At 35.0% G+C, this 72089-nt stretch overlaps 1 long non-coding RNA gene across 2 annotated transcripts; it reads left to right on the top strand.

Annotated features, from left to right (window-relative positions):
* Window positions 1-7114: 7114 nt before the first annotated feature.
* LOC145670565 (uncharacterized) lies at window positions 7115-53039 on the top strand. 2 transcript variants are annotated; one of them, XR_014128336.1, is made up of 3 exons: window positions 7115-7169; window positions 12340-12657; window positions 52952-53039. It is a non-coding gene; the product is annotated as an uncharacterized LOC145670565 (long non-coding RNA). The 2 variants fall into 2 exon arrangements; XR_014128337.1 differs by having other exon boundaries at window positions 12340-12479.
* The last annotated feature ends 19050 nt before the right edge of the window (window positions 53040-72089 follow it).

Here is a 72089-nt window from a genome sequence, read left to right on the forward strand (position 1 = left end):
TACAAGAACATACACTAAATGACGTCAATGATGATGATATTTTTATCGGTATTACTATTGAAAGTTCGCATCAAAATTAAACAAACGATGTACATAACATGACAGCCTAAAAAGGAATTGAAACCCGATATATCGTTTCATACAGTTGAAAATGTTTTAAATACTAATGAACATTTTGGAAAGAAGGGAGATCCACGCAAGGGAAAGGGTCGAACCCGTGGATCGGCCAAATATGAGGATTATGCAACTCTTTTGGAAAAGTGTACCATCCCAATGGAGAAAAATGTCTATTGTCATCCTCGGAATGGGTAAGACTGATCAACGTCGTAACTGCATGTACAAACTAAAGAATTATCCTGAGCTAGTATTAAAACAGACTAAGGATTTGTGCGATGATGCTGATGTTACCATTGAGCATCAAAATGGGTGCACTATTACTGATGCGAAGAAGTTCCAAAACAAACTAACCCCCGAATATCAAATTGTCATTTATGAGAAGAACAAATGAGTTAAGAGTATAATATATCCGTGAATTAAAGATGGCAAACAAAATTTACACCTTGTATGAGAACCAATTGATAACTAACATACATAAACGTTTGGAACCCAATGTTTTTTGTGGTGATTGTTTGTAGGATCTTACATGTATTATAGTGAATATCTTACTATCACTTATTTAGTAAAAATTATCTATTCATTCTTACATTATGAAACTTTTAACACATGCTAACAACTCATCAAGACTTATAAACACTTATTTCCCAAATAATTCTAGCAGAAGCATATCTTTCAATATTTTAAATTGGGTTGTACATAGTTTTCATTTTGTATTGGTGTTAATCAGTTCTTTGCAGCATTTACCACATTCTTTTCATCATTATCAAAACATATCTTTAAAATTATCGCACTATACCGAACTATGCAGTAACTATTGTCAAGTTTCTTAGAGAATTACAGCAGTTAGATTTATTTGTTATCAGTTTTACGCTCACAGAAGAAATCAAGTCATACCAAATCCTTTTTACACTTTGTATGTGTAATATGCCTACAGAGGAGTAACATTTTATCCATACGTCTATTATTTCTTCATATTTTTCAATCACAAACACTATCACTATCACTATGGTTTTTATTCCAAATTAAGAATTTCTTAAAATCTTTCTGCAAGAATATTTCTATCAGTTGATTAAGAAATGTATCATTATGAATGGCATCATCATATATATGAAAAAACTGTTCTAATTTATTAAAAGTATTGCCGTGCATCTTTTGAAACTCATGCCAAATTTCATCCTGTGTATCAATATCCATAACAATACTTAGTACTTTTGTTTTCAATATATTTTTATCTAACAGAATACAGTCATGGTTTATTGCGTCTTTTAATCCGCGTGCACATCCATTGCAAAGAAGCATACCTCTTCTTTTAGATTCCCACACTTGAAACGCATTTATTAAGCACTGCGTGGTTATGCGAATGTTATCGCAGAAACAAAACCATACGTTTTCAGCATTAGACATTTTCAGTTTAAATTTTCAACAGTTTGAAAATATTGTTTTTATGTATTTTTCTAAAACACTAGGCACAAATATTTTCACTGCCCACCATACGGAGAAGAAATCTTTTTCGACTACAACGGCACAAGATTATTATATGTACCTTTGTTAACCCTGGTATTTATACGTTTCGCAGTAGGATGTATTGTATTATCTGGATTAACCAATGAAAACAGGTTTGAACAAGTTTAAAGTAGACCTGAAACTCATAGTTTCCATCCCCATTAGTTTTAGTTGCTATTCTTTTATGATTATGAAGTGATTCTTATATTCAAATTAACTTGAATATTTCATCTTTGCAACAGTTTTTAAAACAGATAAAGTCACCCATGCCATTTACCCGCGCTTGCTTGAATATCACATCTTTGCAACAGTTTTTTTATAACTGACAAAGTCACCCATCCCGTTTACCCGCGCTTGCTTGAATTTCTATATACTGACATTTAGATTAATAACTAGAAATCACGATACCTGGACACCAATAGATCCTTTGCCTGTGTTTGTTTTAATTAGACTATTGGATTCCAACGCAATGTGACAGTTTGATTTGATCCATAAATAATCCCTTTAAAAGTTAAAGGGAAGATTTTAACAATGTCTACTAGATTTTCCGATTCTTAAGTAGTCCTTTGCTCTTGTTATTTCCCAATAATGATTATCTTAAGCTGATCCTAATTATCATTTTCTTACTTTTGACCAGTCTCTCTTATGTTGAGTTTCCTACTTTGTCCACAGTCGTCCTATCCTATTACCCATTGAAGCCTTAGCGGTTTACTCCCCATTTCTATTTGCTTTTGGTATTGCTTTTGACTTGGTTCCCGCGTAAAATTCATCAGAGTTGTCAACCGGATGGGGCTACAACAAAACATTACCTAAAATAATACTGGTCATAGGCAAAATCAAATGGGAGTAATAAATTGTTTAAGGATCTGAGAAGTAAACTTTGTGCCGGACAATATTGTGTTCGTATCTTTTCTTGGGAATTTTCCCCGTTTTCCCTCATAGTTTTATTCATTTCCTTTAGCCTAACCGACATAAATGTGGTACGTAATACTCAAAGATTTCATTTATTTCAATGTTTAAGGAGAACGAGAATGTTTGTCAGCATTGTTTAGTGTAGGTTGCGAATATATGTTGCAGATGTACTCGCTGTCCAAATCAGCTATTTTGCTACAAACTTATACAAATTCTCATATTCAGTTGATAAATCTCCGAGTGACGATATTGATCACAGTGCAGTACACTTTTTATAGATAAATAGATACTGAGACCTTCATAGCTAACATGTCCTTAAATACTGATAAGCTCAAACAAAGAAAGAAAAAAATCTAATTCCTAATAATATTTAAAGTAAACTGAGCAAATTATAAAAGTTTCCAACATCGGCCTCTGCCACCTTTCCTTCTTACGTTTTCATGAAATTGGAATTTATTTTTTTTTTTACGGATAAAGTGTAGTATATCGCCTATTTATCTGTTGTACAATCAAATAGCTTTATATGTAATAGGGTACACATCTCTGATGTGGTAGTTTGTGATTCGATTCCCATCACCCATGTTTTCCTTCATTTATTCACACACATGTCTTAAGAGGTGTTCTTCATACCCACTAGAAATAAAGATTTCAGTTCAAGTATACTTTTTGACTTGAGCCCATTCAACTTGTTGGTATTTAATAGCTTCAGCTATATATCAGGTCTAATTTTGAAGTGCTTACTTATCATTATTTAATGTTCAAACAATTTTAACAAGGAGTCTGCTACGCATATGCACTCTAAAATAATACGAAAAATTACAGTGAGAACTATGAAATTGTTGACAAATCCATCATTAGGTTAGTTCTAGCTTCGTATTGCTTATGAGAAATTCAGTTCACTCTGAAGATCGTAATGTTGGGAAGAAAGATAGGAACATATTTCGCAAAACCATGAAGATTATTGAATACAAACTTCTTGTAGTGTTCATCCTCTTTCTCTTCCTCTCTCTCTCCTTATCTCCCTATCTGCACCTTTCTCTCCATCTCTGGACCTCTCTCTCCCCCTTCCTCTCTGGACCTCCCTCTGTACTTCTCTCTCTGAACTTCTCTCCCTCCATCTCTATACCTTTCTCTATTCATCTCTCTCTTCCTCTAAATGTACATTTTGTTTTGTTTTGATTGTCAGCATTATTCATTTCTCTTAGCTTACAGAGCATAAGGAAAGGAGATTACACTAAATGATCAATGTATCGATTTCACACTAAAAGTAATAAGAATAGTTTTTCTCTTTGTTCTAGCTTGCCTATGATATGAGACGAGATGAAACAAAAGTTTGTATGGTTAAGCGGATAGCGTACATGTCTTTGACATCTAAATTTTATTCGTACTTATAGTTTTCTAATATCATTTTCCATTTATTTCACAAGTAGCTCTTAATATAGTCATAGACTTTAGTGTTATTATAAATAACACGAAAGAATTCAAAAGCTGAGTTTTAATAAAATCGAAATAACACAAAAGCAGAGCTTGAACAAGCGATTCGTTAAAAATGTAATTGGTAAGTCAAAATACATACCGCAAAGCCGATAATCCAATACAAGAAATACTCAAAAGAATAAGTAATAAGAGGATTCGATTCCCAAGTAGAATGTTTAAAAGAACTTCAAAGTCTATCAGTTTACTGTCTAAGGACTACAAAGAAAATAGCTTTGATGATGGCAAACTCCAAACAAATTCATACGTATCATGACTATCTTACGTAAAGTTTTCCTTAATCGTGCCACGCAAATGTGATGTCAAATAAAATAAGATTGTTTTCACATTACGCTCACAAATTCAAAACCAAGGGAGGTTTACACCAATTAAATGTTAAAATGAGACTTGACATACACTTGCTTACTGTTCTATCCTCACGAATACATATTTTCAAACTAATTGTGGAACCAAACTTCACCTTAGATGGTTGAGATTCCGGGTTGACCAACTAAAATTATGACTGAACATATTGTGTCTGTAACTTTTCCAAGCGTTCCCCTCAGAGTTTCTTCATTTTACCAATTGCTTTATCCTAAACAAAATAATTGTGAGGTATCACATTTCATTTTAATACACAGTCAAGGGGAAATCATTTCAATACATAGCGAAGAGAGACCACTAATTATTTATTTAATTAGTAAAGAATATGATTTCAAATTTCAATATAAGACATCAGTGGGTCAGTGGTAGTACCACCAGTTAGACTTGTAGTGAACTCTCTTGGAGTTTTTCAAGACGAAACAACATTAAATCATTCATTCATTTCTCATAATTACTGTCTCCTTTAGCCTATCCAAGTTTAAACTTTGATTAGTTTACCACAAGACAAAGAGAAATATTACTGGTGAAAAATCAAATAAGCAATTTTCTTTCTCTCTTTTCAATTGTTTTGAAATCTTCAAGGTTTGTACAGTATAGTTCCCTGAACAGTTTGTTTTCTACTGTACCAACTAAAATTGTTTCATGGCCAAGTGGTTAGTATGATCGTCTTGGCTAACTGAATAGTACATCAGCGTTGGACATTTCATATTTTTATTTGTACGAAAACATTTTCTAATATCACGCATCGAGGGTTCGATTCCCGAAGACAGGTCATGTGACAACAGATTAATTCTTACAAGGAATGTTCTAAGAATTTAGAAAAAAAAATAGAGACTTCTTGCTGAAAAATAAACTCAAAATTCAACCATTCATCAAAATAGAACCTGTATTAATTTCAAGTATATATATATAACAGAAGAAACCTTATATGTTTGCACATTAGTTATTGAGACTATTATCAAAATACCTCAGCACTGTTAAAAAGTTAGAAAGGTTTTAAAAATTCAGAGGAAAGAAAACACAAATTTCCCAGCACCCATCCAGCAAGAACACAGGATTTATTTACAAATATATATACACATATATACAAATATTTACATGCCAACAATTACTTCACCCCCTTCTTCCTCCACTTCCTTCACTTCCTCTTCCATCAGTTCTTCTTCTAGTTTTTGCCCCCACACTTTACACACCCTCCCCTCCAAATCCCACTTAATCCCCAAAATCTCCTTTACACTTGACTCTTTTTGTTTTTCTGATTCATAATGTTCTAATATTACATTATTTACGCAGTTCGAGCATGTGTGCCATCTTTGTTTTTCAATATTTAGAGGGCATGCTGATGATAAATAATATGATTTTCTCTCCCCTCTCTCACGTATTTTTTGTGTACAATATTCAATGCACGTCATGGGTGCGCTGCATGGGGCTGGTTTAATTCTTTTTAGAAGAAATGTTCTTAATTTTCTTCGGCATTCCCACAAATTCAGTGATGATGTTGTTGGTTGGTGTTGGGACTCCATTTCTTCTGCAAAATAATAAAAAATAAAAATTATTAGTACAACATAATTTCACCGAAATAGTGCAAATTATACTTAATAGAAATAAAAATTCTGTTATTCTATCCACGTACGAAAATCAGTTTCTTTTAGCCTATAAAAACTATCTTTAGTTTGCAAGAGCTATGTAGGATTCTGGCAAAGTACTTTATACATTTTCGAATTCTCAATAAATCTGTACAAGCAAACTATCTGTGTTGTGTAAGACCCAAAGCTAAACGTACCGATAACTTAAGATCAAATTTGGTGTTCCCTCACAATATAATCGTTAACGCTCTTGCATTCGGTGCAAGCACCCTCGGGTTCAATTCCCGGTAGGGGAACTAGTGTTCCCCTCACAGCGTACTCGCTAACACTCTTGCATTCAGTGCGAGCACCACCGGGTTCAATTCCCGGTAGGGGAAGTAGTGTTCCCTCACAGCGTAGTCGCTAACGCGTTTTGGCTTTAATGCGGGTGGTTCCGCGTAGCGTACTTGCTTTCGCTTTTGCGTTCAGTGTGAGCGGGCCCCGGGCCCGATTCCCGGTATAAAGGTGTCGCGACGCGGACGTACCCGAAAACGCATTCAAAGCAAACGGTTCTGGTCCAATTACCGGCGGGGCATTCAGTCAAAAATAATAATAATGATTTTCTCATTTACACCAAACAAATGTCTTGCGTGATACCTAATTTCCCTCTTTTCACGAATAGTATGCTTGCTGAAAATTGTCTGATCTCACAGGATAAAATGTTTAAAGATCGGAAATATAAAATCAAATCAATCTTTCATCATCGTATAAAAGATAAATCTAATTCATCCGCAAAAACTCTTGCACTTGTAAAATCGTATATCTCAATCCCGATAAAAAAAAAAAAAAAAAAAACTTATATGACTCCACTCCAACAACATGTTATAAAACGGAATTCATACAAAATTATTTATTTATTTAAAAAGTGGTAAGGTGTTCACTTTATATGTTTAGGGGGTCTGTAGTTCAATTCTAGGTCATGCCAACTGAACAAACACTATGTCTGCGGATTCCTTATACTTTTTATACTAATACTACCAATATGTTTTCCAAGAAAAAAAAATCAGAACCAGTACATTAGCAATAGTGATTTAATACTATTTTAATAGAACTAGTAGTGACACCTATCGGTAAAAGTCATAATTAAAGATTAGTTGTGCGTTGAAAGTTCAGCAGCGCTGACGCGTGTGTGACAGAGTTCCGTATATTTCTCAGGTGAGTATAGTATATATGTTTTCAATGTGTAATAAACCATAGCATATGCTTGTATATTCTGTTGGTCTTAATATTCTATCAAAGTATTGAAAATCAAACGCGTATAAGTAAAACTATTGGATTAAATAAGGAATATAAACCCAAGTCTTTCAGTGACAGAGCAAATATTTACTTAAGTGGTGCGGTACCACATCATTTCTGGGGTATGAAGTCCCAGTCTTTCAGTGAGGGATCACTACCTCATCATTTCAGGGGGATAACCGAAATCTCTCACTGCAAAAGACGGCATTCAGTAATTGAAAAGTTGTGAGGGGGAATTCACTCCGGGTATAGTCCCTCTTCCTCCACGCAAAAAGAGCGCGTTCACACTGCATTGGATTCTCTTTCTGCAACCCCTAACAAGATATTTCGTATTTCATTTCATTTTACAAAACCAATATTCATTTTTCTCACTCATTACCTTGCTTAATATAGAGTTAGTATGTACAAAAACCATGTGACTACCATATGATTAAGATTCTGAATATTGCAACACATGTTTAAAATACGCAAGTTCATATTCCCATCACTTATTCAGAAATAAAGAACCTTAAATTTCTCTCACTTAATTACATTCTTTCATTTGTCATGTCTTGGAAAAAAAAAACCGTTTCAGTATTCACTACGTTTCGTGATAAACAACCCATTCTAATACGAAATCAAAGGGAGAAGTCCACTGTTATGATCCAAAATGAATCAATGAACGTACTTCTTTTCTTTCGAGTCTAACTGTGGGAAAGAAAAGTCTACACATTTACGTAAAATTGCAATATTCACATGTATCTTGGAAAATTGCATCCACTACATCTAAGAACTCTTTATATAAAACACTTAATACTGACTGATTTTCTAAATAATAGGGATACAAGCAAACAAATGTCTATCTTTTCTGTTGAACTTAATTATTTTACACTAAACAATATATTTTGAACATTATCTGTAGTAAATATTGAATATGTATCTGTTCTAAAGTGTTCTTTATGTGTAAATTGCTTATTTTCCGAATAGACATCCCAATATGAATACAGATTCATGACAAATCATTCAGACACAATGTATTTATATAAAATCTACCATCAAAAATATTGGACAGTACGCAATTCTGTTTAATCACAATTTCAGTTATAAAGATTCAAAGAAATTGCACACTTGATTTTTGCCGTAAAGTCCGTCAGTGGCGGGTCTTAAGGGACATCACCACGCATTTCTAAAACTATAAGTCCAACCGTCATTGGCAATTCTTAAGGGACGTCACCACGCATTTCTAAAACTATAAAGTATCTCATTGACGGGTCTTAAGGGACATCACCATACATTTCTAAAACTATAAGTCCATCCATCCGTCATTGGCGGTTCTTAAGGGACGTCACCACGCATTTCTAAAACTATAAAGTCCGTCAGTGGCGGGTCTTAAGGGATGTCACCACGCATTTTCTAAAACTATAAGTCCATCTGTCATTGGCGATTCTTAAGGGATGTCACCAGGCATTTTTCTCTAAAAAGATTAACACTGCCAAGATATTTTTCGTGTCCCCACATATTCTTAACTATGATAATAATGCTAGTTCCATTCTTCACTCTTTCCTGTGGTTAACTTGTCCAAAAACACAACCGAAACGGAATCAAAACTCAAACATAGTCTTCAAACATTTAAAAAAAAAAAAAAAAAAATATATATATATATATATATATATATATATATATATATATATATATATATATATATATATATATATTTCGTTCCTTCGTGCTGACCGTTCAGGAAGCTAGCTTTTCCGGTGTTGGTAAACCCACTGTTTGGCAACACAAAAGGCGATATAAGTCGGACGCGATTCCCTCAGGTTTGGGGGGCTATGCCCCCATGTATGGTTTCCCCTGTTTGGCAAACACATAAGGCGTTATAAGTCAAACGCGGTTCCCTCAGGTTTGGGGGACTATGCCCCCATGTATGCTTCCCCACCGGTTTTCGGTAAACACATAAGGCGTTATAAGTCACACACGGTTCCCTCAGGATTGGGGGGCTATGCCCCCATGTATGGTTTCCCCTGTTTGGCAAACACAGAAGCTGTTATAAGTCAAACGCAGTTTTCCTGTTTGGGGGACTATCCCTCATGCACAGTTCCCCGATTTTCGGTAAACACGTAAGGGAATATAAGTCAGACGTGAATCCCTAAGGTTCGGGGCGTTATGCTCCCCACAAATTGAAACATATTGGCAAACTCATAGCTCGTTTCTACACCGTGTTAATTATTTTCATAAGAAAAACAATATGTGTTAATTTTCTAGGAGGAGTCCCACCATTCGATACTTATGCAAATATATCTAATCAATTATAATGATATAAAACTTACTTGAATATATTATCTTCTTCTTTGAACAAACACAGAAAAATCCAGAAAATCACTTTAAAGAAACAATGCAGAAGCAAGGCAGAAGCCTTCACGAGCAAAATTGTTAATACAGGAAATGTGTACTCCATTTATATAATATATTTTTTATTTATTCATTAACATAAGGGGAATGGAATAGGGGGAGAAAAAAATAAAGTAAATGAATTTGCCTTGTAATACATAATTGCCTCGCTCTGCAAAGAATCAGAAAAGAATTCCTTTGTCGGTCTCTTGCCGAATCGAAGGAAATATTTCTTTTCTATAGAGGTAATACCAAGGAATTTTCACACAATGCCTAAAGTTTGAAAAACATCGCCAGCATGTCTCAATTCATACCTTAAAGACGCCAAATTGTCGTATTTTTCACAGCAAATAGTTGTTTACCAAGCAATAAAATTCGTTAGTTGGGTTCAGGCAACAATGTTCCTAAATTTTAAAATTCCGGCTTTATTCAGTAAGCTATATAGCTATCATTTCAACATCTGTTTCAATAACTTGTATCTTGCCGAAAAGAACAGCATAATTATTGTATGTGGGATTACACAAAACCATTCTACAGGTTCTTTTTTGTGTGTGTGTGTTGTTTTGCAGTAGTCAAAATGAAGGACAACCATTTATTCATCAGGTTATTGGCAATGAGTACAAGGACATCCTACTTGTTTGTCCAGTGGGCGGGGAAGAGGTTGTTGTCCGCAAACCATCCACCAGAACTGGTTTGAAAAACACCCTTTGTGAGGAAAAATGTGTCAGTTATCGCCGTTGGGGGGAGAGAAGGTATAAGCATGTTCACACAGGATGCAGCCAAAGAGTGGCAGTGAGGGGTGGGGAAAAAATGTGTGTCACTTGTCGCAGGGTAGAAACCTGATCACACAGAATGCGGTCAAGAGATGCGGGGAAGGGTGGGGAGCGGGTAGAAACTTGTTCACACAAGACATTGATGATGGAAAGAGAAGCGGGGGAAGGGTTGGTTCTCCCGTTCACTCAAAGTAGAGGGAGTGATTGGCCCCCATGGTTAAACATTGCAGGCGGAGCAAACTGGTTTTTTCCTGGCCAATCATATCGCAAGGTTGTTTGCATAGGGTGTGAGAAACTGAACTTCAATCTTCACCCTCAGTATTACAATGACGCTTGGAGAGAACACAGAACCTTGCGTATCTGCGAATTTCGTACTGAGCAACGCTGAAAAATAGCAGAGTTAAGTCTGTCATTTAAGAGCCAAGCAAGCTAAACGAAAGAAGTGCAGTTCGCAACAAGAAAAATAAATGAAAATAAATAAATATTTCTTCCTTTCCTTCCTTTTTCCTATCTTAATACTTTACTCCGTAAAACAAAGCACCATTAAAAATCGTTGCTAAACATTGGAGCTTAAAGGGTGTAATCATATTCATTATTCATAATTTTCTAGTTCAAATAAGACTGTTCAATTAGTTACGAGCTTTACAAGTCAGATCATAATTAAATTAATGGGAAAAAACCTTGTGGAAACTATGGACCGCGTTTTAAGCCATATACTGAAGTTCTAATTATCTAAATCATAGTTTTAATTCTAATTTAATTATAATTTCAATTCAAGAAACGTATTAAATCATGTTTAAAGCTAGGAACACCGTTCAAACTCGTATCCTCAATCAAAAACCGTGTTGTTTCATGTTTGAAGCTATGGATCGCGTTCAATGACGTATACCATTGCTCTAATTATCTAAATCGTAGTTTTAATTCTAATTTGATTATAATTTCGATTCAAGAAACGTATTAAATCATATTTAAAGCTAAGAACAGCATTCAAAGCCGTATCCTTAATCAAAAATCGTGTTGGATCGCATTCAAAGCCGTATCCTTAATCAAAAATCGTGTTGGATCGCATTCAAAGCCGTATACCAATGCTCTAATTATCTAAATCATGGTTTTAATTCTAATTTGATTAAAATTTCGATTCAAGAATCGTATAGGAGCATGTTTCAACAAGAAAGAAGGTCATTCCACTTTTCCAAACAACCTCTATTGCACAAGTAATAAAACCACTTCCCCCAGAAACCTCCCCCAAGGACGGGGCCGGTCTCTCCAAGGCCGACACGGCCATATTGACATCGAAAGTCGTTAGGTAATAAAGCAATTAAGGGGGCAATAAAATCTATTGTCTGCGACTTATAGCTTCATTTCTACTGGGCTATAGTCCCTATAGTTCCCCTTGGATCCGCCACTGTATATATCTATCTATATATATATATAGAATGTTACAAAATTAAAACGTAACTTTGACGTCATAGCAATCAGTCAGTATACAACAAACTGTAGGAATCACGGATGTACCCTTTCATTTGTTTTCAGTGTTGCCAGACAACTTAGAAACCATACTTCTAGATTTTACGACTCCTCTACTGACAAATACGTTACAGTATCTCGAGCAACTACTTGTTAAATTATATCAAAACATAATTATTTCTACTTTGAAACCAGACTCTACATGTCTACATGTCAGGTTTTAATTGCAACAAGACTGGATTTTGTTGAATAAAAATCAAACAGTAAAATACTTATATCAATATACCCAAGGGTGTGTAAATATATACAAGTGTACAGCGTAGTCCGCAAGTGGGCGTACCCCCAATTTGTGTTTTCTGACGGTTTTAGGTTTTACCTAGATTTGTTTGGTAACATTGCTTGGCATTGTCTGGTAATATTGTTTGGCATTATCTGACAACATTGCTATCCATGTTCATTTGTTTTCTGCTTGGTTACAGTTATTTGCCTGCACCAGACGTTTCCTGGCCGTTGGATTGGAAGAGGTTGTGCATCTTCACCAGCTCCCTTTGCCTGGCCTCCGAGAAATCCTGATCTGACGACACCAGACAATGCTCTCTGAGGTTTCATAAAGCAACAAGTAAGAAACACTCTATATCACATTATGTAGAGATTACGAACAGCTGTGGATCATACCTTCATTCTCGTGACTCCGGGGTATCTCCACAGAACATTTGCGAGAACTTGGTGCAGAATTCTGCTGTGTTACGACATGGATGGTGATCTTACCGACGTTTATGACTCTTAAGACTTCCAAGGTAATTGTGTACAGACATTCTACCATAACTAACAATATACTGTTGAAACTAAAGGGGGGAGGATACGCCCGCTTCCGAACCACCCTGTAGTATTAGCCTCCTCTGTTCTACATCAAATAAATACTCATCTACGGGGATGTTTTGACTTCTTAGATTTTCTCTCTACAATTTCAGGTCCAAGAATTTAAATAAGGTTTAACGCGTAAGTAGTAACCGTTGAATAAGAACATTGCACTTTTTTTTTCTAAGAATCCACGCACCTTAATTAGTTGTCGTTAATTTAAGTGTTTCCAGATAAAAACTATTTCACAGCTTTCTCTTTGCTTAAAAGTAGAAAGTGGGGAGAAGGTGGGTGGGTGGGTCTCTGTTTTTAGAAAGAAACATAACGTTTTCTTGTGATTGTTGGTGACAAAAAGAGATTGACACCGTCAGTCATTGCTCCCCGTGGTTTGTGGCAGCGGAAGGACATTTCCTGTAACGTGACTAAACACTATACGTTTTGCTTTGGTTATAATACTATAAGTATGAACAGCCATTAGGTGTATGAATACTCATATATAATTACAGTTCAAGGAAAAGGGACTATTTTGAACAGTTGAAAAAGGAAAACAAAAGCGGAAAAACTGCATCAGTTTACGTATTTGCTTAACCATTTAGGTCAGGATTGCCAACCATACAATACTTTATAGTGATAGACGATAATTTAAAATTAAATGAAATTTTTGAGTTTTACGTCCCACGCTTATGCCGGTTAGGCTAAAGGAGACGGTGATGATGAGAGATGAATGAAATGGTGGAATGAAGAAAGTGGGAGGAAACGGGACAACCCTGAGAAAACCCACGCACACGGTGTTTGTCCACCACAAAGTTCACTTGGCGGGAACAGGGTTTGAACCCGAGACCCCAAGCACCAGAGGTGAACGCTCTACCACTGAGCCACCGCGGCCCCGACGATAACTTAAGATTTAATGCTTTATACGATAATGCCTTTGTGATAATAGGTGGATATAGGATAAATTTAGAACTTTTTTTTTTGTTTTTGAACGTGCAAATAAATTATAGATGTGCATTAAATAATTATAAAACGTACACAATGAGGTTTTTAAGAGTTATTCCCGCTAAAAATAAACCAATAACGATTTGAGAATTGGCAAATGGCAATTCTGCATCCATTCATTAAATTCAATTATGTTTACGAAGGGTGGAAATTTTATTGTTGTTCAGAGCAGTATTAATAAGAAATAAAGAAATGGTGAAAACAATGACAAAGATTTCGAGTTCGAAACTGAAAATTACTTGATAAGTTTATTATATATTATTGCTATTATTAGTAGTATTATGCTTGCTTCTAGAATTATCATATGCATAACGAATATACAATAATTTGTTTGTAGTATCGAAAATTTTGTTCTCTGAGGTTAGCAACTCTGATTTGGGGGAAAAAATCACTACGACTGGTTATTACTTGAAGCTGATTCAACTTGTCGGCTATCGTAATCGAGTGATGACAGCGTTTATCAAAATTATATCGTTTCAATGAGGCTCTGAGGTTTACCTAGCCTTGGTGTTTGTAGGTTTCTTTAAGAAAATTTTCTCTCGACTAACACAAAATTTTCCCTTTTCTTATAAAATTTTCACTAGTTTGTTGAGTGTCCAATTCCAATGACAGAAATTATGTGATAAGTAGAGACCGGATGTTAGGCAAAATGCCTATTCTTTAATATTACAGATATGATCAAAAGTAACGTTTTAAAGTCCATATGGGGGTTATAGTTTCGATTTAAGCCAATTTTATTTTCCCTATTTCGCCTCTTACTGCCTAAATAATTGCTTTAATGCCTAATGTTCCTATTCCACGCATTTTCTTCAAAATAAGCCTTCATTGGGAAAATATATAATATAAATAACACACACTGTTCATATATAAACGAAGCTTGATATGCATTCTATATGTATACTCATGTCCAAAATTATTGTCGCATGTCTATAAATATGTTGTTGTAGGAATATAATTTGATAACGAATTCGTCCCGTATTTTTTATAATGTTAGTGTGTGTATAATCGGCCAAGACATGTATGTGGCAAATTTCATGTCAAAAGAGCACCAAATAAGAACAGTAAAACGAAAAGAAAACTTTCTTGTCCATTTAGTAACATTTTGTTTTACTCTTTCTAATTTTCATATTTATAATTCCTTTCCTATGAATTTTACCACAAATATACATTTCCCGATTATACACATAGTATCAGTATTAAAAGTGCCCTGCAACAAGAAGACAGTTATAGATATGGGACAATCATTTTGGACATGAGTGTACATATGTAAAAGAAGATATTAACAAACAAGTATGTTTCTATATTCTTTGAACATTATCTATGACTTTAATCTATTTTTAATTGTATTGAATTTTTATCTTTATTATTTTGAGTTGAATTTTAGTGCCTACGTATTTTACTGCCTATTTTTTAAATTTTAAGTGCCTATTTGTCTGCCTATTTTCCAGGTTTTTAATGCCTAAACATCCTGTCTCTACTGATAAGATTAATTTAGCTATTTTAAAGGAAGTGACAAAAAAAAACATTTGTTTTGTTCATTCGTATTAAGTTTTGTAGCAGGCTTTTCTGCTTCTGTTTTCTTTCTTTTTTTAATAAAAAAGCAAATACATCCAATCAACAATGAATGCAAATTATGTTACTTTGAATGCCACATATGTGGTACACAATCTTATAGTTAAACCAATAAATGAATAAGTAAATAAATAAATAAATAAATAAGCTTAGGAGATCTAATCACTGCGAAATTAAAATACCGCTAATTTTACAGTACTTTTGTAATATCTTCAAATAGATAATATATATATATATATATATATATATATATATATATATATATATATATATATATATATATATATATATATAATCGAAATGTGGAACAAGAGCACGCTAGACAATATTATTTTACATTAGATGCCGTTATCATGAGTCACCTAGTAGCTTTCCGTTTGCAGCCATTTAGAAACGCGAAAATGAATGCCGATTTTCTAAATGGCTGGAAATCGAAAGGAGATAAGTGAGTCGTGATAACGGTATCTCAGGTAAAATAATATTATCTGGTGAGCTCTTGTTCTACATTTCGATTATCTTTTATCTATTTGAAGATATCACATAATTACTGTAAAATTAGCGGTATTTTAATTACGCCATGAGTTAATCATAAATTATCTATATCTCATACATCATACTGTTTTCTGACGTCTTCTTGGTGTCATAATGAAAGACATACTTCAAGATCGGTTACATCTTAATATAGGTGGCGTGCTTGTCACACAGCGTTACATTTCTAATTTTACAAAAACAAAACGGTTTTCTCGAAAACTACGCATCAGGTTTATACTTATCCATATCAATTCGTTCCGATTAATGAGATTTATCGTATCATCTTTAGACATAGTTTTTCCTTAAACTCTAATTATGTGCCCTTTCTGTCGCCAGCAAACTTGGGGAAAATAGATTGGTAGTTCCCCGTTGGTTTCCAGCCCGCAGTATCCCAGCCGTTAAAGTCACTCTGACCACACCTGGGACTAATGTCCAAGTTGCCGTACCAATCACTATGATTTCCGCCAACTTGGCTACTGAAGAACTGCTGTCTTCTTCCAGAACATTCTCTGTCTGGCTACCCCTTTGAGATCAATTCGATAGAGGCAGAGGCCACACACATCCATGTGAGGGGTTCACCGGGCTCAGAACTTGACATACATTTGTAGACTTTCTTAGTAAAAAGATTTGACCTGACTCATCATCTGTACTATTTCTTTACTGATAAAAACAAGTTAATTTTGTCATTTCTCGTGAAAATATATGTGGCAGTACTTAAAAATTATCTATCGTTCTTTTCGACTGTAGAGTAACACTCGTACGATACTACACAAACATAGTGTATTGTACTATTGGACCTTTCCCCAAACCTGAAACCCTCACAACAGAAATGTCTAGTGCACTAAAACTTAGATAGGGACACCCTTCTGGTAGTGAACTACCGATGACATTAACTGTAAATTTCACTGTAGCACTCAACCCTCCCCAATCGATACTTAAGTGTCTTCGTAAAGCTGGTGTTTATCAGGGAGAGAAATTTTACAGGGGGATTTTAAAATAAACATTGTTATTTTCATGCTATTTGTGCGTTGTTTCGTGTGAGTGTTTCTTCGGGGCATTCTAACTATCGAGGTATTTGACTGATGGGCAGATAGGTTCTTCTCTCAGAGCACCCTTGGAATTTTCGAAATGTGAGTATGGAAAATAATGAAGAGAATTAGCTCAGCCGAGCAAAAGACCAATGAGAGAGTGCTAAAAATGGTGAGGTAGAAAAGGCCGATTTTAGATAGTGTATCATTGAAAAGAGGAAGATAAATTGGTTGGGACAATGGCTAAGAAGAAACCGTATCATCAGGGTCGTGCTACTAGAGGAGGAGGCTACAATTAGTGGACGATATCAAAACATGAAAATCATATATGTAGACGAATAGGTTAGCAGAAGACCGTGGAACACGGAAGCCTCTCAGCTGCGGCAAATGATCTGCCAATAATGGCAGAATACCTTTGATGATGATGATGATGATGACTCTAATACTGTAGAACAGTGGCGGATCTAGCATGGGGCCGGGGATCTAGCCCCCCAGTTTTTTTAGTGACAAAATTAATTTAAGCTATTATTTATTTATTTTTGAAAATTGATAGTAAACTCATGATATACCAATCATCCGTGTAACGTGGGTTCCTGTCACCACGGCATGGCGCGTCCTCAGGTTGCGGATCGAGGAGAAGGCCTCTAGATATAGAGGTTAGCTGCGAATATACTGAATAAGCAGTCGCGGACAGACGACTAGGAGTGGTCCTCCAGCTTGGGGGTTTGGGTAAGGCTAACACCCTCATCCTGTAAAAAAAGGTACTTGTTCAGAAACATTCACAAAAGCCTCGGACAAGGACTGATAACTTGGCACGACATCAGCAAAAGAAAATGGACATGAGATTTGGAACATGGAATATTAGAAGTCTTTATAGGGCAGGCGCGTTAAAATCTGTAACGAGTGAGTTAGAGAAATACAGGATGGACTTAGTAGGAGTTCAGGAAGTTAGGTGGGAAGGAAATGGATCTCAGAATTCCGGAAATTTTACGTTCTTTTACGGGGAAGGAAATAAAAATCACCAGTTAGGAACAGGGTTTTTCGTTCACAAACGAATATTACCAGCAATTAAACGGGTTGAATTTGTTACTGACAGACTTTCTTTTATTACTCTTAAGGGACGGTGGTGTGATATTATTGTTTTAAATGTACATGCTCCAACTGAAGATAAGGGTGACGATATAAAAGATAGTTTTTACGAAGAAGTGGAACGAATATTTGACCAACTCCCGCGATACCATATGAAGATTCTATTAGGGGATTTCAATGCGAAGGTAGGACGGGAGGATATTTTCAAACCGATTATAGGGAACGAAAGTTTGCATAAGGAAAGTAATGACAACGGTGTTAGACTCGTGAACTTTGCAACATCCAAAAACCTAATCGTGAAGAGTACAAAATTCCCACATCGCGACGTTCATAAATACACTTGGACATCACCAGACGGAAAAACACATAATCAAATTGATCACGTTTTAGTAGATAGAAGAAGACAATCTAGCATAATTGACGTCCGGTCGTTTAGAGGGGCTGATTGTGACACTGATCACTATCTGGTAGCAGCGATAATACGGGAGAGATTATCGTTGAATAAAGGTAATATTCAATGTTTGAAAACGGAGAGATTTAATTTAAAGAAATTAGAAGAGAGCCAGGTAAGAGAGGAATACCAGATTGAAGTTTCGAATAGATTCTCGGTTTTAGAAGACTCGGAGTGCACTAGTGTTGAGGATACTTGGATTGAAATTAGAGATAGCATTAAAAGTTCAGCAATAGAAAAACTGGGACACGCGGAAATACGTAGGAACAAACCATGGTTCGACCAAGAATGCATTAAACTAGTAGAGAAGAGAAAACAGGCAAAATTACGGTGGCTTCAAAATCCGAATGAAATAACTACACAAAATTTCGCAGATATCAGGCGGGAAACTTCCAAAACTTTTAGAACAAAGAAACGGGATTTTTTGAAAGCTAAAATTAAGGAACTTGAAGATAATAGTAAAAATAAAAATATTCGGGACATGTATAAAGGGATCAGCGAATTTAAGAAAGGCTATCAACCTCGTGCTTATATATTAAAGAAATCTGACGGAACAGTTCTCACTGATACGGATAGCCTCTTAAATAGATGGAAAGATTTCTTTGACGATTTGCTGAACACGCAGCCAAAAACTAATGTGCGTGGAGAAAAGGAGATACACACCGCAGAACCGTATATTCCAGAACCCAATCGAATAGAAGTGGAAGCCGCTATAAAGAAATTAAAGAAACACAAATCTCCGGGTGTAGATGAAATTCCGGCTGAGTTAATTTTAGCTGGAGGCGAAAAATTGTGGAACAAGATACACAAACTCATTCTCCTTATCTGGAACAAGGAAGAATTGCCACAAGAGTGGAAAGAGTCAATCATTGTTCCAATTCACAAGAAAGGCGACAAAACTGACTGTAATAATTATCGAGGCATTTCTCTTCTGTCAACATCCTATAAAATCCTTTCAAATATTCTATTAGGAAGATTGACCCCATACGCAGATGAAATTATTGGAGATTATCAGTGCGGATTTAGACGAAATCGATCGACTATCGACCAAATATTTACCATTCGCCAAATACTCGAAAAGAAGTGGGAATACAATACCCCGGTACATCAACTATTTATTGATTTTAGAAAGGCGTACGACTCGGTTAGGAGAGAAACATTATACAACGTTCTTACAGAGCTTGGAATACCGAGAAAGCTAATTAGATTAATTAAGATATGTTTAAGTGAATCCCAAAGTAAAGTCCGGGTAGGAAAATTTTTGTCCACGAGCTTTCACGTTGAAAATGGCCTGAAACAAGGAGATGCGTTGTCGCCATTATTATTTAACTTTGTGCTGGAATACGCCATAAGGAAAATCAAAGATAGCAACCAGGGCCTAGAGTTGAACGGCATTCACCAGGTTATGGCATATGCTGATGATGTAAATTTGATAGGGGATGATAGGAGAACAGTAGAAATAAATGCAGAGATATTATTAAACGTTTGCAGGGACATGGGTTTAGAAGTAAATGCAGAGAAAACTAAATACATGGAAGTGCGTCGGGACCGTAATACGGCAAATTGTGGAGGCGTTAAAATATTAAATAATACTTTTGATAAAGTGGATACTTTCAAATATTTAGGATCAATATTAACAGACGAAAATCATATTCACGAAGAAATTAAATGTCGACTAAAAGCAGGGAATTCGTGTTACTATTCGGTTCAAAATCTCTTGTTGTCGCGAATTCTGTCGAGGAATTTGAAGCTTAAAATATATAAAACGATAATCATGCCTGTTGTTCTGTATGGTTGCGAAACATGGTCGCTTACTCTGAGGGAAGAACATAGACTGAAAGTATTTGAGAACAGGATCCTGAGAAGAATATTCGGACCCAAGAGGAACGAGAATGGGGAATGGCGGAAGCTTCATAACGAGGAACTACATAGTTTATACGGTTTACCCAACATTGTTAGGGTCATGAAGTCTAGGAGGCTTAGGTGGGCAGGTCATGTAGCTAGAATGGAAGAAAGTAGAAACGCTTTCAAAGTCTTGACTGGTAGACCCATAGGAAAACGACCATTAGGAAGACCTAGGCGCAGATGGGAGGATAATATTAAGATGGATCTCGCAGAGATAGGAATACAAAGTAGAAACTGGATCCAATTAGCTAAGGATAGAAGTCAGTGGAGAGCTTTTGTGAACGCGGCACTGAACCTCCGGGTTCCATAGGCCATAGAGTTAGTTTAGTTAGTTAGTTAGTTATACCAATCATAGTCTGGGTTCTGGCTGCTCCCTCCAGTATTACCTTCTAGCAGTGGTGGATCTAGCTCTGCGTCTTAGAGACCTATGCCTCCCAGTTTTTTGAGTGACAAAAATAATTGAAGCTATTATTTATTTATTTTTGAAAGTTGATAGTAAACTCATAATACACCTAACATAGTCTGGGTTCTGGCTGCCCCCCTTAGATTTACCTTGTAGATCCGCCGGCTTGTAGTCCGCTCCCTCCAGTTCTTTGTCACCGGAACTGGAAGAGTCACTACTGCTACTGCTGCTGCTGCTGCTGCTACTTCTACTACTACAGGTACTACTACTACTTCTCCTACTACTGCTACTACTACTACTACTTATATCGAGAACAGAACCTAACCAACCCCTGCGGGACTTCTAACCCGTTCCTACTACTACTAGTACTACTGCTACTATCATTACTACTACTACTACTACTACTACTACTACTACTACTACTACTACTACTACTACTACCGCTGCTACTACTACTTATACTAAAGCTTTCTTACCACAAGATTTACATCTTAAATCTTTATAACATGCGATTCCGATTCATTATGAACTAATATGAATCGTTAGAATCACTATGATTCGTTAAAAATCACTGGGGGGAGCGGGCTATATTCAATCCGATCCGCCACTGCTGAAGAATTTATTTTATCTTTGGGCAACTAAACTTTTCTTCGATTTTTACCATTTATTCTAACTTCAGCTATTTGTAGCCAGTGTGGGTAAATTGCTAAAACACTCAATAGTAATACCCCTTTTCTTTCTATAGTAACAGTAATTCGTTGCTCTAATAAAAATCTTAACTTGTTTTATACAATTTGTATTTCGGACTTGCATTCCATTTATCACCAGTCGAGCAGGTCCGGATATCATGCGGGGAAGCAGATTCACAACATTTAACAAACATTACAATAGTCATACAGATTCCAAATCTCAGTTCCAAAAATTAATGTTTATTTCGAATACCAGGATACAAGAGCTATACTACTGCTGTCTGCTTCCAAACGATCCAGATTATAGGATACTTCAGTTATCTTAGCACCATTTTACTTCCTACAGTAAGTACCTTGATTATTTCATTTAATATCAAGAATTCGACGTATATACTTCATTCGTTTCTAATATTTTAATCCACTCATTACTTTAAGACAGCGACGTATTGGTACATGACTGCGGAGTTTTATATAACGTTGGCTAAGAGTACATATCAGAAAACATCCATCTCGTAGGTTGAACATAAGTTGTAATATTAGCTTTGCTAGATTCAGAAAAAGCAATATTTTTTTGTTAATTAATTATTTCATACAAAATTCTAACTTAGTAAATTTAGTTGACATTGAGAATCATCTAGGATACGAAAGTAGGCGAGGCTAGACTCTTAGCAATTCATATTAATGTATATCTCAACGATATTACACAAGTACATCTTACCGTTCATATTTATTTACTGCACAAAAAGAATATGATTTTCAATATTTTATGGCAGTTCGATTAAATAACACTTAAAATTGCTTTAAACGTTAAATTAATTCGTTTTTACATTTATCAGCTATCGCTGTTTTTTTACGTAGACAGTTTGTAGTCTTGTCTTGTCTTCTTCAGCGTTATCGGTGTTACTTACAAAAAGCATCAGCTATTATAAGCCAGTATGCTACTAATGTTTATTATGAAATTGTCTGTCAAATCCATGTCTTCTTTGGCATATTTGAATAGTTATAATTTGAAGCTATATTGTTTATATTGATAGTAGAAGCTTTTATTTTATTTATTTATTTATTTTTTTTTCAAATTGCCTTGTCCAACTTTAACTTGGTTTCTTATTCCAGATATACTGATTACATTTTTCTTAATCATAATATAGCTTCATAGAAGTTAATATTTTATTTTATATAATTATTTATTGTCTTTTTCTTTTTCTTTTCTTTTTTTTTTTTTTTTTTTTTTTTTGAAATCTTGTGAATATTGAGATAAATAACTGAACCTTTTTCGTAATTTTTCTTCTTGAATTTTGATGTTAGTTTTAATAAATTATTATTGATCCATGAATTCTTATGATTGTAAAATTGATAATATAAGAATTTTTTTTGTTCCTTTTATTTTGGTTTGATTTAATTATTTTTTTTATAAGTTGATACCAGTTTCTATCAAGAATTGTATAATCAGTTTTATTGAATTCCAATTGTGGGATGCCAATATAAATTTATATGAAATAGGAGTATTTTCATGAGTTTTGACCAGTAATTCATATAAGTTTTTCCTTAAATTTTGATACAATTCACATTCAAATAGTAGATGATTAACGGTTCCAATGCCTTTGTCCAGTGGTAGGTTTCCTTTTTAAAAAATTTGGAATAATTTGTATGGAGTTAAAGCAGTACCAAATAATAATCTATAGTATATGATAACTTTTCTTCTAGTCCATGATTGTAGAATTTGATAGAAATTTTTGTTTCTGTTATAATATATACTCTAATAAAATTTTCCTGGAATATTTGTATGTTGATTTTTATAAATTTGAAGTTCGTTTTCTATAATGTTTTTTAATTCTGTATTCAGATTTTTTGGACTGATTTTTAGTGATATTCTAGTTCCTTCTGTACATGATTTCTTTGCAGCTTGGTCTATTATGTCACTGTTATTTATATTTACATGTGATCTCATGAATAAAAAACGTATTGAATAATTCTCTTTAGTCATTGAAAAATAAAGAAATTTGATATTGAGGAATCCATGAAACTTAATAATTCCAGTGAGTATTACCTAGAGCATTGAGTACACTTAAAGAATCTGTGCATATGATTGCTTTGTATATTTGATTTTTTAAATGTATAATAGTGCTTATCTTATGGCGAATGTCAGGTATTTTGGAAGTTGAAATTTTTGAATAATTTCTCTTTCTTCTACGTAAATAGCTGCTCCTACATTAGTATTGTCAAATTTTGAAACATCTGTATATATTAGAGTCTGTTCGTGACTATATTTATCTATATAGCATTGCCAAATATTTTGATAAATATTATTTTGTATGCCCACATTTTTAAAATTAATGTGTGGCGGAATTATTGATTTGTACCAAATCAATTATGTTTGATTTGTACCAAATTTATTGAGTATCTCCATGCATAACATAGGATTGATGGTATTTTATGAATTATTTGATCATATTTTTGTAATTTAATATATGAAATTAAAATCCAAGGTTTATTATTCTTGTAAGGCGTGTTAGTTTTTCTTAGTATCATATTTATTTTTTGTAAGTTTGCGATGAGAGGTGATCTTGGTTTGCTAAAGCTTTTTATAATAAATTTATCCGATGTCTTGGAAGTTTCTATTGGAAAGGCAGTGCATTTGGATTCATTTAATATCGCTAATTTCGGGCAATATGAGAGTTGAGAAAATATGATTTTTGCTATATTATATAAAATTTGGTCCATTTTGTTATTTATTTTATTGTTGTTGTGGAGAAAAATACTCCCATATAAAAGTTTTGCTTGGCTAGTTTGTTTCAGTATTGTAATTAATGTTATTGGATTAATCCCCCATTTTTTCGCTGAAAGGCATCTAAATAATTGAGATTGTTTTTTATGTTTCTTGTTAAATGTTAAATATGTTGATTCCAATTTAGTTTTCTGTCTAAATAAATATATGCCTAAATATTTGATATAGGATTCTGACTTTAATTTTACATTATTATATGATAATTCCTTTTGTAAATTATGTCTTCTAGTAAAATGATAAATTTGGTTTTACTCCAGTTGAGATCAAAACCATTGTTTTCCATCCATGAGACCAAATATTTGATGTTGAATTCTAATATATTTATTCCATTATCTATTGAAGAATTAGGAGTATACAAAATTACATCATCAGCAAATGATAGTATTTTTCTATTCTTCCAATCATGTTTTATTAAAGCAAATACATATATGTTGAATAAAACTGGACTTAGTTTACTGCCTTGTAATAAACCTAGGGAGGTTTCTCTCGGTTCCGAGTATGTATTATTAACTTTGATGAAGACTTTTCTATTAATGAGAGAATTATGAATTATACGAATTATTTTTCCTGGAATTTTCAGTTTTGCCATTTTTTGTATAGGTATGTCCAAAATGACATTGTCATGCGCTCCTTTTATATCAAATGATATTGTTAACAGTGACTTCCTGGTAATGAAAGCTTTATAAATGTCTGATGTAATTAAGGCTAATGCACCATATGTTGAATGATTCTAAAACCAGCTATATTACACGGAAAAATTTGATAATATTCCAGAAACCAATTCAATCTATTTAAAATTAAATTTTCAAAGATTTTATAAGCACATGGAAGTAGCGATATTGGTCGAAAATTATCTGAAGTATGTGTGGAAGCTAGTGATTTAGGAATAGGTATAATTAATACCTTTTTCCACTCAGGTGGTATGTTATCTGTATTCCATATTTCGTTATAGAATTTTAGTAGTAATTGCTGCCCTTCTAATGGCAAAGTTTTGTAGTGTTTATACCCAGTTCCATCAATACCAGGTGTAGTATTCCGATGGATGTTATTAAGCACTAGTCGTAATTCTTGTCTTGTCTTGTCTTCTTCACTCTTAAAAGTGTTGGAAAAAGAAGGGCACCAGGAAATAACCAGTTTGTGCCATAAATGCTACAAAGAATATTGTAGTGAGTTAGATAATTTCTTCAGCAAAAATTGCAGTAATCATTATTCTTGAATATATCTACACTTTTTTTAAAATTGAAATTCCGTTTTTTTTTTTTAAGAAATTGTATTAAAGCCTTGATTGGTATTCGTTGATTTGTTGCTAAGATATATTTATATGAAAAAGGAGCACATTCTAGATGATTATAAAGTTGATTTAAAAATTGAGTTCTAAACGATTCAAAAAGTTCACATTCGAAGAGAATATGATTCATAGTTCCAATGCCTCTGTCACACCAGCAATGATAGGTTGGTTTTTTCTTAATTTGGAATAATTTTAAGGGAGTTAAAGCAGTTCCTAAAAGAAGTCGATAATAAAAGATGATATCTTGACGAGTCCAAGATTTTATGTGCTTCTTGAGTTGTTCTTGTGATGATGAAGATATGGACCAATAAAATTTTCCTGGTAGGGTTTTTTCAGCATCATACAATTTACTTAATTCTTTATCATGAAATTCTTTCACTTTGAGAAAAAGGTTACATGGTGAAATTTTGATATTTGTTGGAGTTCCTGTTACACATGATTGTTTAGCCAAATTATCAATCATATTACTGTTTTCTTCTATATTTACATGTGCCTTTATAAAAGAGAAATGAATCCGATAATTATTTTCAGTCATATTTAGATATAGATGTTTAATATTTAAAAGTATCCATGTAATTGTTTTATCCCAATTGATATGTTGTAACTTCATAAGCACACTCAAGGAATAAGAACATACCACAGATTTTTTGATTTCATGTTTTTTAATATATAGTAAATCCTGTCTAATAGCGAATGCTTCTCCTTCAAAAATAGAGACTTCTTTAGGTAGTTTATATTGAAGGGAGACTTTTTTTTTAGGGATGTAAACTGCAGCTCCAACATTAATATCTTTATACTTCGAAGCGTCTGTATAGATGAAAACCTTCATCAAAACGTTGTTTGAAATCTTTCCAAATATTTTGGTATATTTTTTCCTTTAAATCCTCGTTAGAAATAGGCATGTAAGGAGGATTTAAAACTGTTATTTGTGTCGTATTTGTATTAAAACTCCAAACAAAGCAGGGTAATGAAGGTACTTTATATATCATTGAGAATTTTTTTTTAAATTGAGATAAGCTTGTACGATCCAAGGGAAATTCTTGATATATGGTGTATTCCTTTTTTGTAATAGTAATTCAATCTGTTGTAGCTCTTTTGGAATAGGAGAATTAGACTTACCAAAGATTTTTATTAAAAACATTGAAGCTGATTTGGAGAATAGTATTGGTAAAGGAATACATTCTGCTTCCTTTAAAATAGCTTGTTTAGGGCAGAATGATGGCTGAGAAAAAATAATTTTAATGGTATTATATATAGCTTGATCTAATTCCTGATAATATGTACCAGATCTATTATACAATAAGCTACCGTAAGAGATTTTAGATCTATAACCATGTTGTAGAATTTTCAATAAGGTAAAAGGATTAATTCCCCACTTTTTCGGTGAAAGACACTTAAGTAAATTTTGATATTTGAATTGCTCTTGTACTAAATATTGAAATTGAATTTTCTAATTTAATTTCTGATCCATTCTAACTCCTAAATAAGGAATAAATTGTTCACAATATAGTTTATTATGTTGAAATGATAATTGATAATTCTTAATGTTTTTTTTTCTAGAAAATATGATAAACTTAGTTTATTTCCAATTTAATTCCAGTCCATTATAGATCATCCAGTTATTGATTTCTTGTAAATGATTTTCCACCTGTGGAATAGATCTTTCGATGTTTTTAGAAAATGAAGTTAACAATATGTCATCAGCATAACTAGTAATTTTACTATTCTGCCAGTTTTTATTTATTAGATCCAATATATAAATATTAAATAGTAGTGGGCTTAATTTACTCTCTTGAAGAAGACCTAATGAGGTATTTCTTGACTCTGAATAGGTATTTCTGACTTTGATGAATACCTGTCTATTTCTTAGAGTATTATGAATAATTCTGATGATTTTACTAGGAATATTCAATTTATGCATCTTTTCTATTAAAATATCTAAATTCACATGATCATATGCGCCAGTAATATCGAAAGAAATAGTCAGAAGCGCTCCTCTTGTTAAAAAGGTTTTATAAATATCAAGTACTAAATTCGTTAATGCATCATACGTAGAGAAGTTCTTTGTGAAACCTGTAATTTGTGGAGAAAAAATTTGTGCATGTTCTAGGAACCAATTCAATCTATTAAGAATTAAATTCTCAAAAATTTTATAAGCACACGATAGTAGTGCAATTGGTCGAAAATTATTAGAAGAAACTGGATCTTTAGAATTCTTTGGTATAGGTAGAATCAAAAATTTTTTCCAGCTTGATGGAATGTATCTAGTATTCCATATATAATTATAGTACTCTAATATATTTTGTAATCCTAAGTGAGGAAGATTTTTATAGTACGAGTATGCGATTCCGTCTATACCAGGCATGGTATTTTTGTGGATGTTTTTTAGTACCACTTCTAATTCTGCTATTGTAAAATTTTTATCAAGAACTTCATTGTTGTTCGATATTAAATATTGTGTAAACAGGCTACGATCATTATTAACGGTGCATGGAGTTAATTTATTGGGAAAAGATGGTATCCAATCTATATTTTTCAAATGGATTTGAGTGTCCTGTCGTCCTTGATATAGTTGAAATTTTCTCCAAAAATGCCATATTTTATAAGGTGAAGTACGGTCCGATATGTTATTGCAAAATTCTTGCCAACTAGATCTTTTCGTATTATATATGATTTTTTTGGCTTGAGCTTTTTGTCTTTCATATTCAAAAAATGTTTCGGGAGTACGTGTTGATACAAATTGTTTGAATAATATTATCGTCTTATTTACATACTTTTGACAAATGTTATTCCACCAGATAGGACGTGGTCTATATTTTTCCTTAGCGTTATTCTTTCCAAAAGATTCATTATGATTCTCCTTACGTAAATCATATACTGTTTTCTTTATAATTTTAAATATATTATCTGGGTTATTATTTTGTGAAAAATGCATTTGTATTTTGTTTTGATAATCTGTCCAAGATATATTTGTAGATATTTTGTAATTTAGATTTGAAACAAGTAGAATATGCTTGTTCAAAATTTAACTTAACTTTTCCGTCTGAGATGAAATGAGAATAGAAATCAATAGGGAAATGATCGCTAGAGCATGTATGATAATAAGTATGCCAATCAGTTTCCATATAATAAACATTTTTCGTTAATGTAAGATCTGGTGCTGAAAACGTATTAAATTGTAATCTAGTAGGTGATCCATTGTTGAGAAAAATATATGATGAATTCAACAATTGAGAAAGAAATTCTCTACCTCATGTAGTGGTTTTATTAGATCCCCAAACTACTGAATGGATGTTGAAATCGCCACCTATATAATCAAAATTGTAAGCAAGCAATTGCTTCCAGAAAGACATATCAACATAAATTTTTGGTGGAATATAAAGATTAAGAATGTTTAAATTGCAAATTTTGATACTAAGATATTGAATATGCGAATGTAAATTTTGAAATTGCACATTAATAGTTTGAAAATTTAAATTATTTTTATCACATATAGCAATTCCTCCATGTGAGTCATGACGTATTTGATTTATACATTGATAGCCTTTAATTCGTAAAAGTATTTTAGGAGTACACCATGTTTCCTGTAATAATATAACATCCGGAGAGAAAATACTTATTAAATTTATTAAATGATATAATTTACCGTAAATACTTTGGGAGTTCCATTGAATAAAAATGAGTCTATCTTTCCTTCCTATATCCATTTTTTTTAAATCTTTAATAAAGAATATAAGTTATTGAGAACAGTATCAGGTGGAATATGTGTACTATCTCCCTCATTTAGTTTCATTGATGAAAAAACTATCTTTTTCATCCCTTCTTTTAACTTATGTATGATTTGAGGAGGTAATATTGATGTTAATGTAAACTCTATATCCTTTCCGGAGAATTGAAGAGTTGTCTCCGGATGTTCTAATTTATGAGGATTTATTCTATCGGTTCCCTTTGAATCATCCAAGGAGAAGTTTTGTATTCCAGAACATTCAGGAATCTGAGAAGCCACTTTTCTCCGAAACGAGAAAGAATTATCTTTATAAGGAAGAGAATAATCAACTTTTTTGTATGTCTTGTCTTTTTCATTTGAGGGTATTTTATTCATGATAAACTCGTCGATTGTTGAAGAGATAGAGTTAAATTTTATATTTTTATTATGTGATTTACCCTTAACTAGTTGAGAAGTCGATTGAGAAGAATTCCGTGTATACAAATCTCCTTGACTTTTACGCCTCTTCTCCGGTGGTGAGCTAGGAAAGTCACTATTAACATGAACTCTTGAGGTTGTTTTATTCGGCACAGGAGTTACCAACGGAGGCATATGTTCTATATTAAACAAGGATGCATAAGTTGAGTGATTCGTATTAAAGTGATGCCCCTCTGTTGTACGGAGGTTGGCAATAGTATGAACTGCGTTGGAGTTCATATTGTTAGAATTCTTTTTTTTAATTGCATTCGCTTCATTAAAAGAAATCTTTTCTTTCGCCATAATTTCCATAAGCTTCCCTTGTCTTATTCTCTCCGGACACTCTTTAAAATCTGCTGAATGATTTCCATTACAATTAATACAGTGAAGAGGGTTGTTACAAGTTTCTGACGAATGTGGGGACCACATTTAATACATAAACTTTTATTTGATCTACAATTACTCTTACGATGCCCGAATTTATTACAACCTGAGATACATTGTCTAATTGCCGGTATATATGTGTGAACCGAGCGCTTAATGTAATATAACTTGATATCATTCGGGAGTTGCTGTGAGTCAAATGTCAATATAACTGTAGAAGTGGGTTCTAGTTCACCCGTTGAAGTTCTTTTGAATATTCGTCTAGCTGACGTAACTGTCAAGTCACATTTAATATCATTTAATATGTCTAACATATCTATGTCTGTTTCTATACCGTGTACTACTCCCATTGAGTAGAAGAGATGGTTCGGAATAAATGCTATCCAATTATTTTGTGATAAGATTTCATGATCTAAAAAGAAATTGGCTTCCTCTCCCGATCGGAATTTTATTTTCAATAAATTTCGACCAATTTTGTCCACACTTTGAATTCCTGAAATATCTGCAAGGTATAACTTTCTACTAATTGACATAATGTGTTTTTTTACCTAATTCATCTGAATTGGATTTGACAAAAACATAGTATGGAGCGAAATGATGTGAACCATATTTGTTTTTACCTATTGTAGTGGCATTATTTATATCTTTAAAGCTCTTGGAAGTAGCTTTTTTATTCTGGAGGCCATCTTCGGAAGAATAAATTCTTTTATTATGTAGATTATTATTAGTATTCAGTACCTGGTCATTTACTTCCGATACAATCATGGAGTCATGTTCTTCTAGAACATTGGATTCTGTGTCTTCTATTTCAACCTCATTGATCATTCTGTATTTATCTATATTTACTTAGCACTTGCATAATAGACCATAGAAGATATTAAAAAAAACACAAATCACAACTTAGGATGAAGATGTTATAACAGAACACTAATAAATACACTAATTAATGAAAATAAAAAAGGAATGATCACACCAAGAGAAGGAGACTGGAAAGTTCCAGAGAATTCACCTAATTATATGCACTCTATTATTGTCTGTGCAAGAATTGAAGTGTTTTTCTATAAACACTAAATTTGTAAACAATAAGCTACACTATAATAGGTTGTTGTTTGAGGATAAACATATTTAACCATTAGACGAACTCGACATTTATCGAACGAATCCTACTACCACACTTCTCCGACGCCATTATCCAACTCTCTGGGTTCTAGTTGTAATTCTTTCATGTTAAATTCTGAATTTAAATCCGAGGAATTATTGCTAAATAAAAATTTTGTTAACCCAAGACGATTGTTATTTGCTGAACATGGAGTGAGCTTTTGGTGATATAATTCTAGCCAGTATAAGTCTTGTAAGTGTAATGGTGGTTCTTGTTTTGAATGATAGTTTTGAAATTTTCTCCAGAATGACCAGATTTTATGTGTCGAAGTACGTTCAGACAGAGATTCACAAAAAGATTGCCAACAATATCTTTTATTTTGATTAATGATTTTCCTTAGCTGAGCCTTTTGTTGTTGATAATCAATAAATGTTGTTTTATTCCTATTATTTAGGAAGTTCTTATATGCTAAATGACAAGTATTAGCATGTTTCTGACATATTTGGTTCCACCATGTGGGTTTTTTCTTATTATGTGCTTTGTATAGACCTGGATTATCATTATTTTTCTCCATTTGTTTATTTAGTTCAGTTGATGAATTCTTTGTTATTTTGAAGATGTCCTGAGGTGATGATGAAATTGATATTTTTCTTTCTATTAATTCTTGATACTCGTTCGGATTAAAATTAGATTGTACATGTTGTAATTTAGAATTAAAATTTTTAGAAATTTGTTGTAGAGAGAAATCCAAATTTTTGATATAATGGGTTTTAAATATATGATCGGTAAATGATCACTGTTACAAGGATGGTGGTAAGTAAACCAATTTGTTTCAATATAATAGACATATTTAGCTAGTGTTAAATCCGGTGCACTGTGTGAATTTATGCTGATTCTAGTAGGTGACCCATTATTGAGGTAAATATAATTCGAATTAGTTAAAAATTTTAGCAGTTCATTTCCAGATTTGTCATTTCTATTAGCACCCCATAATTTTGAGTTAACATTATAATCTCCTATGATATAATCTATATTATGATTTGAATGTAATAATTCATCCCAAAATTTTTGATTTGTTTGAATTTTTGGAGGTATAGGAGTTGGAGGTATATAAATTAAGCATCTTAATGTTCTGAACTTTTATTCCTAATGTTTGAATGTGAGGATGAAAGTGACTGAAATCTATCGAAAAGGATTGATGCTTAATATTTCCTTTAATACAAATAGAAATGCCTCCATATCCATCATGTCTAAGTTGATTAATGCAAGTATAATCTTTCAATTTTAAAGGTATCCGAAAGTTTAACCATGTTTCCTGAAGGAATATTATATCCGGGGAAAAAGTATTAATTAAAAATTGTAAATAGTATAATTTTCCATATATACTCTGAATATTCCACTGAAGAATGATGTATCGTTTATATGAGTTACTATCCGTAGAAGAGTCTATTGTAGGCATGATTGAATATTTGATAAAATAATTTCAAGTTGAGGATTTGGACTGTTATCCAGAGTATTTGCAAAAAATGGCAATAAGCATTTTTTAATTGCCTCCATGATCTTATTGTTGTTAGGATTGATTCGCTCCTGTAATCGTTGATCCGACATTTTATTTTGTGATGATGAAAATAGTTTAAATTGATTCAATTGAATCTGATTGGACAAATAATTTGACCTAGGAATTGACCTCTCATTTGATTCTGGTTGAAAGAAATCTTTCTCCGTTGATATTTGTTTTTGTTTTTGAGTATTATGATGTCCTATAGTTTTTCGTTTGAAATAACTGTCTTCTTTTGTACTGTTTGAATTATGAAATGGTTCAGCCGTGTCCGGTTTCGGGTATGAGTATATATTTTTGCTGTTACTTGGTTGAAGTGCTGAACTTTTCAGGGAATTTTTACGAGAATTAGATAGAGTCTGTAAGGAATAATCTTGGAAATGAATTTGCGTCTGATTTATTGAATGTATTGTCATTCTGACTACGTCTTTTTTTCGGAGGAATTTGCAAAGTCTCTAGACGAGGAGTATTTAGAGGAGGCATATTCTCAAACAATACAGCTGAGGCATAAGTTTTAGTAGGTGAAGTGAAATTAGTATTTGATTGTACTTGGCTAACTCTTGATGAATTTCTACCTATTAGTTGTGACATTTTAGATTCCTGAGTGATTTTCTTACCTAAAATTATGTTGGTTTCATTAAATCATAATTTGTCTCTGGCCATAAGTTCCATTATTTTTTTGTTGACGAATGCGTTCTGCACGTTGAGAATTATTTGTTGCATGTTCATTACCACAATTGACACAATGCAAGGGATTGGTACATGTTTCTGGTGAATGATTACATCCACATTTAATACAGGTAGTTTTTTTTAGACGACAGCTGGCCCGTCTGTGCCCACATTTATTACATCCATTTATACATTGACGGATTGTCGGTATGTATGTATAAACTGTTCTTTTGATATAGTATAATTTGATTTCAGCAGGAAGTGTTTGTGAATCAAATGTAAGGATTATAGTTGAGGTCGGTTGTAATTCTGATTGATCTGTTCTCCTGTAAATTCTGCGTGCAGAAGTTACTGATACATCACATTTGATGTCATTGAGAAGGTTACTGATTTCTATTTCTGGATCTACTCCCTTTATAACTCCTGTAGAGTAAATAACATGGTATGGTATATAAGCATCCCAATCGTTTTGTTTGAGTATGTCATGTTCTAAAAAATTATTGGCCTCTTCCCCAGATCTGAACTGTACTTTGAGAAGATTCCTACCTATATTGTCTAATTTCTCAATTCCTGGTATTTCTGCTAGAAACAATTTCCTGCTAATACTCATGATATGTTTTTTTTCCGATGTCTTCTTTGGTAGGTTTTAAAAAGACGTAATACGGTGCGAAATGATAAGACTTATATTTTACCTTTTCTAACTGGTAAGTGTTGTTGTTGATAATGTAAGTACCTTTACGATTATTATTAGCTGAAGTCGACACTATATTTGTATTGTTTGAAATTAGAATTTCTACATTGTTATCTAGGTTGGATTCCGTATTTAGTGTGTTATTATTTTCAATTTCCATGTTTTCTGAGAATTGAATCCCCTCTTTGGTGTCTTTCTTTGATTCATCCATATTCTTTACATGTATAGATTAATACCGTATCTATACATTTTTAATATGTACCTTGCAAACATAAACTTATACACTAACACAAATATTATTAACACTAAAACAAAAAACAATCAACGAACAAACTGAAATTCCTGTAATACACAAAAATAGGATGGAAGAAGAATGAAAATTATATATGGAATCGTCTCACCCGCTTTTCCGGAAAGTTCCAGATTTCCATTTTGTAGTCAACAACAGATCAATATCAAGAAAAAGATAAAAATAAAACCGTATATATACAGAATTTAAAGCACTTTCCGCCCAGTGATTTATTTAGTATCCCGAAAAGCAATAATTCATCGACCTGTTTTAATAAAATTTGAGTTGTAAATTAATAGTAACATATTAAAATTAGTAACAATAAACTTAAAATTAAATAAACAAGTATTTGCAATAAAATAAAAAAAATCAATAATCACAATGTGTATCAAGAATGTTCCGAGCAGAACCGCAACTAGAGGGGGGCCAAGCCCCCCTAAACTTTTCATGGCCCCTCGAGATCTCAATACAAAATGCTATTATTAATACAATAATCACAATTTAGATATTTGTAAGAGAATTTTTAATGGCTTGGCCCTCCTATCTTATTAATGTCCCCCCAAACTTCTGCGTTTGGTTGCGGGCCTGGTTCGGAGCCTATTTAGAAGCATCCAACAGAAAATTATGTTTTAAATCAAAATAAATTATTAAGTAAAAACAGATTTGGAACGATCGGTTTTCAGGTCGTTGCAACAGGTAGTTACATAATTGCCCTAAGTTCGTCAGAATATACGATTATTGAACTACTTAAGATGTAATTCACTCAATGAATGACCAATGATAACTCACAAAATTAAATAAATTTAAACTATTTATTTTCCGAAGATTTTTCAAGATTTACTTTACATTTTTACAATTCTTTTTTTTTTTTTAATTGAATTTACATCCTTTCACAATGGCGCCCTTGCGTATTAGGCTACATCTTATCTGCCTAGAAATCTGACCACAAAACTTAACAACGTAAATGTATACAGGTCTGGCTATAAAAGAAAATATCTTTCGTATCGGACCATTGTCCAGAATAACATTTACATATTTATAGATTATCATTACCAGTGGCGTATTTACGATTTTGTTTCGGAGGGGCTTTGCTAACTTTCGGGGAGGCTTTGCCTGGAAATGTGAAAATTCTGCAAGATATTTCATTTACTTTACCATATAGTAAGTAAGATTTCGGGGGCACTTGAGCCCGGAAGCCCCCTCCCCTTAAATACACCACTGATCATTACAATTTTTCCTTAATTATTTAGGAAATGCGTTGGAAAACTACGTGGAACTTCTACCATCCATTCTTAGTGTTAGCAACCTGCATGTATTTCATTTCTTCTTCTTTTTTTAAAAGTAATTAATTCCAAATATTAATGACTGTTATTTTATAGTTTTCAAAGACGCGTGTAGCTTTTAACCCAAAACTCTCACAACCATGACTACGCGTATGTCCTACCTGCGTGTTTACGCGAATTCTTAGAAAAGCAACCGAAGGTGATCGTTATTTGTGATGTCATCAAGCGATATCCTTTTCTTCTTCTTCTTTTCTGTGTCGTTATGCTTGATGTTTCGTCCTGAGACAAACCTAAAGGGAAAAATACCTACGCAGAAAAAAAAATGCTTGTTTTCTATTTTAGTAACGGATTTTTGTACATAAACTGAATTTTGTGTTTTACCTAACATTAACATTCCAGTTGCATGGTTCATCCTCTGTTATTGCCAATGTATGCCAAGTAATTGTCCGTCTTTTTCTTCGAGAGAACAATGGTATTTACTATTTTTGCAATCACACCTTGAACAGTCACCTAAAATGCCATACAAATACATTCTGAGTAATCAACAAGTTAGTTTTATTTAAGGCGCAGTGTGCACCCATGACGGAATGCTTTTATATCTTCAAAATGTAACGGAGAATTCATGCATTGAAAGTACAGGATGACACACAAAAACGTGAATTATTTTTACAATCCAATCAAACCAAGAGTGATGGAAGAAAGACATTTTATTTAAAGTAATAGAAACCTTAAAATTTGCCATTTAAGAAACACTTATGGAATTGATCATTTCTTAAAAATAACATCCTTTATATGCCGTCCTCATGGGCCTCATCTGACATCCACAACTTGCTTAGAAATTCGTCGTCATTGTTATTTTTGTTTGCTATCATTTGTTGCGTGTCGCCACGTTTCGCCTAACCAATTATCTGACACTTTTATGACAGATAAATGATAAGATTTCAATCCGCCATTTTAGGCGAAAAAGGATCCTTGTTTGGCCTAATCCTCGTTACGTCTAAAATGGCGGGCAATAAAAAAAAATCACGGAAATTCAAGTAGAGGGAAATTACAAGAGAAAATTTCCTAGAAAGAAATGCAAAATATATTATTAATATTGATATTGTATTAACCCGCGGTCAATATTTTCAAGCAGTTAGGATTAGCAAAACTCCTTTATGTATTTACCATGTCCATATATATAATATGTGTGTGTGTGTGTGTGTGTGAGAGAGAGAGAGAGAGAGAGAGAGAGAGTCCGCCCGGGAGACAAAAAGATCATTACTATGCAATAAGGATGTTAGATTCACTATTATGCACACCAGTTAAATTTGATTGTATCATGCGTGTCTTCAACTCCTGATTACCTTAACTATAGCACGGCCAACAAGAGATGGTCTCTGACGTTTCTTACAACATGCGGTGGGACATTGCAGCCCCTACTTTGATACCAGTGTTACCAACCACGATCACTCTGTCTTATACCATTAATTAAATTGCCACTACAGTTGCACCGAAAAAAAACTTGACACGCGAGTAGTGGCAATGTCACTGCGAGCTGTCAGAGACGTTCTCTTACTGGACGCACTATAGTATCATTAAAATCTGTTCAATTTTTACACCATCTCCGAGACGTAGCAATCTTAATCAGAGACTTATGCTATGGACGTTCCGGTAGTATGTCAAACGAGTGAATTTTGAACTCAAAAGTTATAATTTCACCAATGCAAATAAAAACTAGTTGATTAAGTGCTTTGAGAAAATTCAAGTTGTAATGTATTGGGACGACAAAACTCTAAATGAAGCAGAGACGTATAAAAAACTTTGAGCTTCTTTCAGATGTGTTCTTGCACATCTGACCTTAATGTACTTCAGAACATTTTGCAATAAAAAATACAAATGTTGAAAGTAGTGGAAGAGCTTTGTAGTCCATTTCCTGCATTCGAATTTCCAAGATTTGAGCAAATACTGGGAAACATTCCAGTAGGCTATCATGTAAAATTCAGTTTTTACAAAAAAAAAAAAAAAAAAACCTATAACGGAACATCATATTATTAAATAATTACACAAATAGCAGATATGTTTGAACCGAATGAAATACCATGTTCAAGTGCACGTTACAAATTTTGTATAAGGGTTATCTTTGGCTTCATGCGTTTCCTTCCACTTTCTTCACCCCATCAGTTTTGTTCATTGTCATCATCATCGCCTCTCTTAGCCTTGGAGCATAAAAATGAGATTTAAACAGAAGAAAAATAAAATATTACGTTTATTTTCAATAGTGAATTCTCTGAAATGTTGAAAGGAAAATGAGAAACCTATTATTTTTTTTTTATTCAGAATGAACTTTACTTTTATTTCCCAAAATTTTATGTAAAATGAGTAACTAAAAAATAAAGTTTGCATTAAAAGTAAACAAGTGAAACACAGCTTCGCATTTCAGTCATCTAACATTCTAAATGAATGCAATACGACATAGCATCCAAATAAGAAACTAACTAACTCCATGGCTTATGGAACTCGGAGGTTCACTGCCGCGTTCACAAAAGCTCTCCATCGTCCTCTATTCTTAGCCAACTGGATCCAGTTTCTACTTAGTATTCCTATCTCTGCGAGATCCATCTTAATATTGTCCTTCCATCTGCGCCTAGTCTTCCTAATGGTCGTTTTCCGATTGGTCTTCCAGTCAAGACTTCGAAAGCGTTTCTCTTTTCTTCCATCCTAGCTACATGACCTGCCCACCTAACCCTCCTAGACTTGATGACCCTAACAATGTTTGATAAACCATATAAATTATGTAGTTCCTCGTCATGAAGTTTCCGCCATCCCCCATTTCCGTTCCTCTTGGGTCCGAATATTCGTCTCAGGATCTTGTTCTCAAACACTTTCAGTTTATGTTCTTCTCTCAGAGTAAGCGACCATGTTTTGCAACCATATAGAACAACAGGTATGATTGTCGTTTTATATATTTTAAGCTTCAAATTCTTCGACAGAATTCGCGACGACAAGAGATTTTGAACCGAATAGTAACACGAATTCCTTACTTTTAATCGACATTCAATTTCTTCGTGAATATGATTTTAGTCTGTTAATATTGATTCTAGATATTTGAAAATATTCACTTTATCAAAAGTATTATTTAATATTTTAAGGCATCCATAATTTGCCGTATTACGGTCCCAACGCACTTCCATGTATTTATTTTTCTCTGCATTTACTTCTAAACCCATGTCCCTGCAAGCGTTTAATAAGATCTCTGCATTTCTTTCTATTGTTCTCCTATCATCCCCTATTAAATTTACATCATCAGCATATGCCATAACCTGGTGAATACCGTTCAACTCTAGGTCCTCGTTGCTATCTTTGATTTTCCTTATAGCGTATTCCAGAACAAAGTTGAATAATAATGGCGACAACGCATCTCCTTGTTTCAGGCCATTTTCGACGTGAAAGCTTGTGGACAAAAATTTTTATTCCCGAACTTCACCTTGGGATTCATTTAAACATGCATCCAAATAAGAAAATAAATAATAGTATAATCAGTAATTGATAATATTGCTTTTAAAACTTAATACTATTTTAAATAACAATTTATAAAATAAATACTGTATATATAACAAATCTTTTTCATAGATCCTAAGAATAGAAATTAAGATTTAAACGCAAATATAAGGATTATTTATAGAAAAATAAAAGGACAGTTACTTGAATACATGATAGACACGCCTGAAAGATGTAAACAAACACTTGCTTCTGATTGGCGAAAACTTAAAATTGTAAACAAATCCTTACCCATGATTGTGCGAATGCCTGTCCACGATATTTGAAGGGAATGTCTAGGAATACTTATACGGGAGATTTTCAATAGCTAGTTGCTAATGGTTACTTAGAATTCAAATGTATTTTTATTTTTTCTTTGTTAGTAACACATTGAGATATTTGGATTGTGGGATTATGCAAAGATCAACTTGCCAGTAGAGCGATTTGTCCAAATCACTCATTTCAATCACAGTTGTGCATAGTTAATTTAGATATATATTGTCAGATCTAGCTCGAAATGTTTACAAATTTCATATTAATTAAAATAATATAGAATCACAATAGGATCTCTTATAATGGATTATCAGTTTTAAAAAAGCATTGAAATTGGAATGAAATCCTCTGAAAAAACAGCAAAATCTACAATAATATAACTTCTGCATCCAGATTAGTACGAAACAGAAATATAAAATCCATATTTTCGTAATACTCATGCAAACTATATTTCCTTTAAGATGCCTATTAGCAGTACCATTTGAAAATATCAGATATTTGGAAACAAACTGCAAACTAAAACGCTCACCTTTAAACGAAATTACTAATAGGGAATAAAGTATGTGCAATTTGTTTTTCTCTCATCTGAAATATAGCCACTATAGATGCTGTCAGGGCGTTAAGTTTAAATGAAAGGTATATCGAATGTTAATGTTCTCAAAATGGAAAGGAAAAATAACCATAACACAAATGTCGAAGAATTTTCCCTAAAGCAAATGCTCGTACTTAAAATTAGCTTTGTGGAAATAAAAAAAAAAAATCTCAGTTCTTCAAACAGTAGGGAATAATCTTTCGAAATTTACCTCCAGTCTTACTTCCGCGAATTTTTTTATAGTCCGCCATTTTAGGCAAAACGAGGATTAGGCCAAACGAGGATACTTATTTCGCCTAAAATGGCGGACACAAATCTTATCATTCATCTGCCATTAAAATGTCAGATAATTGGTTAGGCGAAACAAGGATTAGGCCAAACGATGCAAGATCCATTTGTTGACAGAATTCTAATCGCAACTGGTAATCGTTCTCTTTCAGTTGTTGCACTATCTGCAGCTTCTATAGATGAAATTTCAAATCTAAATGAAGAATTCTGCGAACACTCTCCCGGGACATTTCAACCGCAGCTGTTTCCTTACGAATTGAGCGCCGTGGGCTCCGTCAGACTCGCGTACAACATTAACGAGCCATTGTTACTAGAATGGCAAAGGGTTTACTTGCTCAAGGTCACTGTTCTGCAGTGCTGCCACCTGGTCACGGCTGCCAATAATAAACATTTATCAATTCCTGTTATTTTGTGTCACCCTGTATTTTCCGAACAGATTAACAATACGGAGATAGAAAAAAAATGAAATAAAGTCTGAGTTTTACGTTCCACGATTATGCCGGCTAGACTAAAGGAGATGTTGATAATAAGAAATGAATGAAATGGTGAAATGAAGAAAGTGGATGAAAACGGGGGAACCCTGCGAAAATATGAATAGCCAATCTTAAAATCACGGTTACCAGTGAATATGCTAAAGGATTGGCTCCATCAACGACTTCGACTGATTATAATCGCTCTAGGTATGCATTGCGAAAAAAAATAATTCATAAATACACTTTCGTTCAAGACTTGTGCGAAGTAACGGACGGACGTACTAACATTGTAATCTCATAAGATCCATTAGCATGATACTAAGAAACATTAACCAGTAAGATATGTATATAAAAATCCTGAAATGATTTGATTTTGTGAGCTTTAACTCCACCCCCACCCCGTTGATGAACTGCGTACGCAAATTATTTCCGTATTACAAGAAAAGTATATCGCCGCCCACACTGAGTTCTCCACGTATTTATCACTGTTGTTACTAAGAATTTGACTTTATCATATACGTAATAATAGAATTTTGGGTTATGACCTGGTAAGTATGTTGCAATATTTACTTCTCTTTGTCCGTTGTATTGTGTATGACATGATGTAACTTTCCGTTCATGCCTTCGTGAATCGCACGGTGTTGCTTCCTAGGATTCTGACACATGACAACATGCACACATCCTATCCTTCTTCATTGATTCGCTCTGTCCCCCTATCACACACGTCACCTCTTTCAGCGGCAGAGAACAAGGGAACCGAACGAATATCAGAGAGAAACGGGGTCTCTCTCTGCGAAATAAGGCCATTGACCTCTCTACCCACAAGATTGTGTGTTGTGTATCTCACTAGTCACTGTATGTTTATGTTTCTACAGGAAAGGGGGGGAAGTGAAGGGGAATGTATCATAATCCAAGGACACCTCTTTCAAGAGTTTTTTTTTTTTTTTTAACAATTTACGCTGATTTTTGCAAAGTTGTCAGAACAGATTTCTCTTTCTTTCTTTCTCTTTTTATGATGTGCTTGACATAGTTGTAGTAGTAGGTAGCGTGTTGACACTTTGGAAAAAAAAAAAAGAAGAAAAAAGAAACAGAACAACGAACTGTTCCGTAAACACGGACGAAAACATTCTAACATCAACACTATAACAATATCACAACTCTTAATATGTATTCGAGCAGTAGCGTACGAAGCAATTTATTTCGGGGGGGGGGGCAAACTCAATAGAAGGGTATTTTATATTAAAATTTCTAAAATTGCCCCTAAAATTAGGCTAAATTTACACAAAAGTCGAAATTTCGGGTGGGGGGTTCGGACCCCCACGACCCACCCACTGCGTACGGCCCTGGCTTCGAGCTTTATTATTTTCAACAAACTTAAAAAGTTCGTTAAATTCTGTATGTCTGTATGTTCTCTCTCTGTGTGTATGTGTCTGTTATTTGCGATTTTTTTTTTCAATTTTGAGCCCTCCACTCGATAGAGCATCAAAAACTACTGAGAAAGTGAGGAAATTTTTCGCGACACTCTTACCGCTCCCGATATATTGGCCAAAAAATGTCTGATTTCCGGAGATTTAAGGCACCATATCTCGGGAACCGCAAGTCTTAGAGAGACGATAACTGGTGTTGATCAATACCTAAGAGGATGGTGAACATTTTGGTACCAATTAGTAACCACTAAATAGTAATGGCCACCGTTCTCCATATATTGGCCAAAAGAGTTCGAATTTCAGGAGATTTAAGGAGCCATATCTCGGGAACCGTAAGTCATAGAGATGTGATATTTTGCAAATTTTTGCGAGAAACAGAAGAAGGTGCGGATGAAAAGATTTACTTTTATATATACGAATAATCACAGTTATCCTTCCCGCTCCTTCTCTCCATTCTTTTAAAGTTCGCTCTGCCAATGTTCATGGAGCATTCTTAACTGGTTATTTATTTATTTATTTATTTCTGGAGTTCACATGTTCCATGTTTAATATGCTCCGACGCTAAGAGAGATTGTTGTAGCGATAATGAATGAAATGATCGGAAGAGTCCCGAGAAAACGCTCGTACACGGTATTTGTCCACTTTATATACAGGGTGTCTCAAAAGTAGTTGATCAGTAAATGCTATCTATTTATAAATTACATTTTTTTTTTCAAATTATAGCTATATCCAATTTTGAAAAACATTTTTTTTGCGTTTACAATTATACTTTATCGTGTATAATATTACAATACAGAAGTACTATATATTTTATTTACAAAACTCTATTCCACTTATTTCTGGTTCACCATGGCAAGATTTGGAATGGTGTCAAATTTTCCCGGACGTAGATATGAAATGGGACTTTTTTTTTTAACATTTGTGAATATCCAAGTAACAATAATCTATTTGGCAGGGAATAGGTCATGAACAGTTTAGATATGATTTTATGTCCATTATTTTTCTTCTTTCATATTGATGGGAACATGGAACAGGCCCAGATCCAGAAATTTTGTTGGGAAGGTTCCAAACTTTGCGATGTGTTCCCAATATTACAAGCCACTACGTCTATGATAGTATTGAACATGTATTTTTTTTCTGTACCCGAAAAGAGGATAAGTAATTGTAAAATACTTCCACCTATATTTTCAGGGGAAAAAAATGATAGAACTAAATTCCTTTTATAAGAGAAAGAGTACAGATGAAGTGAAAGATCAAATTTTCATGCTACATCAATCATTTCCCTGTTAAACAAGTGATTTAAAAAAGTGTACAAATGTACACTGAGAAAAATCCCTTATCCGGACAGCGATATTTTACACAAATATACGGAATCCTTATGTTTACTACGGAAGTCAGTATGGAGCATACATTATGCATATGCTGCATAATTTTCCTACTTAGATGTTACATCATACCGTTGCAGGATGTATGACGTCTAACACAGGGCTGGGTTAACTGATCTGGAGGCCCGGGGCTAGAAAAAACTATGTGGCCCCTGCTCACTTCAAATAATAGATTTCTGTGAACGTACAGTAGGAAAATTAAGAGAATATGTTTCATATTTTTGGTCATATTTTATTCTATGATGATGATTGTATCTGTTAGGGTTTAGTAAGTATGCTTGGACACTGTTTAAAAATATTGGACAAGGTGTTGGTAAATTGGACTAACAAAAGAAAAGCGTTACTACGGAAGATAAATAATGTGTAATTGTGTTGAAGTCGGAAATGAGCCATAAGTGGCTGAGGTTATTTAAATGTTAGATTGGAGCCATAAGTGGCTGGGTTTATTGTATAATTGTTATTGTTAGTTGTGGTTCACGTACGTAGAATACGTATGTAGAAAGGAGACAGTTAGGGTAACTGGATATGTACTTTGTGGTTGCAATAGTGTATGTTAATGTACCCAGATATATATTGATACATTAAAGGTTTGAAGTAGTGTGGAATTAGTTTTCACAATCATTGGTGTTCATTAGCAAGTGTGTAAATTTTATTTAAATAGTACCTGTGCAATAAGAATTACCCTAACAGTATCTTCATGATTCTTTTTAGATACCCAGTTGATATTTTGATCAGAGTGGAGGCCCGGTGCTATAGCCCCCTATGCTCCCTTAAACCGGCCCTGGTCTACAATTTTCTGGTTATTAGAGCCAATATACATATACGTATGTTAGTTACGTTAGCCATATGTTACATACGTTCATCTGTATATGAGATCCTTACCGCTTATATACAAGTTTTTCGTTCGTACGGAAACTACGTTTGTTCGGAACACTTCTGCGGAAAATAGTATAAAATATACTTTTTTCAGTTATAGGAAAAACGTTTGCTGTACGTTAAGTCCAAAAACTACAGGATTTACGGATGTAAAATACGTTTTTACGTATGCCACATACGTTTTCTTCCCTCAGTGTATGTTGAGCTAGGAAGTTTTGGGGGATCCGGACCAGGTGGCCCCTTCCCTGTGGGTGTGCCCCCGAAGCAGAGAAATCTTGTTTTATTATTCTCGAGGTTGCCAATTTGGATATTCTGGTCCATTATTTGTTGAAGCAACCGGCCAACTGTGATTGATAATAACCGTTTTTTGTATAAGTATAGCCTAAGATATATTCATACCTAAGACACGGGTCCCATGCAGCAGAGGGGAGTGTCTTACCACTGAGCCACCGTGGTCCCATAGATATCCTGTCGACATGATTTGGACACTTATAATATTCATGAATATTAGACGGGAGTCTGAAAATATTTCTATTTTGTGATATTGACACATCCCGTGAAGTACGGACAAGGTCAGCTCTACTAGGCAATTAGCCATTCCGTGCAATGGCATCATCTGGGGCCTCCTTTCTTCAGAAAAAAAAATCTTAAAGCCACGATATTAAGTATGCTTCCCCATCATGAACAACGAAGGGGAGGGTAATGCACTCGCACTCAGAAAGGCCTAAACACTACAAATACAATTTCGTTGTGTCTGTTTCTTTTCTTTAAATAATAATCTATTATGTACGTAAGTAAATGATAAAGCAAACACACCTGCAGTGGAAAGATTGTAATCCTTTTTATAAAATCCAATATCAAGCTTCAATCTCAATATATCAGTGTACAATTCCAGTACTCTTTTATATTTATTTCTTGATTTTTCCTTCTACATATGTTAAAAAACTTTTAAAACAAACTTTTTCCACCTTCAATGATAAGGAACTTGTATGTAACAAAGACAAGAGTGGTTTTCAAATCAAAACTATGATAACTAAATGGAACAGGTGTTCGCTGCCGTTCGAGAATTGAATTCTTGTATTTGACAACAATCAAGCAATTCATGCTGGGATTTGATTGACCATTTGCTTTAGCACTGTCCATGTGACTTTAAACTAATGCGATCTAAACATGATTTATGAATGCAGTATTCAAATAGAAGGTCTGCTTTGTAAATTTACGTACCATCATCATGAAGTCTGTTTCCAACAAGAAATATTTATTTTAAATATCTGTATAGTTATGGCAGATTTTGCCACCTCTCGAAACTTACCACCCCGTGCAAATATACGTGTTGCACATAAGTTAGAGCCGACCTGAGTATGGGCTTCTCGTAGACACGATTGTCCTATTTCGGTATGGTTTCAGGTTTATTATTCATTATTATATGTACAGAAACAAGTACACAAAAGTACCGTTTCATTTTGTTTTGTCCATGACAGTAAAGGTCCGGTAATCAATTACATATATATGTATTTCAGCACCTCAAAGCGGAAGAAAGCTTTCTTTATTTTCAATTTAAACATAAGAATGGTTGGAAAAAACAACTGACGTACAGAAGAACAAACATTTGCCGGCGCCTGGGCGCAATTAAAAACAAACACACCTGAAAGCAGACACTTACAAACAAGCAAACATAACATCATATTTTAATGAGTACGTTAATTAATACCATAACACCTATATTATTTTATGTTTAAAAAAAGGAACAATCGATTTTTATATACATTACTGAAGTTTTACTAGCATCATAAATATATTAAAGACTTTCAAATACAGCAAGTTTTCTTCTCACAAATATATTGTAGGTCACATGAGATTTTTTAAAAAAAATTTTTAGCTAACTGGAAAAGAAAGGGCTTCTTCACGTATCATATTCACATAGTCGGTCATGAAAGTTATTTTTTTTTTTTTTTTTTAACCGAAAAGAAAAGACTGGTTGTTATATTCATATGTGCGTACAGTTATTCCACTTTTAGAATAGTTAGTTGTCGGTCGACCTAGTCTCTGTAATCTGCACATAAATTGGGTTCTCTTGCTGTTATATATCTCCATTACTTTAAGGCTGAACAGTGTAAATTTATCACATTCAGCACCGTACATTTATTCTTATTATTTTTCTTTAACTAAAGCGACGGGATGGGTACACTACAGTGTTGCCAAAGATGAGAGAAAGTTTAATTCTACAGCATCGATTCCAACTAACTCTATGGCTTATGGAACCCGGAGGTTCAATGCCGCGTTTACAAAAGCTCTCCACTGACTTCTGTCCTTAACCAACTGGATACAGTTTCTACTTTGTATTCCTATTTCTGTGAGATCCATCTTAATATTGTCTTCCCATCTGCGTCAAGTCTTACTAATGGGCGTTTTCTGATTAATCTCCCAGTTAAGACTTTGAAAGCGTTCCTACTTTCTTCCATTCTGGTTACATGACCTCCCATCTGAGCATGGGCGTGCCTGCTGGGGGGATGAGGGGGACGCGTCCCCCCAGAAATTTTCTAGGAGGGGATTGTCCCCCCCAGAAAATTGTATAGCAGGAATTCTTCACCAAATATCTCGACAAAAATGATGAAATACTGGAATAGGAACGTCGATTGTCAATGAATAATTCCTGGAATTGAAAGGAATTACAGTTTCATTGAAGAAAACTCTGTAACAATTACCAGGGAGCTATAAATGAAGTATAGGAGGTAGCGACACTGTATTAGCTCGAATATTAGCGACACTGTATTACTGTATCGAAAACTACCACAACGCGTGCACATATTCATTTGCGGCAAAAATAAAATTTTGAAATATCTATATATTAAAATACTACGTTTATACGTTTGTAGTCAAAAAACGTTTATATGTTTGTAGCAAATTCTTTTAACAATCGTATCTCGGAAACTACAAGCTCTGGAAAGATGCCGTTTTCACTGATTGATTGCAAATTTTGTGAAGATTGCTGAGTTATAATTGAATATTTTTTTTTTAATGGACGTTATTCCTTTATTACATTTTTTAGGAGTACGCGGAAGTATTGAAAATTTAAAAAGTAAAGCATCATATCTCAACGAATTATACATCCCAACACCGCACATTTGTATACGAGGTTAGTATATCTCTCCGGCATTTGTTTTATGGTCAAATGATAATGAAAATGAAATCTTTGAGTTTTACGTCCCACGGTTATGCCGATTAGGCTAAAGGAGACGGTGATAATGAGAGATGAGTGAAAATGGTGGAATGAAGAAAGTGGGAGGAAACGGGAGAATCCCGAGAAAACCCACGAGCACGGTGTTTGTCCACCACAAAGTTCACTTGGCGGGGGCTGGGATCGAACCCGGGACCCCAAGCACCAAAGGTGAACGCTCTACCACTGAGCCACCGCGCCCCCTCAAATGATAATGAAAAACGAAGCATAACTATTTCTCCAGTGTAAGATGAATCTTTATTGTTTGGAGTGTTTGGCCCAATGAACACCATATAGCCTATCACTGACATTATAATTAATTGTGTGTGAGCTAGTATCTTTATGAAAATAGTAGGTTCTAATTGAAAGTACGCAATTCTTAGTGTGTCTTTTCATTCTGAGCAGCTACAGCTTTGTGAAAGATTTACAACTTGGTTCCAAGGCAAAAATATTTCGAATTTGACTTAGTACTTATTAAAAGTTTCATGCTCAGTTTCAAATATTTCTGCCTTGAGATTTTATCTTTAGTCTTCCAAGAAAGCGGTAGCGGCAAGAAAAAAAAAATGTTGCTTTCTAAGTATCTAAAAAGATTCCTTTCCCTCTACACTTATAGCATTACAACGAGGAAAGAGAAAATGTGGAATGATCTTTTTTTTTTTTTATTATTTAATATACCGACTCTTGCTGTATCGGCTTCGTGTAAAAATACCATTATTGTGCCAACCTCGACAATCGATGGAAGACTTACAACACTGTTTAGCTTCGGAAATATAACTCAAAACCTGCCTAAAAGATCTTTTTCTTCGTGTGCGGGTAACGTAGGTCTCTTTGCGTGTTCTTTCTAATGTATTGTTGAACTTGGTCAACTGGACTGTACGCAAGTGCACCACTGTTTTTGAAAGGACATGTTTTGCAGCGTGTTTTCTCCAACAGTAACGTTATTTAGACAGCTGTTTTTATGTGTTACTGTGAATATAATGTTGATATGAAGTTTTTCATCTCTTGTTTCTGTTTAATGTTGTTTTATTGTTTGAAATGGATCAATTTGTCATAAGAAAAAAGCAAAGAAGACAGCACGTGGGCCAAAGCAGTGCCATTGTTGAAGAAAAAAGAAAAATTAATTCAAATGATAGTTCAGCTGATGGATAACAACCTGAAACTGACAATGGAAATTCAAATCTTGTATTGGTCGCCATCACCATTAGTGTCTATAGAAAAAAAATCTCAATCTCCACGTCTGGCAAGTGGTTCAGATTTTCCCCACCCTTCGAACCTTTCAAAGCCCAATTAGACTTTAGTGTTACCTACAAATTTTCCACAACAGTCCCTGAAAGGTCGAACATTGAAATTTGTGCCAACTTGGTTACTTCCGTGGCTGCACGCCTATCCAAACAAAATTAACGTCATTTTTTGTTTTTACTGTATGGACATCTTGAAAAACATTTTTTTAAAAGTTCTTACTAAAACTATGGAAGACGATTTCTCTACTCTAGGATTTTGCAACTGGAAGAAGGCTAAAGAGAAATTAAGTATACACGAGACTTCAGAATGCCATAAACTGGCTGTACTACGCTACACACAGGGAAAAAAAATCCAATAGAAAACCAATTAAACAAACAAATTTTAGATGAACAACTGAAAGCCAAGAAATTCCTGGAAAAAAAAATATAATCTCAAGTATACGTTATCTTGCAAGACAAGGACAAGCATTTAGAGAACATGACTCCCGGTTCAGGAATTTATTTCAGTTGATGAGCCTTTGCTCTGAAGATTTTCCACAATTGAAGAGCCGGATAAAGGGAAACATGAAGAGATGTAATTTCATGGATGTTAAAATCCAGAACGAAATCTCGAAACCATAAGCCAAGAAATTGCTTTTCATATATGTAACAAAATCAAATCGCAAAACCCTCCTCTGTTCTCTATCGTGTCTGATGGTTCCCGTGATGTGGATGGCGAAGAACAATTAAGTATTTGTGCCAGGTAAGTTCATGAAGATCTCTGTTCTCATGAAAGTTTTCTTGTGTTCTACTGTATATCAAAAAACTACTGGTGAGTTTATATCTTCAGTTATTCTGGATGAGATGGTGAGACTCCAGCTTTCAATTGCTCAACTCAGTGGACAAGCTTATGATGGCTCTGTAAATACGAGTGATGGCTCTGGAATTAGTGTCCCACCTATTATATGTAAACAGCAACTTCTTGCTTTGTACGTACATTGTGAAGGTCACAATACTAATCTTGTGATTAAGGGTGTCTGTAGTGCATCAGAAGTAGTGAGAAACTCTTTGCAGTGGGTGCACGAACTATGAGTATTGTTTTCGCAGACACTTTCAGTGAGGTCATGATTTTCTCCTCTAACCGAGGCTAATGCCTTGCCTTAAACATTGTAAACATTAAATCCTTGTGTCCCATTAAGTGAATTTGTAGACTTAGTCTAATAGTGGGAGTTGTTTGACATTATGAAGAAATTCTCTCTACGTTGGAAAAGATGAAGACTGACGGAATTGTCAACACATCTTCAGGATCAGCAGCTGGGCTTTTGCGGCTTTTTGAAGAAGGATTTACGTTCCTTGGGCTCATATGGCTAGAGATATTATCAGAGGTTGGAGATTTTTAACAGGGCACTTAAAGACGTAGTTTCAGTGTCAAAATAGGAAACAATGCAAAATCATAAATGAAAACATTAATTTGTATAATATGCTTAGTCACTAATCATAAGTTCATTGTACTGTCATGAAACCTACAAATTAATATCATCGCCCTGGAAATCCCATTAATTATAATAAATATTGTCAACAGTACCATAAATAGGATTGTTTGTGTCGCTGGAATAGAACCTGTTATCACCATTGATAGGATTTATCTATCCTATATTGCAGCACTTTAATTCATGTTATGTGACATTTTGAAAATTAAGGGGGAAGGGATACAATGACATCAGCCTTTCTTTAAGTTTGGTCCACAATGTTGAGTGAAGGGTATTGTCCCCCCCCAGAAAATTTTAGGTGGGCACTCCTACGATCTGAGCTTTCTAAAGTTCGTGATCCTAACAATGTTTATTAAACAGTATAAATTATGCAGCACTTTGTTGTGGTTTCTGCTATTTCCATTTCTCTTGGGTCTGAATATTCGTCTCAGAATTTTATTCTTAAATACTTTTAGTCTACGTTCTTTCCTCAGATTCAGCGACCATGTTTCACAACCATACAGTACAACAAGCATGATAATCGTTTTAGATATTTTAAGCTTCAAATTCCTCGACAGAATACGTGACGACAAGATATTTTGAACTAAACAATAACACGAATTCCCTGCTTTTAGTCGATATTTAATTTCTTCCTGAATATGGTTTTGGTCTGTTAATAATGATCCTAGATGTTTGAAAGTATCCACTTTATCAAAAGTATTATTTGATATCTTAAAACATCCATAATTTGCCGTATTACGATCCCCGTAAACATCCATGTATTTAGTTTTCTCTGCATTTACTTCTAAACCCATGTCCCTGCAAGTGTTTAATAAGACCTTTGCATTTCTTTCTATTGTTCTTTTATCACCCCCTATTAAATTTACATCATCAGCATATGACATAACCTGGTAAATACCATTCAGCTAGGGCCTGGTTACTGTCTTTGATTTTTCCTTATAGCGTACTCAAGAATAAAGTTGAATAATAATGGCGACAAGCGCATCTTCTTGTTTCAGGTCATTCTCAACGTGAAAGCTCGTGATCAAGAATTTTTCTACCCGGACTTTACTGTGGGATTCATTTAAACATATCTTAATTAATCTAACTAACTTTGTCGGTATTCTAAATTGTGCACGAATGTTGTTTATGTTTCCCTTCTAGCCAAGTCGTAGGTCTTTCTAAAATCAATATAGCAGGGTATCAGGGTACAATTGACATACCGGGATATTGCATTTCGTCGAAGGATAAATATTTGGTCGTTTGAGAAAAATCCGTTCTCCAGACAGCAGTATATTGTACAAATAGAATACGAAATCCTCTTGCTTACTATAGTGCTGCCAAAATGTCTTGAGCCGTGGCAAATATGCGAACTAAAGCTCACACCCACGGTTGAGCCAATAAGGGTTCAGCTGTTACTGAGCGAGAGAGCCTTAGCCAAAAGGAGTGAAATTCCTTCAGCCGATAGCAGCGCTTGGAACGGAAGACTAGGTGTCAAGTCAATGTGGTTACGGAGAATACGTTATCCGTATGCTACATAGGCACTGCCATTAGATTTTACATCATGCCGTTGCAGGATGTCTGACATCTAACAGTTTTCCGTATATCACATGCATATACTTATGTTACCTTCGTCAGCTATATGTTATATACGTCCATTTATATGTGAGATCCTGACCGCCTATATTGTTTTATACGGAAAGTACATATAGATGGAATACTTATACGGAAAGTATTATAAAACACGTGTTTTCAGTTATACGTCTGCTGTACGTTAAATCCAAAAAAACTACAAGAATTACGCATGTAACCCACCTTTTAAAGTACGCCACCTATATTTCTTTTTCTCAGTATGGTTGATTGATTTCGCCAAAAATCCTCACTGATAATATCCAATAGTTTCATCTGCGTAAGGAGTAAATCTTGCTAATAGAATATTTGAGAAGATTTTATAGAATGCTGACAGAAGATAAATGCCTCGATAATTATTACAATCAGTTTTGTCACCTTTCTTGTGGAAAGAAACAACGACTAATTCTTTCCACTCTTGTGGCAATTCCTCCTTGTTCCAGATAAGGAGAATAAATTTGTATATCTTGTTCCGCATTTTTTCCTCTCCAGCTAAAATTACTCAGCCGGAGATTTGTGTTTCTTTTAAACAGCATCGATTCTAAGATGTTAAAACTGATCCGCAATCATTGACTTCATCGTTGGTAACACAGGCGTCATTAGAGGGAGGGAGGGTTGGGTGGAACATGCCTCACCCAATAATTTTCTGTCATGTATAAGGTTTCCAACTGGTATTTTAGGGTAGGGCCGGAGATAAGGTTGATAAAATGTGCCGAAACTAATTCTAACAGTTTTATAACGACTTCAGTAATTACTGATGATACTAGATATAACAGAAGAAATGAACAAGAAGGCATTTGTATTCGATGGATAAATGAAAGTTTCGGACCTAATGAAATTTTTGTGAAACTGACCACTGAAATTTGAGATTCATAACTTTGTTTACTGCCGTTTGGTCTTTCGATAAGTTAAGTGGTCCTTTTCTCCTCAATGTATGTTATTTCGACACGAATAACATGTTTTTCTTTCCAGGTAAAATAGCCAAAGATCTAACGATCATACCACTGGTAAAATGTGTCCAGGTTTGAACAAATCTCCAATTTCAAGTGCCCACGCTTAGGTAGGTTTCTAATTACATTTTTAATACTAATTTGAGATCAAGTCATTGCAGTAAAGGTATACAAACGTAACATATATAATGTATATTCAAGGCGTTCCAAAATTAAACCAACAAACTTTGCACGATTTTCTTTGTAGAAACAATACATTCTTTATCTTGCACTTCGAGGAGAGATCTTCACCTCACCTCTATTAGGGTTGTCAGTTTTTTAATCGAAAAATGAAGAAAAATATGCATATAACAAACACTTATATATGATTTCACATAGCAAAGCAAGCTAATTTAAATTGGAAACTGAAGTAGATTCATTAAAAATAATTGCAACATGTATAAAGGTAACCAAGAAAGTTCTGTCGCTTTTTGTGGAGGTCTGTCTTCAATTGGCCCTCACACTGTAAATTCAATGCGAACGGAGGTACGGCAAAGGTCAGTTGTTTGTGTGGGTACATCCAACATACTACCTAGTTGTAACTGTTCAGTTACACAGTGAACTTGCGTAAGGACAGAGTGAACATGGGATCTCCACAGAGCATCATAAGGCCGTGTATACTGTATGAGTTCAAACTAGAGTAAAACGCCGCTGCAGCGGAGCGGAAGCTATGCCAAGCCTTTGATGAGGGTGTCGTGACTACGCGGACAGTGCAGCAGTGGTTTAAGAAATTTAAGGACGGCAACGAAACACTCGAAGACGCACCATGTGCTAGAAGACCAAAACATATACGAAATGAATATCTTTAGGCAGCAATTGAGAACAGTCGCCAGAGATGTGAGGAACTGGAGCTACAATTCAGTGTGACTGAAGAAACCATTTGGCAGCACCTCCATCAACTTGGGAAGCACTACAAGCTGGGTCGATGCAGGGCCGTGACTTGTGGGGGGCAGGGGGCAACTGCACCCCCCAGGGAAGCTCCCATCCGTTCGAGGGGCCCATTCTAAGACAAAATTTTCTTACTCCATATACGATATGAACATGAAATTATTAATGAAGCATCAAACAGGTTTACTATTTGGTCTAGGAATTAATTCGTGCGGTTGGTACGCACACATTGAAGCTGTAGTACAAACACAAAATACATAAATACCTTAAGTAAAATATTGTCCATCGCTAGCCACCACTTTCGCCCATCTGTCAGGCAATGTACGGATTCCGTGGCGAAAGAAGTCCTCATCCTTGGAAGCGATCCAGTCAGAGACCCATGTTTCGATATCTTCTGAAGAAGTAAACCGCTGTCCAATCAAATCGTTGTTCATGCAATCGAACAAGTAGTAGTCCGAAGGAGCAACGTCTGGTGAATACGGCGGGTGGGGTAAAACTTCCCATCTGACATTTTCTAAATAGGTTTTGACCGGTTTTGCGACATGTGGGCGAGCGTTATCATGTTGAACAATAAGTTTATCATGTCTGTTCTCCCATTCTGGTCGTGTTCTGGCCAGAACTTGCTTCAAACGCATTAATTGTCGTCGATAACGTTCTCCATTCATAGTTTCACCCGGTTGCAGCAGCTCATAGTACACCACACCTTTCATATCCCACCATATGCACAGCATAAGCTTTGCACAGTGAATATCTCGTTTTGGTTGTGATGGACCTGGTTCACCTGGTTTCACCCAGGCCTTTTTTCGTTTAGGGTTCTCGTAATGGATTCACTTCTCATCACCCGTAATAATTCGATGCAGAAACCCCTTTCTGCTCTGTCGTTGAAGCAGTAATTCGCAAATAGTTTTTCGTCTTTCAACGTCTCTGTCTTTCAATTCATGTGGAACCCAATGTGACATCTTTTGAATCATTCCCATGGCTTTCAAGCGTTTGGAGACTATTGTTTGATCAACGCCTAATGCTGCTGCAAGTTGTTCCTGCGTTTGACACGAATCCTGCTCGAGCAATGCTGTCAATTCTTCGTCTTGAATTTTTTTTGGCTGTCCAGCTCGCTCTTGGTCTGCCAAGCCGAAATCACCACTTCTAAACCGTGCAAACCACTTCTGACACGTTCGCTCAGCTAGAGCATGGTCACCATACACTTCCACCAAAATACGATGACTTTCAGTCGCACTTTTCTGCATGTTAAAGTAATGCAGCAGGCCACCCCGCAAAAACACTTTATCAGGCACAAATTGCGCCATGTTCACTTAACTACAAACTGGTGTTGTTGACGCTTTAATCCACTGCCCTATACTACGAACGATACGCGATGACAGGGGTTTGCAACACATGTGTGGATACACGGAACTGTGGGACGCTCCGTTCGTTGTGCCATCTCTTGTCCACCCGCACGAATTAATTCCTAGACCAAATACATAATTAGAAACCAAACAGCACACAAAAGGTAAATAAAACAAAAATGAGTCGTGGGCCCATTTCAGTAAAAAAAAAAAAAAAAAAAAAAAAAAAAAAGTCTACTGTTAGGGGCCCTAATAGAAATATTTATTCGTATAGCTTTGAGATTTGTCAATATTGTCTTCTTAATTAATTTGTCATGTAAAGTAAGAGAAAGATGGAAAGAGGGGGCCATGAATTAGACAAGCAACTCTTTCTAGGGGGCCCAAATACACTTATTAATGCTTGCCCATCCAGAAAAAAAATCTAAATTATGGCGCTGGGTCGATGGGTCTCACATGATTAGACTCCGGGCCAGAAGGCAACGCGAGCAGACACCTGTGTTTCTTTGCTGTCTCGTCTAAGAAAGGTGTCATTTCTGGACAGGGTGTTGACATGTGACGAGAAGTGGGTCATGTACGAATCTTCAGGACGCTATCATCATTGGTTAACATCCTATGAACCGGTTTCAAAACAGCCGAAACCAGCACTGCACCAGAAGAAGGTTCTCCTGTGTGTTTGGTAGACTGCTCGCGGCATTGTGCATCGGGGACTGCTACCAGCCGGTCAGGGCATCAATGCAACTGCGTACTGTCAGGAGCTGAGCCACGTTCAAGAAAAACTCAAAACTCTGGAGTCAGCATTCTTAATCATAAAGGGGTCCTTCTGTTACAGGACAACGCTAAGCCCCATGTGGCTAGGATAACCCGGGACACCATTCTACGCCTTGGATGGGAAACACTATTGCATCCGCCATACTCTCTGGACATTGCACCGTCCGATTATCACCTGTCACATCACTGTAATTACACAGATACTTCACACAATCGATGTAACTGCTTAATGGATTCGTAGAACAATGCTAATGGTTCTTAAGTTAATATGCTACGTTGCCACATAGTGAAACTTTTGATTCCTCATAGTAGCTGAAGGAGTCCCGGAGGATATTCCGTTATATAATATTTTCACTTTATTTTCACCTCTAGAATAGCTTTCTATTGACCGTGGACGCCATTTTCAGAACACCCTATATACATTTCTTTTTATGTACATATATAAAGTTTAAAATGATGAAAACAAATGAGTACGCTACAAGATCTCCAATTAAATTATAAAGTTACTAAACCTAGACAAAAATCCCTCAAGTGGCAACCCTGATACAGAGAAAATCGTGTCATGTTTCTAGGGCATTTGTTCGTAGCAATTGTTTTGTTTTATTATTTATTATCTTTTTATGTGCTCGTGCATGTCGTATTGTACGTTTACATTTAATTTATTTTTTATGCCTTGTAATACATTACATATCAAAATGTAAGATTTAGTAAGATGTTAGTAATTAATTTTTGTTCTGCAATGGTGTCTTCAGATGAACATCGCTAATTAAACAAGTGTTAATAACAATTTTTGCCTTTACTTTTAACTATTCTAGTCAGTAAATAAATAAATAAATAAATAAATAAATAAATAAAGCTAACAGGAAATATGATAATAAACATTTTCAGGTTCTTCTGACAAGTGAGCCACCTGTGATGGTTGTGGCTATTTGAGACTGTACCAAGTCTAAATTATTTATATCGGAGAATTATTATTTGACGCGTACACTCATCGACAAAAGTTCTTTTCGTTTGATGTAATTAGTTTCGTAAATAACTTCTGAATGAAAAGACAATTTGCATAGAGTTTTCAGTAAATTAAAAAGAATGTAATTTTCTTTACGTACCAGCCATAAAACCGTTCTTGCCAAAATAATCTTTACCAAACGCAAAGAACTTTTGTTGTTGACTGTACAAGTTATTACATGTGTAATGAAGGCATAATTATACTATGCTTATATACATAGTATTTACATTGGAGTGTCATCTTTACCCGTAATTGTGTGGGGCGTCCTCATAGTCCTTCGCATAGGTTATTATCAAAGAGCTAGGAATTTTAGGCGCAAAAAATTCGTTTAAAAAGCTGCTAAATATTGGTTTAAAAAAGTGCAAAATTTTGTTTTAAAAGGTTGCAAAAGTTTATTTAAAAAGGTGCAAGAAGGGGCCAAAATTTGGTAAAAAGAATACAAAAGATGCAAAGGTTTGGTAAAGAACGGTGCAAGATTTTGGTAACTAAAAATATAAGAAAGTGTAAAAGTTTTTGGAAAAAAAGAGATCAAAAAGGAGTAAAATTTTGATAGGAAGAAAAATGAAAAATTTTGGTTTAAAAAGAAGACACAAGAAAGATGCATAGTTTTGGTTAGAAAAAAAATACAAAATCTTACTTTAAAAAGATACAAGTAAGTTGCAAAGCTTTGATTAAAAACGTGCAGAAATTTTTGTAGAAATATGTGCAACAAAAGTGTAATATTTTGGTAATATGGTGGAAAGGTTTGGTTAGAAAAGGGTTCAAAATTTAGGGGAAAAAGATGTACATTTCAAATTTAAATAGCTGTAAAAAAAAGGTACCAAAACTAATAAGATCATACATAAGAACGCAAAACTCAATAGTATATTTTTTTTTAAAAAAATGCCTAAAACAAATTCCAGAATATAATATTAAAGTCACAAGTCTTGGAAACGTTTAAATAAAATTCGCAACCCCGAAAAACTGTTAAAGCAGATAACATTTAAAATTTCAATATATATTCAGTAAGAGTTTAGAAAGAGAACTACTTTTATATAAATAATATTTTAAAGATCTTTCCTCTGCGGTGTTCATATTGACTTTGTGCAAGCGATGTATAAATAGTTTCATACAGCTGGGAATCTTTAAATAATTCTTGTTTCAGTGGCGTATTTATGGGGTGGTTATCGGGCTCAAGCCTCTCCGAAATAATTTCATTATTGTTTCTTGGCATTATACGTACAACAAAAATGCTTCTTAATGGTTCTCAAGCCCCCCCCCCTGAAACAAGATCCTAAATACGCCACTGTCTTCTTAAAGGTTTTTGTTGTGTGAATATATTATGAGGTTGTGCCGAAGATCAACGTGACAGAAATGCCTTATTTGATAGGAGACTAAAATATGACATAGTACAGGGACATGATAGATTATAAAATTAGATTTGGCATGGAACAATAAATTGGGTCTCCATTACTTTACACGGAAAAAATATATTCGCGGCACATTTACGTGATGCGAATAAGTTTGTGGAAGAAATTATTCTTGTAAATCGAGAAACTACTGTATCTGAAAACAATTTTTGTTAATATTTTAAAAAATCAAGCAATATTTTCCTTTCTTTGCAAGTATATCCCACAATCAGAGTACAATTAGGAACGTAAGTGCTTGACCTTATGAGTTCAGAACTCACGCACTCTTGACCTCACTCTCATCAAGTAGCCGTGAGGTTGAGTGAGTCTCAAATCATGATGTGTAAGCGTGATATCTTAGCGTCAAACTGTTGATGAGGTCAAACTGGTAATCTGAGTGCGAGGTGAAGCAAGCGTCAGATAGAAATGATGTGAGTGTAGTCTGAATGAGCCTTAAAGGCCATGGTGGGTCAGTAGTAGAGGGGTAGCTGGTTAGGTCCCAGGCTAAATGAATTTGTGATTAATAATATTGTTGATCCATGAGTTTCCTTGTGGTTCTCGCGTTTCCTTCTATGTTCTCAATCCATTAATTTTGTCATAATCGATAATTTTCATTAATTATCCCTCCCTGTTAGCCTACAGGGTAGTTTTATCCACGAAACGAGAAATTTCTCGTATTTTTTCGAAAATGAGACGAGACGTATCCTTTTTTAAATTCGAGACGAGACAACTTTCTCTAACCTCAAGAGCAACACTAGTTCACCCAAGTCTTGGATCTCAAAGTGTGTCTTAGGGACTGTCCACATATTACGTAACGCTATTTTTGACCAATTTTTACCCCCTCCCTCCCCCTTGTCACACTTTTTAACGTAAGGCCGAACTCCTCTTTCCTTTGTTACGTAACACTTTTAATTTTTGTTTTTTTTTTCACCAATTTTGCTTATTTTGGTGGTTATTACAATAAAAAAATCTATTTTTTAAATGATGGAACGTACTATTACAAAATGCTTGTATTCTGAATACATTTCTAGTGTATTTTTTTTTTTGACAATAAATCAAGGTATTAAAAATGGTAGTACCATAATAATATTTTAACCTCATAAGATTGTTTAATGAACCAGTATTACTTCTTCGAAATTGCATAGTGTCGTTTTCCTAAAGAAATCGACTCATCTTTTAACTTCAACTAGGAACACAAATCAACGTTTCTTTTTATTTTAAAATAATGTGTGACGTGCGTTACGTAACGAAGACTTAAACCCCCTCCTCCACCTTGTCACACTTCATAACGCAAGACCTAACCCCCTCCCCCCTTTGCCGCGTTACGTAATATGTTGAATTGAGTTGATTTTAATTTAGCGTCCCGCTCAGCAGCGAGGCTATATGAGACGTGGACCTACTGATTAACGTGCAACCCGAACCACATGAGCTCCCACCGGAAATCGAACCCGGGTCTCCCACGCCAAAGGCACGTACGCTAACCGCTTAGTCACGAAGGAGCTCTACGTAATATATGTATGACCCCTTAGTGTTACATGGTTCGTAGTATAAAAACATAAATTATATGAAGTGATTCTATTCTATGAAGAGTAAGTAGCCTATTAATTAACGTTTACAGATACGTAAGTCAAGTATACTTTAAATCAGGCATGTGCAACTTGGAACAGAGGGTGGACCAATCACAAAAGCCTTACTAGTATCGAGGGCCGTACAAGACAATCTATAACATTTTCACAAAAATTAAATGACCAAAATAGAGAAACCTGTTCATCGTACAGTAAAATTACAGGTACAGGAAAACTGTTATAATGGTAACCACAATATCACTTAAAAAAAAAAAAACGCAGAAAAATTTATTTGCTTACTATTTTAGTAGGAAACTTGATCCTACATGTTTTAAACTAACCTCTCAGTGGTTCAGTGGTCAATTGGATGTTCCAACGCGAATGACATTTTAAAAGTGGACATCACTTATCTAGGAAAATTATTCAATTCAGGTTAAGAGGTTAAATAAGAAATACATGTCTAATAATGGATCAGCCCAGTAGGATGAAAGAGTTCAGTGGGCTGTAACTGGCCCGGAAACCGGCTGTTGACCATGGTTGGTTTAAATGTTATATCACACCCAGTGGCGTATACTGGTTTGATGCCTTGGGCTACCACTAACCTTTATAACACCTGTACATTATTATTATTATTATTATTATTATTATTATTATTATTATTATTATTATTATTATTATTATTATTATTATTATTATTATTATTATTATTATTATTATTAAAGTCTTCAAAATAAGAAGAAACCTTAAAATACAGTTTCCTTTTGTCGAGTAGATAAATATTTTTTTTCCTCTTCACTAGCAAGACATACTATCTTAGTATTATGGCAAAACGATCGTACGTTTCTACCTTCGTTTGTTTCATGGTGTATCCCAACCTTTTGCATTGGATAGGTGGTAACCCTACTCACCAGAGTAAATGGAAGCTGTCCGAGTAATAAAGAACGCTGAAATACGCGATTATCAATGAAGGAGCCTCAATCTGTAACAGCTTTCGCAATGAAACGCAGATAATGAAACAAGTATTTATAACAGATATGCCAACTACGGCAAATATCGTAAAACACAAAATTTTCGTTGCATTGGCGTAAACCGCTTCAGAACGAGGCTTAAATGTCCGAGACAATTCCCAGAGACCATCAAAATGCACTGTTATTACTCGTATAATTTCTCTTTACTCTTCGCTCATGCCCAAGAAACCAATTTCCCTAAATGCAACCTGTTCGTAAGCTGTGGGTGGAGGTGAAACGAACAGGAATGCGCTAATAACTAGACGAGTCCTGCTGTAGTTGAGTAAGTAGGGAAGTGGTTTCTGCTGCGTTTTCATACCGAAGACCTGACTGCGTGAAAAGAAGTTAGTGGATGTTACTAAATACATACAGTTTTCAGAAAATTGTATCACTGAAAGGAGATACTAAAATATAAAATTATCAATATAATTTAGTTTATATTAGAATAACTTTATTTTGTAATATTCTAGGGCTAAAAGCATCTAAGAATAGAGACGAAATGAGACGAGCAGGAATTCTTCGGAAATCAAGACGTGACGAGACTTGTATAAAATTTATATGGAACGAGGCAAGAAAACCTTATTTTGCGTCTCGTCTCGTCTCGTCTGCGTAACACTACTGACAACCTCCCAACATAGCTGCGTGGATGACATGTAGCGAAGTACTGTAGTAAGTTACGTTACCTCAGTACTAAATATTGTTCTGAGCTCTCTTACGATATAATAAAACTCGATAATAAAATCACAATTACAGAGACTTATATTGTTCCGTGTAACCGTAATAACCATTGAAAGAATAATAATACTTCAATTAGAACTCACAATATAAGATTTCGTCACAGAATAATTAACGTTCTTGAATCAACGAAGAAAAAAAAGTAATCATCTTTTACAGCTTGCAATAATCGTTTAATAATAATTTTCAGTCCGTTATTAATTTATTTTTTTCAGTTTCTCAGTTAATGACAATTGCACTCAGAATTTAATACAAAACAGAAGAAAAAGAGAAAAAAAGAAATCTTAAAAATAACGATCCTAATTTTGTCTGCATAATACTGAACTGTTTTTCCGGAGATGTAATTTGTGGAACGCATAAGAAAGAAAAAGGTAACGCTCATTCAAAGAGTTTAATTACTGTGCAAAGCATGTGTTGCAAATATTAGGAATTCCTTTAAGGATATTAACTTTTAGCTTATGGACTTAATTAAGAAAAAGAAGGCATTTGATTTATGGTTCTTCAATATTCAACATATTCGATATATTATTTTTATTGCGTTAAGGATAATTACGGGTATTTTATGTTCCTCTTCAGAGTTGGTATTGGGTGAGATTGAGAATCCATAATGTGAAGTGTTGACGAGTTTAAGAATATATCCATTGCAACTGTTGTTCTCCACAATACATACGTTTGAGAGAGTATATAATAACGTACATCTTCCACTACTAGTACAGGTTCATTTATAAAACCAAGTTTCGAGGGGCGGAAAAATCTGTCACAACTATATTATTTAAAATAAATATTCAGCGAACTTAAAAAGTTCGTTACTGAATTCGCTATATCTGTGTGTGTGTGTGTGTGTCCGTCTGTTATTTGCGATTTTTTTTTTTTTCAATTTTGAACCCTACATTCGATAGAGCATCAAAAACTATCGGAGAAAGTGATTAAATTTTTCTCGTCACTCTTACCGTTCCCGAGATATTGGCCAAAAAATTACCGACTTTCAGAAATTTAAGAAGCCATATCTCGGGAACCGTAAGTCATAGAGGGATTATATTGGTGTTGATCAATATCTAAAAGCATGGTAAATATTTTGGTACCAAATAGTAACCGGTGGCCACTGTTCAACTGGCCACTGGTGTGGCCAATGGCCAGTAGCCACCAATTAATATCGGTTCCAAAATGTTTACTGTCCTCTTAGGTATTGATTAATACCAATATCATCTCTCTATGGCTTACCGTTCCCGTGATATTGGCCAAAAATGGCCAATTTCTAGATATTTAAGAAGTTATAGCTTGGGAACCATAACTTGTAGAGAGATGATATTGATGTTGAGTGACCCTATGTATAACATATTCGACAGAAGTGAAAATGAATGTTACAACCCATAACACGTAAGCATCTGATCCCATTATGTTCCTTTTTTTAGACTCGTTGCTAGAACGTGACTCGGGCAAGGGTTTGGTAATATCGCCTTGCACCCAGACGTACCCATTTGGTCAGTGTTGCCAACGAATTGTAAATACAATGTGAGAAATGGTTTCTCTACCACTTGACGTATATCCATGTAACGTGGCGTAAACATCATTCGTCACTAGAGAAAATATTATGTGGACGTATTCCTCTCTCAAGGACCCCAGTTCGTCAGTGTTGCCAACCAATTGTAAAAATGAGAAGGTGTAAAACAGGTTCCTACGATAACACGTTTATACACCAAGCTTGGCAGAAATATCACACGACACTATAGCAAGAAGAGTTGGATGTGACCATTTATCAACCATTCTAGGTTGTCAGTGTTGCCAACCTAATGTGAACATCACGATGTTGGAAGTGACGTGCTTGCAATTGAATCAATATATAACAAATGTGACATAAGCAACATTGGACAATGGAAAACCTAGCATGGGTCACAGTCTAATTATGTCCGCTAATGCTGTAGACTTCATGCAAAAATCTTGAATGTCGGCATTACTTGGTAACACTGCTAAACTAGGGTGCTTGGGAGACGGGGACACTCATAGTATGTTTTCCATTGTCCAATGCTGCTTGTCACATTTGTTTTATATTCGTTCCATGGCAAGCACGCCATTTGCAACATTGTGATGTTTACACTTGGTTGGCAACACTGACAACCTAGAATGGTTGGGAAATGGTCAGTTTCAACGTCTTCTTGTTATAGTATCATGTGATATTTCTGCCAAGCTTGGTGTATAAACGTGTTATCGTACGGAACCTGTTTTACACGTTCTCATTTTTACAACTGGTTGGCAACACTGACAAACTGGAGTTCTTGAGAGAGGAATACGTCCACAGTATATTTTCTCTAGTGACGAATGATGTTTACGCCACGTTACATGGATATACGTCAAGTGGTAGAGAAACCATTTGCCACATTGTATTTACAATTCGTTTGCAACACTGACCAAATGGATACGTCTGGGTGCAAAAGCGATATTATAGTGCTGCCAAAATGTCTTGAGCCGTGGCAAAAATGTGAACTAAAGCTCACACCCTCGACATACCCACGCGTCGAGCCAATAAGGGTTCAGCTACTGCTAAGCGAGAGAGCCTTGCATCCGTCTGCGCCAAAGGCAGTGGAATTCATTCAGCCGATAGCAGCGCTTGAAACCGAAGACTAGGTGTCAAGTGAATGTGGTATATTTATACCAAACTTTTGTCAGAGTCACGTTCTAGCAATGAGTTAAAAAGGAACATGATGGACTCAGGCACTTACGCGTGATGCATCTTAACATTCATTTTTACTTCTGTTGAATATGCCATACATAGGGTCGCAAACACCAACAAACTGGCCCCTTATAGGGTCAGGTTGTGGGTTTGTCCGTGATTTGAAAACGGTTTCGTACTTTTCATGGCAAGAGCTTTCAGACGATATATAGGTTTTATCCAGGTACTTGGTCCCGGTATGGAATCATCCCTAGTCAGTAGATTGCGCCTCATGATCCGAAGCCGAACGCCCGAGACCACTCGGCTATTGCCACCGGCTACTTGGCCACGGAAGGGATTAATAGAACGTCGCTTGTAGAGGGATAAATTGTTGAGATCTTTTGAATTTGGCTAATCAAAGTGATCCTTTAACCGCGTATATTCGACGATAATCGTTTGGGATCAGATAAAATCTCCTCGCTATGTAATTTTATAACAAAATGACGAGTGTCTATTTACTTTATTTCATGGTTCCTCCATATTCACTTTCAAATGATCGGCGACAGTTGCCATCTAGTTGCTTCTAGTACACAATCGCTTAGAAAAAGAAGTAGCAAATGCATCAAATGTGGGAGATGAATTTAGAACACCTAAATGGCGAATGCCTAACACATCTTGTGCTGTTAGGGTATCTGAAACAATATGTACCTAAAGGACGTACCTAGAACATGACAGAAACATGTCCCAAGTGACGACATAGGAAGAAATTACTGTTAGAGTACGAAACTGAGCCAGGTATATAAATGCTATATTTGTGGTGCCGAGTTGCAAATATCAATTAGGTGTAACGATTACCTAAAACTGCAGGTAGCTGAAGTACATAGCTAGCACATGAATATCATATGTGCCAAGTGTCGGGTACCTAAAGAGTAAGTGGGAAACCTAAATGGCACATGCCTAGCAAATCTTGTACTGTTAGGGGCACTTGCGGGATGGTTACCGATATATGTAAAAGTAGTATTGACTGATATTAGTGTCGAATTCAGTTTTCGCGGTCGCTGAAATTAATGGTGATACTCGGATCGCATTAACTTCCAAATTCATTCCATTCGGCTTCGGGCCGGGGTCACCGGGAAATACCGAGAAATGTAAAAATAATCCAAAATGGCCGATATTAGTGTCAAATTCATAGTTTTAACGGTCGCTAAGATGTATGGTGATACTTCCACATGTGTTGACTTTCAAATACAGCCCCCATCATCTGGGAACCAGGGGGTCTCAGGGGATGTTTACCAGGATATGTAACAGTAGTAGAAAATGGCCGATATCTTTTTCTTCCGTTGTTCTGTTTGTTTACATAGATATTTTATCTGACCCTGCAAAGAATGGGTATATCAGCTAGTGTATAATTTTGTACCATGTCGTGTAAAATATTGAAGGGGAAATTCTTCTAGATACTCTGCAGTACAACTAGATAAACAAGCAATGTTGCCAACGCTACATAAATTTGTATTGTATTTTCTCAAATTGCATTACGTAAGGTATTATATATTCCTAATTTCGATATTAAATAAAACCACAGTACTGCATACATTATTCAGTGTAACAAAGAACAATATAGTATGACTGTCAGCAACATTTTGAAGATTTCTAATAACTCAAATGGCATGGACGGTGCAATGCGCATCAATTGTATCTTAGCGTCAAATACTATGATCATGCTATAATGTATTTCGAATGAATGAAGGAACAAAGTTATAAGAAATGAAAAAAATAACTTTTTCTAAAGACTTTACTTCGAAAACGTGCTGAAATATCACGTCTCATCATGTAGATGCTTCCAAAAGATTTAAATGATCATAATGCCATTTACAATTGTTATTTCAAACCGTTTCAGAGATACCAAATAAATGACTAGTGATTGTTATACTGCTTAAAATGACGTATTTGTGATAATTTTTTATGATGGTTGTTGGTTCACTTTGCTTCTATAACATTACACCAATAGTTTTTGGTAGTTGTAATTATAACAAGTCGCAGTTACATTATTTTAAGCAGTGTTGACAACTTAAATTGCTAAATATATTCCAAATAACGTAGCTAAACTGCAAAATATTTTAAAATTACTCGTAATTTGTTTTATGGTGCAAGAATGTTTTCAAAAGACGACGTTTTTCATAGTCTTTGGGCTACTTATAATGTTAATGTCAAAGTTTTTGTTCCAGCAATACATGTAAATGCAAATTGTAAATGAAATTAAACGTAACATGAAACTTCTCAGTATCACTAGTTGTTCCTTGTATGTCTTAGGCCTGGCATACACTTTAAATTAAAACCGTGCTTAATTAAAAGTTCTAATTACACCCTAATTACATTTCACTTATTTTAGTTTTACCACCGAGCACCTCAAACTCGATCCATACCATTTAGCTACACTGAAAAAAGCCAAGTCCAGATATAAGGAGAAAACGAGGATAAAATGCTTTTTGTTGGGAACACCATGACAAGACGATATGTCAATTGTAATATTGGGCGCAACATCCTTATTTCATGTGGCTAAGTACGTAAGTAAGTGAGAGCACCAATTACTCCTGGGAAAACAGTAATCACCGCTCTCACTTACTGACGTGCATCGCCATAGGAAATAAGGGTGTTTCACCCAGTATTACGATTGACACCGCTGTCTTGTCATGGTGTTCCCAAGAGAAAACATATTACCGTCGTTTTCTCCTGAAATTTGGACTTGGCTTTTTTCAGTGTATATGCAATTATTGAAAAACTTACAGTTAGTAATACGCATTGTGTTGATTTTTGGGTTGGTTTGTTTTAGTTTAACGTCCCACGATTATGCTAGGGCGGCTAAAGGAGACGTGGAGCTACTGATTATAGTGGAATCACTTCGGTCGTTCAACTGTACCCACACTGGGAATCGAACTTGGGACCCGCGAATTGTAGTCAAGCGTGCTGTAGTCTGCTTACGTCTCTGCGGGACATCATTGAAATTCTATGGTTAATCACAGCAAAAAATAAATAAAATAAAATAAAAATAAATAAATATACTTCACATAAACTACTGCGAAGAGTAGTACGAAGAGTAAAACAAGATATTTCAAAAAGGAAACAAATTATTGTTTTGTCCTACTTAGATGAGTAACAATAACTCTATGGGCCCCCAAAGCTGATTTCGTCGCCACCGAGGGGCGACATTTTTCCTAGCGTACAAAGAGATAGATTTGCAGTATCCATAAAATTTATTTAAATTATAGCACTAAATTTTTTAATTTCTTAGGTATTATCCTTTCTTTAGTTTTCAGAGTAGAAATTTTGTAAGCCTGACTGGGTTTTTCAACGCCCTTATGGGTAAGGACCCCGGGACACTGTCCCAGTTGCTCCTGCATAGTTACGGCTCTGGATATATGCTTATGTAATGCATTACGACCTTATGAAATTGTATTAGAAACAGAATGTACTTAAATTGAGACGCGAACTATGCGAAATATCGTACTTTGAATCTAACTTGTTTGGTGATCCAACCCGAGACCACAGATAGCAAAGATGAGTGCCGTAGTTCCCACCACAAGGTTAAGGAAGTTCCTGTTTTAAAGTGTGAATTAAACACGGAGATGTGAAACGGTAATAAAGCATTTGATCAATTTGAAACAAAATATATGGTAGTAATAATTTACCCTATTTGTTAAGATAATGAACGTTATATTATGTTTTTAAAATAACAGTCAAAGCAGAATGTATTGGATAATAAATGAGAAATTGTAAAATTTCAATTTCGGTCCGATTTAATACATTCATACTGCTATGTGTTGCGTTAACCGTTAGGAGATATTGATCAATTCTGATTCAAAGGAAGGTAATAAACTACTGTATACTACTGGATTTAATTTAATAGAGTTTAATTGTATAGGCAGTACTGAGGCTATATGAGACAAAGTCTAATGCTAAAAGTGAAATATGGGTTACTATTAGGATTTTATCCTATATATGATATACCTACTGATAACTGAACTTGACACGCATGGAAAGCATTAGCGCTAGCAAATTAGCTATGAAGAGGTGCACCATACCATAATTGTCAAGAATAAAGGCAAAAAATAAGAAGCGGAAACGACAGACAGTACGATAATAATACTTTCACAATTTTAATTTCCATCTATTTATTTCGAGACTTTCGATACTTTCGAGACGAGACCGAGATTTGGTCCACGAGACCGAGACCGAGATCGAGACAAGCATCTGTTGACCGAGACGGCGATTTTTTACTCGAGACGAGACCGAGACCGAGACCGCTATTTATAAACCGAGACGAGACCAAGACTGTACAAAGTCTCGTCTCGTCTCGATAAATACCTAAGAGGATGGTGAACGTTTTGGACCAAATGGTAACCGCTGGCCACTGATTAACTGTCTACTGACCAACTGGCCACCGTTCCCCAGATATTGACCAAAAAATTTCGAATTTTTAGATATTTAAGCTAACTATGCGAGAACTAAAGAAAGATGAGATTTTGCTAATTTTTGCGAGAAAGAGAAGGTGCGCCCCGTGAGGGGAAAAAGATTTACATCTAGGAAGAATGACAGTTATCCTTCCCGCTCCATCTCTCCATTCTATTTAAGTTCGTTCTGGCAATTCTGGCAATGCTCTTGGAGAATTCTCAACTGTTTTTTTATTGGGAACAGGCTTCATGATGATGATAGTTAAATTTATTAAGCTGACCTTCTATTTGAATACTACATTCATAAATCATGTTTAGGTCCCAATAGTTAAAGGTCACACGGACAGTGCTAGCTAGAGCAAATGGTCAAACAAATCCCAGCATCAACTGCTTGATTGTTGTCAAATACAAGAACTCAATTCTCGAACAGTAGTGAACACCTGTTCCATTTAGTTAGTTATCACAGTTTTGATATGAAAACTAGTCTTGTCTTTGTCAGAAACAAGTTCCTTATCATTGCAGGTTTAAAAAAAGTTTTTTTTTTTTAATTTTTAACAGATGTAGAAGGAAAATCAAGAAATAAAGATAAAAGAGCTAGCTTCACTGGAATTGCAAATTGGTATTTTGAGATTGAAGCTCGATATTGAATTCTATAAAAAGGATTACCATCTCTTCTCTGCATATATGTTTGTTTTATCTTTCACTATCAGAGAAAACAGATACAACATGATTGCATTGTAGTGTTTCGGTCTTTCTGAGTGCGAGTGCATTTTTCCTCCCCTTCGTAGTTCATGATGGCTTAGCATACTTAAAGTCGTAGCTTTTGAGATTTGTTCTTTCAGGCGAAAGGGGCGGCAAATTATGCCATTGCACGGACCCGCAAAATGCCCAGGCCAGTCCTGCGGACATATCCTTTTTTCGGGCCCTAGAAATGTCCCGGGGAGATTTTTAGGAGAAATGGAGGAATGTTCTCTTTTCTGGCTGGCTAGACGGTAGAAGGATGAGCACGGTGCTTTGTGACAAGAGAATAAGTTGCAGGTTAAAAGGCCATGTACAGTATGAGTGAAACGGTAATAAGACGGGCAATCATGTACAGTAATGAAACCTGGGCAATCACAAAGGTCCAGAGGTAAGGAAGATGGACGTGGTGAAGGTAAGAATGTTAAGATGGATGTGTGGTGTGTATAGAAAGGGATAGGTGAAGGAACAATTATATTAGAGGTAAGGTTAAGGTGGGACCCTTTGAATAAAGTGATTTCAAGAAGGAAAGCTGAGATGGCTTTAGCATGTAGAACGAAGAAACGACGACTATGAAGGAAGGAAAGTGAAAAGATGGAAATACTAGGAAGAAGCAAAAGATTCAAGATTAAACGGACGGACAAGATAGAAAATAGAAGACGCGTAGAATAGGAGAAAATTAGGGCCGGATTAACCTACTTGGAGGCCCGGGGCTAGACAAAATATGTGGCCCCTGCTTACATCGCCTAATACATTTCTGTCAAAGTACAGTAAGAAAGTTAAGTGAATATGTTTTATATGTTTGGTCATATTTTATCTCATGATGATTATTGTATCTTGTATGATTCTTTTCACACAATGAGTTGAGACTTTAATCAGAGTCGAGATCCTCGTCCATTTGGAGGCCCGGAACCACAGCCTCCCTAAGCTCCTCCCTTAATCCGGCCCTGGACAAAATGGAGGGAAAGAATTCAAGACGGAAACGCCGACCACATTTGAGCATAGGAAAAGGCGGTGACAAAAAAGAAGAGGAGGGAAATGTCCTCTTTCTTTTGGGGCGGGGGAACAGACAACTATATCAGCTTCAAGGTTCGCAATTTTTTTATATTTATAAATAGTATTTAATTTATATTGTTGCAATCAGGAGTAAAGTGAGGGGGAACGCGGGGCCACATCGTCTCCCACTTCCAAAAATATCTATGGCGTTCCTCCACTTTCTAAAAATTTACAATGAGCAAAGATAGGCACGGGGGACATTGTGACGTCATGCGTCCCCTATTTTTCCCGATTCACTTTTACCCCTGGTTGCAATGAACAATATCAATTTCCAAGCAAATACAAGCATTCAGCTGTGAATATCTCCATAATCGGTTTTATAAAAGTTTAGTTTCACTCTCTTGTTCTGCCATTGAGACATTTGCCGACTAATATAAATCTTACTGTGAAACTAAAAAGTTCCCTTTATTCAAACTCTGTTATAAAGGTAATCCAACACGCATCGCAAAATTTGCGTTTTAGTATGCAATAATACGCATAGCAGTTATAATTGCTCACTGTACTCTTTCCGTTGGTTTTGCGGTCCGCAAATTTTTCGAAGACTAATATGTACGTAATGACGCCGCTGTTAACAGTATTTTTGCACTTGACACTGTATAAATATGATTGGATTTATAGTGTCAGGAAAGTAACCAGCTTATTTCGTATTTGCGTTGTATGTTAACAGTACACCTAGATTCACTTCACCTTTTATTGTTTTTGTTGCTAATTTTCTTTTACAAGTAAAATGCAATGCAAATTTCCATTTAACGCCGTCGCACAGAATATTCAAAGGCAATCTCTCTTTTTGTATCCAATTGTGAGTCACGACGAGAGTGATTCACACGTTACACTCAAAAAGGATGAAGAAATTTACACAGAATAAAACAAGAGAAAAAGTTCACGAGTGAAAAAAGAAGAAGAAGAAAAAGGTGGATGTGGAGGGAATTACAAAGCGTGTATGTGGTGTATACTGTGGGAGGAAATTAGTTATTGTATTTGTGTTAGTGTTAGTGTACGGAAAATTCCATTCCATAATTGCAAAAATTGAGCAAGCCATCCGTGGTGAGTTTTGCGGTGGCGCTGCTATACTTCCTGAGAGGAAGTTTCCATAACTCCATTTTGCGCATCGGTGCCTACAACTACAGAGTACAACAACAGTACATGACAAGACGCTTTTCTTCAGCAGCGACGTGACGCTCTGATCCCACCTGCCAAGAACCGAGGAATGCGAAGGCCATTTTTGGTCTCATTTTATTTTACAAGCCCATCATGTGCAATTAGGCAAGAAGGCGAAACCATTCTTGCAGCGAAGAACTGCATTATAACGTTTATAACATAATCTAAATGAATAATTTGAGTGACGTTGTATTCGGTTGATGATAATAAAATTGTAATCATTTTTTAACATAATTATTTTTTACATTCGTGGATGCGAATATTAAGACTGTTCATTAAATTTACAGACTATTTTAGCAAGTTTCACACTTCAAGATACTAAAACAATAAAATATAAATTTACAATAAAATATAATTTAATTTAAATATTTACG

Source organism: Thermobia domestica, chromosome 14, assembly GCF_964235325.1.
Source record: "Thermobia domestica chromosome 14, izTheDome1.hap1.1, whole genome shotgun sequence".
Classification (NCBI taxonomy): Eukaryota; Metazoa; Arthropoda; class Insecta; order Zygentoma; family Lepismatidae; genus Thermobia; species Thermobia domestica.